At 38.2% G+C, this 57640-nt stretch overlaps 1 protein-coding gene across 8 annotated transcripts; it reads right to left on the minus strand.

Annotated features, from left to right (window-relative positions):
- Positions 1–8426: 8426 nt before the first annotated feature.
- Positions 8427–49101, minus strand: HDAC11 (histone deacetylase 11). Of its 8 annotated transcripts, none has more exons than XR_012661121.1 (13): positions 48886–49097; positions 47129–47277; positions 43954–44054; positions 35818–35934; positions 30702–30744; positions 29213–29289; positions 27433–27495; positions 25209–25305; positions 21989–22167; positions 18460–18645; positions 15036–15122; positions 12020–12090; positions 8427–10962 (listed from the first exon to the last, which is right to left on the minus strand). XR_012661121.1 is itself a non-coding variant. In XM_075096688.1 (13 exons), coding segments are annotated over exons 1-12 (1119 nt in total). In that variant the 5' UTR covers positions 48888–49096; the 3' UTR covers positions 8427–10962; positions 12020–12044. The 8 variants fall into 8 exon arrangements, 7 of the variants coding, with proteins under 7 accessions (XP_074952789.1, XP_074952786.1, XP_074952787.1 ...); XM_075096688.1 differs by having other exon boundaries at positions 15036–15094; positions 48886–49096; XM_075096685.1 differs by lacking the exon at positions 48886–49097 and adding an exon at positions 48694–48770 and having other exon boundaries at positions 15036–15094.
- Positions 49102–57640: the final 8539 nt, after the last annotated feature.

A 57640-nucleotide genomic window follows, 5' to 3' on the forward strand; every position in this document is an offset into this window, starting at 1 on the left:
CTGGCTGTCTTTCAGTCAAACTCAAGCCTCAAGAGACCTTTGCACTAAAATGATTCCAAACAAGAAAAAAGCTGTTTAGCATACAAGACAAGAATTCACCGCAATCATAACAATGGAAATTAATAAAGCTATCATGCAAGTGAAATAGTGCTTGCTGGCAGCATTCAGCAAGAAAATCTCCATAGATACTTTCTGACTAAAGCATAGAAATTCTTCCTAGGAAGTGAAAAATGTGCCAGTTTACCTTCCAGATCCAGACCCTGCGGGTGTGTTTACTGGGGTTCATACATCTGGACTACCCTTAGAAAATTCTACTATTTCTTCTCTTTTTTAAGCTCCATGAGGTTCTTTGCATCTCCATTATTAATATAACAATACTAGATTTTGCACAGAAAAGGGGTATTTGGGATAGCTTGTTTTTATGGGGAGCAGACACTAGAATGAATATTCATCATGGAGGGAGCTGTAGAAAACCAGCAAGATGCGTTGCAGATAAAAGCAGTTCTTATAAAACACACATGGGTACACCCATACTGACCCTGCATAGGAACTGACGGATGAATACTTCGACTATCCTCTCTCCTCACAATTATAACACCACTTTATCAAAGGTGTATTCACTCTCAGACACCTCAGTGATTCACAGCAAATTAACAGAGCCAGTTTTTTAACCTCACCCGGTAAATTACCTCTTTCCAATCTGCAGGGTATATGATGCACGATGTACAAGAAAATAAGCAGCTCTTGGAGGAGATGCATTTATCTGATTCATGAGGGACAACTTCCCAACTCAGTAAGTTCACGACATAATGGAAGTGAGCTGTGGGGTTTAACACAAGAATATCTATTACTATATATCAGGCATTCCTCATGGTTATAGCAGCTCTGTGAATGTAACCACAATACTTAAAAATCTAGGTATGTTCCTGCTACCACCATGGGCTAGGTTACAATTAAATACTGTGATCGGCAAAAGCAGCAGCAAATTCTATCAATTTACCCTGAAGCATCTCTATATTCTCTTGTTTGGATTCAAATACAGGGAAAAAAATGCTTTTTGATGGACAGCCTACTTTTGAAGCTCTTCCAAGATGAAGATGGAAAGAATTGCACCTTCTTCCTTTCCTTTCCAGAGGAAGTTAAGCTCTCGCCCCGACGCCTTCACATGCCAGACCTGCACCCATGTCCAGAGCACCATTTACTTTGTGGCCTCATGCTTCTGCCACAGCCAGAGAATGAGAACATCACAGACTGGTAAAGCATGAGATCATCACACCAACTCTGCCATCAGCAGTCTGGCCTTTGGGGAAAACCCCGTCCAGGGAGACATGCACATGTCTTTCAGGCTCCTTCTCAGCCAGCTGCCCACTGACTTTCTGTGGAGCTGCTCACAAGATAGGTGTGGGATTTACCTTCTCGAACAGTCCTTAGTGTGCTTCAGAGCAAAGGCCAAAGCTTACCAAGCCTAAAAGAGACCGTAACAATAAGCTCACAGATGAGCTTGCCCAACCAATGCATGGCTCTTAATATAGCAGGGTTTTCTAACGTTGGTCTGCTTTCTTCGAGGCACTGAGCGGTAAGATCAGGTATTTGCTTTCACCTGGGGAAGGACAGCATAGCCATCTTTCTTTGGGCACCCACTCAGCTCGCAGTAGAATTGGAGTATATGGCAGCACTGTAGATAGTTACAGTGTAAAATAAAAAAAATAATTCTTACCTGATATTAAGTTAAGCAAAGAGAAAGACAACCCCTGTGATTTGGCATTTTAAATGTGCAATTATTACTTTCAATAATAACAATTAATAATAATAATAATAATCATAATGGGGCAGCGTCCTTGTAAGGGACTAGAAACTTGTCTCAACATTGTCGGCAGAATGGCTTGACTACCACCACGACGGCAACTGAGGAAGTTCTACCCAACAGGAACATATATATCTATATCTTCTTGTCTCGGAGCATGTAGGCCCAGTCCTCTGCACATGCACCTGGCCCCAGGGTCATCTTACAACATATGGGAGGGCGGCTTGCACCCCCTGGAACCCTCTGGAACCGTTGAGCACCCCCTAGTGAGATATTGCGCATGCGCCCCACTGCCGAGTGGGAGGTGTGGCTATGTTAAACAGCTCATTGACTGTGCAGCGGGACAATGCTATAAAAGGCGGAACCAGCAGAGACCAGTTGGAACGTTCCCCTACCGGACGGAAGATACATCGGACTGACGGGACACCGCAGATCCGTGGTGGTAGCTATTGCAGCTCTCTCTTTTTCCTTTTTTCCTCTTTCTCTCCTTTTCTCCTGCATACCTGTTGGCAGCCAAATAAAGTGACTTCGCACTTGACTCCGTTCTGAGTCTTAATTCTGTTCCCGAGAATACAACAAACCTGGTCATGATAACGCATCCAATTGAACATCACTCAGAAGTTAAGCCCAGCCGCCCCTAGCCACCCAGGATTATTTGAGGTTTGTTAGAAAGCAAGGGGGCTCAACTTCTGCCAAATTGTGCAACCCAACAGTGGATCATGACAGTCCTCTAGTGGTTAAAGCACTGGACATGGAGTTATGATCCCAGCAGTTCACACTTCACTCTGCAGATAAGTTCTGTGTAGCCCTTGGCAGCTCACATCAGATGAGTTCCATAAAACCACTGAGGTGACCAAAGTGCCTTTACTCAAAAGGAATTAGGAACTAAATGAGCCCAGGGTGCCCAAATATTTACAGAAACGGGTCCCAGCCAACACTTACTGCTGCCCTATTTGCAATGTTTAGGACTTTTTAGGACCTTTTTTTTCCTTTAAGAAGTCATGAAGACACAGAGATGCCTCCCAACACTAGCAAACCACTGCCACAAGGACAGTACAGGCAAGATATTGAAAAGGGCATGAACAACCCTTGACCACATGGGGCCACATGGAAAAGCTGCTGAGGCCCACAATGCAGAATACGCTAGCTTTGCTTCTCAAATTTTTCATTTAAAAAAATTACATCAAGTCACTCACTGTGAAGACTCATGAAGTCAGCTTGATACACGCACATCCTGGAATACGGGGGTCTAGGGGATCCAGCACATCATAGGATCAAAAATATTGAATACACAGGCTCCATGGAACTTTAGTGCCTCCTTTTACTATAAACTTACTGTATTATCAACATCTTTAGACTGGAGTGGTAACAAAGGAAGAGTTTTTTGGTTCCGTATGCAAATCACGCTGTTCCTTCAGTTGAAAATGGTTCATGAAATAATTTGTTAGACTACCTTTTAAACTTGCTTGAAAACACCGTCCCAAAGCCAAGGAAGGTCTGTTGTGAGATTTGAGTTATGCTGCCAGACAGTTTTACACCACAGAGCAGGTGCACTACAAAAGATTTGTTTAAGTTTGATTAAGTGAGGCTTTCTGTATTTTCACCCAGAAAAGTGATATTCCATAAAAAGACCAGCTAGATACAGTTCTTACGAAGATTTAAAGATCAAATATACTGAAGTAAGCCATTATCAGAGAGTTCCAAATTAGTTTGGTTATAACAAGGTGAGTAGCTCAGGGATTTTTAAGACCTCCTGTATATAATGTTTTGAATTATGCCAAGTACACTTCTGAAAGTATAGCTAATTTCTGCTTTAGCCCGGACTTAAGTGACTGGATCCTGAACACATTACACCAGATTAGGTTGATTAAAAATATTGTAATTAATAGACTAGATAAATACGTAACCAAATTAATCTCATTCAAAGCTTGTAACACACTAAAACAATAGCATGTAACACAAACACAGTCTGAAAACAGAAGGGATATAAATTATTTTAATCAAACCCCTCTGCTAGGAAAATGGCATCCAGCGAATATAATAAATATTTTCAGCTCATTGCAAACTTGGTGGATTTCCAAGCAATAATGATTGTGATACATGGAAACGTGTTACTAGGGAACTTGATGAAATGCTATAGTTGAGAGAAAATTTTTGGCCTAGTGGGAGTTCTGGAATTTCTCAGAGTATTGCATATTTCTGTCTACATTTCAGCCAAAACCAGCAGGCCAGCCTTCAACATTAAATGTTTCTCCAGCCTCTACAATGGAGACAGAAAACCTAATCACATTTTAATTGAGCCAAATCAGACTTCCAAATTCAACACACTTCCAAGAGATATTTCCTCCAGTTAAAATATAAAACTGTTAAGCCCTTCTGCAATAAGCAGGTAACTTAGAACTAAAGACAGATTGGAGGGTTTAAATAGGACCATGCACACAGATGAAAACACATCTTCTAATACTGTTACCATAAAGAGGATAATTGGTATTGCCTTCTCTTCAAGACACTGGATTTTCCTCTCCAAGATTATGCAACATATCAAAACAGCTGGGTTTCCCATTAGCTTATTGTAAACACTGGTCATTTTTCCCATTACCATGTTTTTTCAGACTCTTCCCTGTGGAGAGATGGTGGTGAGATTGCCACAGGGCCAGAGAGATGATTTACTGGAAGAAAGCTAGGCTGGCTTTTTTGCAATTACATTACATAATGACATGGACCAAGAAATGGCTCATGACAAGATTTACACACCAGCTCAACGTTTGTTAAACTGAACATTTTGGGTTTTTAATTGCAGAGCATGTGATTTGTTGTAAATGCATTAAAAGTTTAAATAACTTAATTTGAATAATATGCCTTTCATGTTATTCTACTTATTCAATAGACCTGCAATGTATCTGTTATGAAGTGATGCTAATCAAAGACAGCACGCTTCTGACAGGCTCCATCCTATAAACTTCTGACTGCTCCAGCCATAACACATACAAAGACATTTTTGACTCTCGATGCACAGATCATCTCACTGACCTGAGGAACAAGGAACACTTTCTGCAGAGTGGGTTTTAAGTGAGTCGCTGGAAGTAGTACATTTGCTTCAACATGATGTAACTAAGTCTCCCAAACTCAAAATCAAACTGGACTGAACTTTCCCTTGTACAATGCCAGGAGGGAAACCTGCCTAAAGCCAGCCATGTTAACTCCTGGCAGAGTCACTGTAAGCATGCATCTTGCTTGCACACTCAAAGAACTAGCTGTTTCCATCATAAGAGGATGCCAGTGCTGTAGATGCCACTCCTGAGCGGTACACCGAGACCCAGCAATTTCCCAAGACTGAATGGTTTAGTGGCCTACAAATTCATTTAGCAACACCCCTCACACCCCCACCCCCAAAATTTTTAACACCTCATGCAGCACCAAAAGATCTTGGGTTTTTTTCTCAGGCTTAAGTAGTAAAAATGACAAGAGATATAAAGGTAGCAATAATCATTATTGACATTTAGAACATATATTTCAAAAATCATACGCTGTCAAAAAGCTCAAATGCAGAAACACTGACGATAAAGAACCACCCCCCAATTATCTCTATTACTAGAAGGAACAAGTGTGTTTTTGTCCAAGAGTAAGTAATTGTTTATAAGTCTGACACAGTGACCACAAACCCAATTCAGATTCTGATGAACACTTCTATTAATTTTTCTAGGACTGTTATAAAACATCATTAAAAAGAGGAAAAATGTGATCCTCTGCTCATTAACTAATGTAAACATGCCCTTGTAGATAGCAGGTTACTTTAGGACTCCTAACTTTTCCCTCAACTGCTTTGACAAAAGTTGAGAGGGAATTTATTTCCCTGATCATCATATGACTAAGTTTAAAGGAAATCTATCTTTTTTTTTTTAAGCAAAGCATTGCTATTTCCTCTATGGAAATGGAAACACTAAATCATACATTTTTCTCATACACCATATTTTTAAAGCTCTGCATTCTTTCACATTTCAAGTTCAAATGTTCCCACAAATAAAGCTTATTATAAAAGCATTCAACTCTTAAAGCACTCCCACCTCCAGTAACCAGTCAAACCAAGACACACCAGTTTTATGTGTAGCCTTGTTCATCCAAAATAAATAACTTGGTCTGTTCACTGGAGATTTATCATCTTAATGTGCTCATTTCATTGTTGGCCTTGGCAGAGATGTGCAGGTTTAGAATGAAAGATAAGAAAAATTGACAAACCTTAAATCCCAGTGTTACAAAATTCTATTAGGTAACAGATGGAAAAGATAATTAGCCTGCAACTCAACCATCACACACTTAATTAGGAGCCCTACTCCTATCAGACACATTCTCTCAGAGATTTTATTTTTATGACAATAATGGCTATTGTTTTCCACCACAGGTCTTTGAAATGGCAAAAAACAAGGCAAGCTCTTGAAGTCTGGAGAAGAAAAAACCCTATATTCTTCTCTAAATTCAGTGGTTTGCTTACATGTTAATAACTTATGGCCATAAGCTAGCCCTGGGATTGCTGTGCAGGAGGTTATCTTGGTGACAAAAAGAGCTTCCTAGTCAGCCTCTCTTTGCAAGGGAGGAGGAGTTACACAATCCTTGGTGGCAGCAGAAACCTGTTAAACAGTCATCATGCAGTGCAAAATAAATATTTGTACACAATGACAGTTCCTCTTTAACTTCCATGCAGTCAAATTTTAACTAGAGTCTTGCTACCTCTGCTTCCATTTGTAAAGAAATGCTGAAAAAGTCTTGTGCATCTTGGTAATCTGCTACACAGCTCTCCACTTAATGAGAAAATATTCAAAAGTAAGTGTAAAAAGATAAAATATCTTTTAGCACTAAAATGGTTTGTTGAAATTTGTGCATTATTTATTTACATAGGTCAGACCAGTTTTCCTCTGAAAGACTCTGGAGAAAAAAAATTAATTTCTATAATTTGTGGCCTCACTCTCCCTCGATGAGTTATTCATTGACAAAACCTTGCCAGCTGTCAGATTCAAACTCCACAGCCCCTGCAACGTCAATATCTTCGTCTATCATTTTTGCAATAATCAATATTACTAGTTATATTTTCACTCAATTTATAAACAGTTAAAGATTAATAATTATATCTTCTGCAAGAATTGTGTGCTGATTTATTCATATAACATACAGATTATGTGCAGAAGAACCCAGTTAAAGCAGAGCAGAGTACCACGTCTAGTAACACACAGGAACTTCCAAAGAGAAACTTCCACATATAGTATTCTCCCATTTATGTATTAAGTCATCAAAAATGACCTGACTTCTGGTTGATGACACAGAGGTTGCATCCTCCCATCTTCCACTGAAGAACAGCTTCAATGCCGCCCATATAGAGTGCAAAAGAAAAGCAAACCACTTCCACAGAAGCAGGGGAAGTATCATTATGAAAGCAGCATACTTTTTCAGATCTACAATTTTATCTTCAATGGAATTCTTCCAAATAGTCAAAGGAAGAACTGAGCCAGCCCTTTGATTTGCAAAATCTTTTCCACCCCCTTTTAAGTAGATGAACTGCAAAACAGCTACAGCAGAGGAAGAAAGAGATGAAATACAACCAGAGCCCTAAGTGTTAGATACACCAGAAGTCCAGTTTGATAAACTTGAGCTACCGCCATCAACAGAAGGGAAAGATTAAAAACAAACAAAAAATTTAGAACATTTCTAAGCATTTGAACAATCAACTTCAACTCTAAAATAAGCTTCACTAGCTGCCAGTCTCTGGGTCTTCCCTCTGTGGAGGACTATTGACTTTCCACCTCTACACAGCATTGATTAGCAGTCACAGGTCAAAGGTGAGCAACAGTATTATTCTTCCCCCAGAGGTGAACTACCATCAAAACGTATCTGTCTGGATATTACTCCTGCTTCAAACCTTGAACTGTTCCTGTTGACTAAAATGACCCCATGATTTCCTGTATGCTCATTTAAAACACTGCTGAGCATTATAAAAGGAAGCCTACTTCCACATTTCCAAATGTCCTCCAGTGAGCTGTATTCCATGTCCCCAACAGGATGCCATCCACTTCCCAAATGCCGTAGGCTACTCCTCTCACACGCTGCGAGCCCAGCCTAAGGAGAAAGTGTATGTGCATTTTGTAGGGATGGTAACATCACCCCAGTGTGGAAGAAGTCTGCATCTCAAATACAACATTTTACTGAGACATGCTTAAAAGACTAAATTTCCCACACTCTGTAAAATTTCAAGGTCTTTGAATGTGCCTCAAGAAAAAAAGAAACAAGTAGTGCATCTCTGTTGTTACCATTATTGATTTCACCACAACACGGTAGTTGGTTGAGTTGTAGGGTTTTTTCCCTAGCAATACCTCGGTGGTGGAAACTAAACCAAATCCAACCTTCTAAAATGTCTTTGTTGTAGAAATGCCCAATTAGTCAGGCCCAACGTCATTAGCACTGACTTGACAGTTCTTTATAGGTTTATATTGTCCACATCTAAGCTGAAATATTCCTTGTCCTTAGCTGGGAAAGGACTTGTATGTGAACTAAAGCTTACAAACTGCATTTCTTAACAACCACCACCATCTCCTGCACCCCTCTCCCCCAATCTTTTTTTCTCTTTTTTGATAAAACTGACCTTAATAACAAACCATTCAGGTTGCAGTGCACCAAATGTACTTGTTTTAGACTACATTAGGTGGGGCCTAAGTAAGGATTGGTCATCTCTATGCAAAAATAAAAGGTTAGTCTTTGGTTTTATCTGTACCCTGAGAATGTGTCATTTAAATTTCCTCAAATTATTTGCTTAAGAGAATGAAAGGGTGACACCATGTATAATTCTCTAGCTGTAAACATGAAGATGGTCATGCTACAACACAGGAACCCTTGGTTTTAATTGCAACATTTGTGAAAAAACAGCTTGCCAGTTTTAATAAGGAGGAATGTAAAAAAAAAAAAAAAAAGATGGCAATTGTTTTGAATGCAGTTTATTGTATTCTTCATTTGGTGACTCAGCTTTATTATTCAAGCTGTGTAGACCCATTACATCAAGAGCCTCAGGTATTTAAAAATAAGATAGAATTACTGCAACTACACTGTGAAGAACAAATATCTAGTATAGCTTGTTAACTTTCAGACATACTTATTTACTTTTCTGAGGTCAAAATAAGGTAACTTTTGAATTCTTAATATTGTTCTCAAGCAAATGCAGTCAGCTTTGAAAAAACACGTCTGCAGTTCATCAGCACTGCTGCTGCAACACCTCATGAAACCCTTTAATTCAATTGGTGTGCTGGTATGGAAAGCTACACATTTATACTGCAACTCTCACCTTCCACACTCCTGCTTTGCATATGCTCTTGGTCTGTGCAAACATTTTCATGAGCAGATGGAATGAAGAAAACAAGCAGCATCGAAATGAAAAGGCTAATGGTTATTTGTGCTACCTCTTCCTCTATAAACCAGGAATTTCTAATAAAATGAGGCTACCTAGCCTTTCTTTTTGAAAATCCAGTAAAACATCTTAATTGCTACTTCAGACAGTTCACTATTTCTTAAAGTACTGTTACTGAACAGTTGTTAACCATCATTATTTCCATATTGCAGTGTACTCAATTTTTGATTTACACTAACATATGAGATTACAACTTTAGAGTACATTCACTACACTCAACGTTATTCAATGAGCTGTAGCATTCCGAGTGATTGCTACGCTGCTTGCTGGTCTGTAAGAAAATGTCTGTCTAGAAATACTGTATAAATACCAGATTAATTCACAAAATAACCAGTGAGGTAGTCTGATGTATCAGTACAGTAGGAGACTCATCTTTACGGCTGCTGATCCATTCTGACCATTATTTAAGATAACACAGAACTCAAATTCCATGGGTGGCATAACATGGGCACAAATGGATATAGGAAAAAACTGATCTATGCAAAATAGCCTGCTTTTGTGACTAAGTCACAAAGATTCTTTGCATACGGAGTGGAGAAGTGGGCCTTGCACTGCTTGCCATGCAAAATTTAGTAGACGTTGGTCTCCTGCTGCAGCACTTTAGGAGATGTACTATAACTTCATCAACGATCAAGTCCTTTTTGTATAGCCATGCACAGATCCTCAACACATATACATATAGCATGCTATAATTGCTACTGACACACAGCTTCTGTGAGAAGGCAAGAATTCTGGAAAGAATTTTAAAATAGCATTAAATCAAGCTTTGCTCTTCATTCGTGTCTTATGGCTTAGCAAACTATACATTCAGAAAAATGTAATCTCTCTTTACACAGCTTTTTTTTTTCCCCACAGCATATGTTTCTTTGAACTAGCTAACCAGCATAGAAATACCTTTCATATTTTTATTAACTAAATGAAACCAGACTACAGAGTATTTAGTAACTTTTGGATTTTTATCATAACATAGAGAAAATTATCCCTAGCAGCAAATATAGCTGATGAAGCATTAGGAGTTATATGGAGTTGTGTTCATAGTAACAGTTAGATACAGTTTTCAAAATAATTTAACAGCATATGGTCTTGTATCTAATCCCAACTAACAGTGTAAAATCTTGATGGACCATGGGACCTCTACAGCTCTATCACTCACCAGTTTTGTTTCAATATCCTACTCCCTAAAGAGTATGTGAATGCAAGCTAGAGAAAATACAAAATACCTCTCTTGCCTTTTAATGTAGCCACTGCACATTGACTTGCTTTTCTGTCATAATACAGTTTTACTGTGTTATTTGTAAAACTTTTGCTTAATTAAGGATTAAGTAAAACATGCATCTATTCTACAGATCAGTGAAAGAGTCTGAAACACGCCAGGTGTTTCCAAAGTGCTAATAGCATTAAAAACATAACTGGGAACTCTTAAAGCTTTCTAACACTATCAACAGGAAATAGAAGAAATCACAAGGAAAGCTGGCTTGAGATACTTTGGTTGGTTTGTATATCATTTATTTGAGTTACAGTGAAGTCTTACTTTGCTGTCTTACAACTTGATGTGTTTAAGTCAGTGTATATATATAAGACATGGAGAAATTGGAGGGAATCAGCTGGGAAGTAAATCTGGGGTGATTTTCCCTCCAGAAATCAAAACATGGCTGTCTTACTATGGCTTCCATCCAAAACTGCATCTTTGTGACACCACGTTTACACCTAGAAACTAACAGAAAGAGACAAAAGATTAGCATAATTTACAGAGCTGCTGATATTGCACACTAGAAAGAACGAAAGCCCCAAGTCTGGTTTTTCTCCATCTCAGGCTTCTTTGTTTTTATACAGTCTCACCTGTTTCTACCATCTAAAATAGTTCTTTGATTTTCAGTACTTATTGGCTGCCAATTCTGTTCAATAGCATGACATCTAGCTCTCGTCTGGCTTTATAATCTCATCACAGAATATTTCTTTGAGCTGTGAGTACATCTAATATCTGTGTGTGGAATTTTGTTCTCTGATCTTAACATGGTATCAATAGCTTTAAGTGTGTTATTTAATTGCATGCCTAATTAAAAAACTTTGAAGGATTTTCTCATAGTTTCTGTGACGTGTAGCACTGTTCATATAAAGTTGCCAAGAAGTTTGGGGGTTTGGGTTTGTTTTGTTTAATTAACAAAAGGCAACTTTGAGAAACAGTAGCCAAGATAAAGACAATTAAGCTCAGAATCAATTTCGGAGACAGCTTACCATGAAGCTGAAACTAATCCAGAAAAGGCTAATTTCATCAATATTTCTGTCTGCAACTTCCAATAGTCTAAGCACTTCCCCTAATAGTATTTTAGGAAATTCTTATAAATTCAATTAAAAGATATAGATGGCAATAAGCAAAATATTGTGCAATCTCACAGGGCCACCTGAAAATGGACACAAGATATTACTGAGATCAGAACTGGATGCCTGGTGTTCAGAGGTGTTATCAAACAGCCTTTCTTACAGACTGCCGCTGGAGCTGCCCCTGGCAGCCAGGCACCATTTGCAACACTCCTTGGCGTGCCTGAGCTACAGCCTGTGCTCAAGCTCTCCATTAGACTGTAGGTGAGCTGTTGCCATTGCTTATGAGGCCATTTTTAAAACTCTTCTTATAGAATCTGTATGAATCAACACTTGTTGGTTTGTTTTTTTTTTTTAAAGAGCACTCAAATCTCACAATGTTCAAATAATTACATCTTAATTGTTCTGGAAAAAGTAAATAAATAGGAATTAGAATCTTCAGAACCACTTACCTGCTTCAGAACTTCACCCTCTTGCTTATGGCCACCGAGCAGCAAGGAGGGCTGCATCTTCCTCTGCTAAGCTAAAACAGTGCTACTGTGAAACTGAGAATGATTACAGCAATTGCACCACACCACCTGCAGCTATGCCTTTTTCCCTCTCTGCTTTCCATTAATCTGTACTTCTGTGATTATCACAGGATGTATAGTCTTGGCAAAGAGTAACTTATCTAACTTACAATAATACTCCAAGACAATTATCATATTTTTGGACATCCCATACACAAAAACAAAAACCCAGCCCCCCACCCCCCAGAAAAAAACCCAACCCAACCCAAACCACTTCTGATATTTGTCAACTTGTTTTGATTTGTAAAGGAATCAAACTAAAACCTGATTCTCTTTCCATCCTTGAACAAGCTATTATGATTTACTTTTACTCAGGCAGCAATCAAACATCTCTTTCTGATCTGGAACCTTACTGAGCTGCTTATCCTAAAACAAAATGCCAGCAGAAGGTGCTGTGTATACCTGCCACTCACTTAGATCCTCAGGTACACATGCAGGATCTGCCTCGACACATTCATTTCTAAAAATCTCATCCGCTAAACAAGATCCAAACTCTAATGTAGCCACAGACCAAAACAAGTAAGCACAAATTCCATGAAGTCCTTATGCTGACCATTTCTAAGTAGCTGGAGGCCTCTGTAAAGTAAAAATCAGCGGGAACGACACCGCAGCTGAAGAACAACACCCGCACAGAGAAAGTCCTGGTCACCTGCACAAAAACGCAGAATGTTCTTGGTGACAGTTTTGGTGGATAGTTGTTGCAGGGAACAGAATCACAGAATCACGGGTTGGAAGGGACCTCAGGGATCACCTAGTCCAACTTTTCTAGGAAGAGCACAGTCTAGACAAGATGGCCCAGCACCCTGTCCAGACGACTCTTAAAGGTGTCCAATGTGGCAAGTCAACCACTTCCCTGGGGAGATTATTCCAATGGTTGACGGTTCTCACTGTGAAAAATTTCCCTCTCAAAGTAGCAAAGAATGAAAAGAGACAGAAGTTAGCATACAATATATGGAAGAAGCAATATGCTGATACCTACATACACCAGGAAAGATTCTACTTGATTCATACAGAAAGCAAAGGGGCTTTTGCTGGCTGCAGCTCCAACGTCACATGCAAGGGAAGTAGAGAGCAGGCTGCAGCTTTTTGTTTTGGAAATTTTCAGTCTCCTTGCCTAATCTCTGCTATAGACCTGAATAGACCTTAAGTCTATTTTGCTTTCTTCTGTACCTGTAGCAAATACAAGGGCAAAAAGTCACAGAACAAATGACAAGCTTTTGGCTAACAGGATTAATTACAATCTTAGGTGTCAAAAGTGAAAGAAAGGAGACACCTCTCTGCTCTTACAAAGCACTGCAATCTGTTGTAACTCTACTAAGGACTAAATTTAAGACACTGTAAAAAAAGATGCATTATTTTAGGTTGGCCTTGACTATATATACTTTTTTCCTTTTTCTCTTTTTTTTTAAACACATAAATCAAACATGCATTTCCAGAATAAAGATAATCAGTTCCAGCCAAGCTCAAAGGATGTCTACTCTCAACTGCAAAATAAGACAAGGGTTTGGAACTTATTAGTGAAATATACAACTAGCCTTATATCTGACAACAAATTGTTTACCTAATTATCTGTAATGTTACTTTTGAAGGAAGAAATTATTTATGGAAGTGTGCCATGGCTCCACAAATCACTGCACTGGCAAGATGTAATATTGCAGAACTGGTAACAGAAGATGTGCCTAACATTACTGGCAGTCTTTTTATAATTTTTATACTTAATTCATCTCCAACCAGAAGTTTAATCTCAGGTAAACTGTAGGGAGGGAGGTCAGAACTACGCCAGGCTGGTAACTCAGAACCACAGCCCCACCACAATAATCTCCTATGCCTAGTCAATCTTTTCAATCAAAACAGCATTTTTGTCTTACCACAGTATTCTAACTTTATTGTCAGGAAGTCAGTGCTATGTGCAGCACATAGCATTCCTGCACACTAAAAAGGCTGTAGGAAAGCACGGCAGGAGTTCTTTGCTTTGTCCTAAGGATCTACAGGTTGGTACTGTACTTGTACTGAGTCAGGCACTGAGCAAAACAAAACTCCTGTTCTCACTCCACGGTAAGCCTAGGAGAGAATCAGGCCTAATACTACAAATTAGTCCTTCATACAGCTTACTGAAATATCATCTCTTTTTAGGAGAAATTAATTCTTTTGACCTGTGGTAAAAAGTGACTGGCTGTAGCAAAACAGCCTGCATAAAGGATAAGATAAAGAAGGGAAAATTGAACGAGCACTGGATGCTAAATCTAAGAGATTACGAAAAGCATCAGGATCAAGGAAAGACTAACAATCTGGAAGTCACACCTATCTAAAGTCTAACCTAAAGGCTGGCACATACTGAACAATTTGCAGGCTCACCTCTAGAACGGCTGGGGAATACAGAACCCGTGCTAAATCGAAGGCAAGTTCAGGACACAGCATCACTTGGTCCTTTATTATTGCTTCTGATATGCTCTGCATTTCAGAATCAACCAGGGGGTAATGAGGAAGATCATCTACCACTGGGCAAAGACAGCAAGTGAATTTTCTCCTTTGCCAAGGGATGGTAGTTTTCTTGAAAGAAGAATGTTTTCAATTATTCAAAAACTGGCATAACACAAGAGTCTAGACCCTGCAGCTTTCTGAACTTCACAAGCTCCTTCAGCTCCTGGCAGCACAGTGTGAGCAAAGTCTAGATCCAAGATTACTAACTTCATAACTTCTGGATTTGTCAGACACTGTTCTCCCCAAAGCAGCTATGTTGCACGTACAGTACGTATAGTACAATTTGTGAAGTACAAGAGATTCTTAAGTGTCACTTCAGAGACCACAAAAAACCATATGCAGCCAGCACTGAAAAGAATTGTGTGCCTTGTTGTATGTGCAAGAGGAGGCAGAAACACTGCTGAACAACTTAACTTACTCTGGTAGCAGGACCAGAAGGTACCAGGGAACGGTTTCAAGGTCATTAGGTTCCTCAAGCTGTGAGGAGCAGCAAAGAGTAGGGAACCTGTGAGCATGGACATTCGTTATTCACCAAACAGAAGCACAACCTGCCCCAATAAGCTGTCTACCAATTAATTTTTGTCATTTTTTTTAATTTAAAATTTTTTTTTAATCATGGCTGTCTGACTACAGCATTTTTCAAATTCTTCCTTGTACTCATGATACAAGTCTGGGACTTGACAATGCATGGTGTTAAAAAAAACATCAAAGTCAAACAAACAAACACAGTCATACCTTCAGTGTGAAAGAGATTGATATTACCACTTAAAGCAAAAATTTAGTCAGTCTAAGACTATGACCAGAACACCCAGTGTTTTTAATTCCAAGTTCTATACTGTATGTCAACTGCCAGAGAGTTAAGAGGGGCTGGAGCTCAACACACCAACTGTCAAATCAAACAGGTGAAAATACCAACTCCTCAGTTTAATTTTTAATAAATTTCACACATAGATGGCTAGCAAGAAATGCATGTTCGTACATTAATTATAATCTACTGAACAATCCTCACTATTTCCTTCTTAAGTAACTTGAGTCAAATCTAATGTCTTATTATGAAAGACAACACCTGCTAGGTCTTTCTTCAAGACAGTACTTTGGTTGTAAGATAGGGCATCAGTTCTGAAATGCTCCTTCCTATTACAGGAGTATTCTATACTTAGAACTGGAAAAAAAAACCCCAGACAAAACAAACAACACTGCACACTTTTTTCCCCATAAAATTTGCGACTACATGGCATTCTCCTAGCAGACTTACACAGGTCTTTGCATTCCACAAAACTTTTTGCCAAAGCTAAAAATTTTGTTGGTGGTAGATCAAGGTAAGGTTTTCATGATGAAATTTTCAGTGAACTTGCCTAATGATTACAGTGTATTAAGTATGAATCATATCTGTGGTCTAAATTCAACTTAGAAACAGTTTCACAACTTCTTTTTGAAAAACAGTACAATTTATCTTGCACCACTTTCTTAATGTGTAGAAATTAATCTTTTTGGTTTTAACAACCAAGTCAAACGTTACTCTAAATAAAAATTCTTGAAAAATATGAAGGAGTTCTCTGTTTACCAATTCCAACGTTATAAATTAACACTGAAAATGCAATCAATATGTCCGTTGCTTAACAATCAGAAATTTAGTTCTCTTTGAAGAGATATTAGTTTATAAAAGACCTCTAACAAACTGATGTAGGCTTAACAGAAGCTTAGCTTGTAACAATAAAATACTTAAAATAGGAGCTACGATATAGGTAATGGAACATAACGTGGAATTGGAAAGTGACTAACTCCTGACTACATCTTAAAAAGTATTTGGATACAAAACTTCCAAGCTCTCTTTAAGAGGTCAATACGTTAACTCTCAGCGAAGTCATCTGCTGTTGACGAACGTTATAATATTCACCCTTATGACTCACTGCAGTTTCAGTTACATTTTAAGTCTGAAAACCACATCTTCTTGTCTTTTCAATAAACTCTTCCATTCAAAGTTTCTGATAGCCAAGATACACGTGAAGTGAAAAGAAAAGTCAATCAGCATTGTTCAGCATCATTTTAATCTCCACAGAGGGAAAATTATATAAACACGTTAACACAAAGAGAAAGCATTTTGGAAAAAACTATATGATACTATGACAGGGTTTTAGTTTATAGAAATGTAATTTATAATTCTATAAAAATTATATGAAAAGAATTACAACATCTTTCAGTAACATCAGACAGTATAAAAAAAATAAATCTCAACATTAGTTGTACTCTGATGGTCCTTCTAGTAAGAGATTTAAAAGTGCTTTTTAATAACAGTGTTGCAACTCGAGATTAGTGCAATATGTCAAACCTGTTTTAAAGCAGATATTTATAGCAATTGTGCAAGTCCTTGCAATTAACAAACCCCATCAATCTAAAAATTAACACTAAGTGAGGTAAGTATTCTAATTAGAATTAAACATTCCTTAAATAGCTTAAACACCAATTTTACTACAAGGAAAATACTGGTTTTCCTTCATAGAAAGGCTCAAACCTAAACATAACATGAAACTTGTACTACAGATCAGTGAATACTTGGAGGATAAAAAAGCTCTTGAAAAATATACAGTTTAGTATGTTTACGAACCAATGCTACAAACAGTACCTAATGCAAAATATACCAACTTAATAAAACCAAACTTTACAGTTAGTGTACTGAATTTACTTTTGAATATACTATTTTGTTCCCAAATCCTCCTAGAAGCTCCCATATAAAGTTAGCACTTTAACTTAATGTAGAAGTTGCACTGTATTTTTATCTGTAAATACGAACAATTTGGTTACCAACTATGACTGCAACTATGAGTACAGTACTCTCTGACCAAGGGAAAAATATAGCACTAGTTGGGGAGGGAGGGAAAAAATATCTAAGTTTACTTTCACTGTTTTATACATGACAAGCTGGCAATAATAAAAGATACCCTATATTTCTAGATAATATTTTCTGCAAGAACTCTCAAAACTCTAAAGTTAGTTTTCATTTTATTGTAGTTTCTTTACTCTGTATTTACGATGCATAGCAAATATTGCCTTTTATATGCAGGTCTCATTAAGGGAGGCAAAAACCATAGTGTTAATGCTGAAGCCTTATGGCTCATTTGCATATGGAAACAAAGGCATTTCATATTTTATTCCTCAAGGTGTTTGTAAGTAGGATTTCAGTCAGTATCAACAACACGAGTAAAATACAAATTAATGAACTTTCATTCTAATAGGCTATGGCTTAAAAGCCTACCAACGGAACTGATTTTTATACTATTGCACTTAACTTTAGTATTAAACTGACAGCTGAAGCCTGCACAGAACTCTTTTTATAACAACATTTCAATAAAAAAGCAATAAATAAAATGCAATATTAAAAAAAAAAGTGCAGTAGGTTTAGTCCATATTTCTCCTACCAGTCTGAACTGCATCACCTGGAATAGGTCTGGGACAGTTTTTGGACACCAGCTGCATAGTTCTTTCAACATAAGACTACCCATAACAATAAGAGAAGCAATTAAAGCTTTCTACAGTAATATTATAAACTGAAAGACAGTACCCATGAGTACGTGTCTCAATTAGCTTAAATGGATTTGTTGCCTTTGCTCAAGATAGCTTCAGGAGTTAGACAGAGTTATTCTGTGACTGCATATTATCCTACTGTGTTATTTTACAGGCAAGTTGAGTATTTTTTTTATTTGTTATATTAACCCTGATCCCTCACAATGATGTGGAGACTTCCTGCTCCTAAACCAGGAAGTTGTTCCCTAAAATTTAGTAGCTTGTCATTGCAGTGACAAGTTGGTTAAGTCTTTAGTAGTGTCTCTAATCATGTTTTCTACCTTGGGATTTTCAGCTCCACTGCTTGCTAGCTCCTTGTCAATAAGCCCCAGGCTGTGCAAATTGAGGATGGAATCGGCAATAATCCGTGCTGTCCTCTTCTGGTAGCCTCCAGACGTCACCATCAGGATTGGGATTCTGCGGCTTCTGGCAGCCTTGAACACAATTTCATCTCTCTTCACAATTCCCTGCAAGTTTACAATAGTTACACCAAAAAAAAAGAAAAAACTTATACAAACATGACATTTTAGTAGTAGCCTATGACTTACAGATTTATAGTATAAGCCCCGCATTTTACAATATGAATTAAAAATTCATTTAGAAGTCCTGTTAGCAGGTTTACATGCATAATCATTAAAAAATAAAAAGGAAAAACAGCAAATCAAAAATTTTATTCGCTGTGCCCTCTAGAATTCTTCAGTAGAAATTCCGAGAAGAATTCCTGCTCAAAGGCCATAAAGTCTAAACTGGCTACAAAATTTAGAAATGTTCACCCTATTTTACAGGTGAGTGTTGTGGTTCAGCCTCAGTCAGCAACTAAACACCACGCAGCTGCTCACCCACTCCCCCCACCCCTGTGGAATGGGGAAGAGAATCGGGAGAGCAAAAGCAAAAGGAAAAAAAAACTTGTGGGTTGAGATAAGAACAGTTTAATAATTAAAATAAGACAATAATGATTATTATAGTAATAACAATAATGATAATAAAAGGGAAAAGGGAAAAAGGGAAAAACCAGAAACACAAACTATACAGCCGCTCACCACCCGCTGACTGACACTGCTCGTCCCTGAGCCGTGATTGCTGCTTCCCTCCCCCGGCCAGCTCCTCCCAGTTAACATACTGGGCATGACGTTACATGATATGGAATATCCCTTTGGTCGGTTTGAATCTGCTCTCTTAGCTGTGCTCCCTCCCCTCCTGGCTTCTTGTGCATCCAGCAAAGCATGGGAAGCTAGAAATGTCCTTGACTAGTACAAGCGCTACCCAGCAACAACCAAAACATCTGTGTGTTATCAACACTGTTTTCATGCTAAGTCCAAAGCACAGCACTATGCCAGGTGCAGTGAAGAAAATTAACTCTATCCCAGCTAAAACCATGACAGTGAGGAATTGCAACTAAGATTGTCTGAAGTGCTTTAGTTTGTGCTCAACTTGCATAGCACCCTCTGACAGAAGTTTAGCAACTTCATCAAGATTTCACAAACCTACAGAATCACCAAAAATTCAAATCAGGTTTTACACATTCACAATCACTACATGAATTATTAGCTTACAGTTTCTTTAATAAAAGCTAATACAGAAAGAATCTAAGGCTTAAGAGGGAGTTGCAGAATGTAAGTAATGGTAAATTTGTAGAAAAGAAAATAAACTCTAAATAACATCTTACTAATAGAGAAGGGTATGGAACTTAAAAATAGCAAAGACTGCTGACCAAGAGGTACTGTACTGTCATTGAACCCATACAATAGAAGACTTCGAGTCTCCTGGGTTTCAAATAAGTACACATGGGGAAAAAGAGAGAATTCAGAAATAAGTGAGAACAGAATTAAAATTTACTTTTGTGGAAGAAGTAAAAGCAGAGAGTTCCAGAGATACATAGGAGGCATAAATAATCCATTACAGTTCCTACCAAAAAAAGGACTAACAACATAATAGATAACAGCTTACAATGGACAGCTCAAAATTTATATAACTGCAGAAGTTGGAGAAGGGGAAGGGATTAAAATGCAATCAAATACAAAAAATTAAGGAAGCAGCAGCAAAAGTGTTACAACAAAATGAATATGCACGACAGACTGGTTAGAGGAAGACTGTAAATACACAAAGAAATATTACCCTGCCATTAAAAAACAAAAACCAAAATAAACTAACAAAAAAGCCCCCACACAAACAAACATTAGACCACAAACAAATGGTAAAGGGAAAGAATAAAATTCAAATGTAGCTGAAAAAATATTTTGTAAAACTGTATGACAGTAATGGTTTTTTTATAGTTTGACATGGCCCTGTAAAAGAATAATGGGAGTAAAGAATAATAACTGAAAAATAAGTCAAAGGAAACCGAAGAATTATATTAGGAACAGATCCTTAAAGGAAGTAACAGAATTATAGAATGAGCTGTATGTCCCTTGGAAACCACTGCTAGACGCGGCAAACATTATAGCACACAGGAACTGGAAGCAGTCACTATTCATGGGAGCCTAACTTCCTCATCCTTGCTCCAGCATCTCTAGTGGCTGAGCGTGGAAGAACGGAGGAGAAAATGCACAGGCTTACTCCAGCATTTGCGTGTTAGAAAGAAAGAAAATACATCAAATGAAAATGACAGCCTGATACAATTCCCACTTACAATGAGGGACTTAACTGCTACACCACAAGTTTTCTGGCTATAGCCTCAAGCACCCAGAAACTATGACTCATGGCACTCTGAGGAGGCATAATTTTGAGTAGAATTAACACTGTAGCAAGATTTTAAATTATGAACCAAATCCACAGCTGTAGGACTGAAGACTGGACTAATGAACCTTGAACAGATGACTTATCCAGATTCAATGCCTTCAGTTTCAGCATTTCAAGCTTGGTGAAACGTGCTATTCACACCTAAGCCAACATGATCAGGGAGACAAGAAACCCTGCCCCCAATTCAGAAAACAAAGGCTTGAGCTACAGAAACGTTTTCTCCATCAGGTACCTGAGCCACTGGTTGTGCAGTAAAATGGCATTCTGCCTGTTGTCTCTACTTGTGACCAGAAGAATCATTTCACCTTTCTTTCCCCGTCCCTATGTTTTGTCTCTTTACCTACACAGCACCCAGCAAAGTACAGCAACTGATTTTTCTTGGCAACTAACACTGCTCCTCCTCAAATGGCAGAAAAAAATTTGAAAAAGGTACATCTTAAAGTATTCTCTGTCTGTTGCTAGCTTCCGTGTCTCTTGGTGGCCACTGCTTTCCAAAAAGCTCTGCTCCACCAAATGAGATCTTGCACCTCAGGTCATACTCTCTTCAAGGTCAAAACCAAACAAATGCAAGCCTCTCGGCTCTTCCTTTCTCCTTAGAGACTTTCATGCAACCATGGAAACAAAACCTGGAGATTCAGAGTGGCTCCCAAGCCGTTCCACCTTGGGTCCATTGAGGACTTTGCAGGAAGTCAGAAAGCAATGAAGTAGCTGCTCAGTCACAGAGACTATGAGAATGAGGTAATACATAAGGAAGCCAATAAAACCCAGCAAGGAACTAAAGCTTTGTGCAAAAGGAAGATACATACTGGGGGCAGGTGACAAAAGAAATACATAGCAAAACAGGTTATGTGAGGGTAAAAGAAACAAAGAAAGAAATATTTAGGCAGGAAAAGACAACAAGAGACGTGGTGAAAGAGCAAGGAAGATGCATCTCTAACAGGAAAATGTTCTGGTTTAGTATAAAGTATGCACCTTACCTTCAGCTAACAAACGGCCACAATTCAGTCTCAGGACTGCCTTCAGTATCTAGTGAGGAGTGAAAGTCTGTAGGTATTTTAGTATTATACAAACCTGAGGCGAGATAGCAAGTCCTCCCAATGGATCGCCATCCAGAATATCAGTCCCAGCATTATAAACAATGATGTCAGGTTTTAATTCATTTAATGCTCCTTCCACGTGAGTATGTACCTTCTGAAGATATTCTGTGTCCTCTGTACCCCACTCTAATTCCACTTTGCGTTTTATGGCACCTATAAAAGAAGTTTCAATGTTACTCAATAAACAAGCATGCTTTGAAAGAAAATGCAAGACTTAGGTAAGCAAGAGAAAAAGATAACATTTCTGGAAATTTTGTAAATACACTGCATTTTCACAAAACCTCAAATTAAAGCAAATTATTCAACTACTTGTTTTCCCAGCAAATGTAAGCAAAATGACCTCAAAAAAATTCCACTGAAGAGAGAAAATTAAATGCAGGGAAAATAAAAATATCTCTGAGACAGAAATAGAAAATGTTATTGAAAAGCAGCTGATCTACATGTCCACTTACCAATCCCCGAAGAAATCCCCATAAAGAAAAATATTAACTTAAAAATAACCTAAATAAAGCATAAGGGAAAGAAAACACTGAATTGCTATTGCACAGGAGACAGTTGGGGGAAAACACAAGATAAATATCACTGAGAAATTATGAAGCTGTTTTATTTTTATCACAATGCTCAAAACTTAACAGCAAGGGATCATGATTATATGTGAACTGTGTTATGAACAAGATCCAGCTTTGCCCCAAGCATTTTCAATTTAATGTTCTTACTCTGTAAACCTACCAGAAGAGCAAGTATATATTCTTAATTTAAACCAAATTATTTCTAATGCTTCTAATAAAGCATTAGATGTCGAAGAGAAGGGTTGAGAAGGTAGAGGAAAGAAACCCAAGGTTATGCAGCCTAGCTTTGGGTGCTTTTATGGAGTTATGTGTAACTCCAAATCTGAATTAATCAAATCTGTCAGGGGTGTTTCAAGGTATACCTTCCACCTCACCATACCCTATGCCTTGTATTAAATGACTTGGAGTCTTAAATCTTAAGTGTTGATTCAGCACCCACCAAGTGTGCGTTCAACACTGAATGATATTCTCATGATTGCTGTGTAGCTTTTTTCTGCTTTCCATCCTTGTTCAACATTAGCGAAGCATTCTTTTTCTTTATTTTAGTACATCAACATTAGTTTCACAGATTTTTGTTTATGATATTTTTCCTGAATCCTTATTGTTATATAAATGTTCATTTAAGTCTGCACAGCTGTGCTCTTCTGAACAGCACTTAGAGCCTCTTCAGGGTAAAGAATCCACTAGCAGGATAGAGCTTTAGTGGAGGAGGTAACACATTAGCATGGGCAACAAGTATTGTTCTGATGAAACCACTAAGATGAGACAATCCTGAATAAGATTCCATGCCCCTGCAGGTCTCCTGTCTTCATCTCCACCACAAAAACACAGAATTACAGTTTAGTTATTACCCAGAAGAGGGACTACTGATGGCCACAGTAGGTTAGAATGAACACAGCTTTTTCACTTGATAGCCTTTTGTCCCTCTCTTGCTAATTAATTAATGTACTTCTACAGCTTCAAAGCTGTAAAATGACACTCAGACCAACAGCAACACTTTTTTAATGCCTGAACTTTTGAGTTTCAGCTGACAACTTTTTATGCTCACCCTTCAGTGAACTAGTCCTTTTCCCCATCCATCTTCTCCTTTCTCTTCCTAAACTTCTGTGTAATTCCAAGTTACTTCCCCTTAAGGACTCAATATGCTTATGGCCTAAGCATTAGGCAGTGTTAGCTAATCTGTTCTGGTTTGGTTTTATTTTTCCCCTTAATGAACTACATGGGACAAGAAAAACGTACAGAAAACACTCCCATAATAAAACATGGAGAAAATGAGTAGGAAGTCCAGGGAGACAGGAATCAGTTAGAGTTTACCCTAAGGATTCAAACTCAAGGTCAAGCCTCTACCTCCCTTCAAAAAGATGCCCTCTCTGTTCTCATTTTTGTCTGGTCACCTGGCAGGAGAGAGTTTAAAGGATTTAGCCACTGAACTCCTAATTTAAGCACCCTTATGCAAACTACAAGAAACTACATATTCACATGCCTTTGGCCACAGCGTTCTGCACCTCATGCTTCACCTATAGAAAGGGAATGCTAGTATTCCCAGCTTCACAGGAGAGGGGTCAGTTTAGTATATCAGATTTGCTAACAAGGGCTTATTCTGTTTTGGTCTTAATCCATCTGTTCAAAATGTTGTCATTTGATATATGAATAATGGGATGTTTGTCTTAGAAAAAAATAACTTTGATTTCCTTGCAATTTGTCTGTTTACAGACATGATGTGCTTTAAATTGTTGTTCTTTAGTTTAAAATCTTTAAATACATATACTACAATTTTCAAAATCTTTACTAGTTAAAAACCAGAAGTACAATGCACTGCACCTAATTCTTGCAAGAATCCAAATTATGTAGGCTTTTCAGAATTACAGTGTCATTGAAGAAATTAAACAGCAAAACAACATCTCCTCTAATAAATGATGATTCAGTTAACAAGTTAAGCTTGTAATAAATGACAGCATACCAGAATCAAAGACCAAACTTTGGGCTTCTGCATTCTGATTTAACCATTATGAAAACCCCACTAATTAATTGTGACAGGTCAGACACAATTGGCACATCACAGTAGGGATAAAAAACAACAACAACAAAAATCAAGCACCAGCTCTTAACATTTGTACCACTTCCTTTTGCTTCACATTCAGATACATCTTGTTTTCTAGATGCTTTAAAACAAGTTCTACTGGAAAGACAGCACCTAATATGTTATGATTTATAACTTTCAAAAGAACATGAAACATTTTTCATGGTTTCACACAGTATTAGCTAATCTTCAGTGAATTCTTTCATAAATTTAGTGTAAGGGGAAGATAAAGTTCTAACAATTACCTTCAAATCAAAAGGATTCTTTAACTCACTGCTCTAAACATGGCATGAGCTTTTGAATAGACTGCTAACAAAGTCCACCTAATACCCACATCTTGCATTCCAGAAATTCATTCCAGAAGTGAGGGAAAACTATTGTGATGCATCACAGTGATCACTGAAAATCATACATTCAATATGAAATTTAAAAAACAAATAATCTAGTTAACATTGTTGCAAGGAAGCTTATTAGTAAATGAAAAAGTAATTTAAAAACACAGTAGGTCTTTTACATTTTGGAATATGAATTTCAATTATACTTACGTTTAGCAAATCCATCCCCTGGATAAATATATCTATTGTACACATCCATAATATATACCCGATGATCATCCATGAAGTCCCTCTCATGGCCATTTCCCTGAAGAAAATTTACAGTTAGCTATTCCTAGCATACTAACACAGAATCAAATAATCTGCAAATTCTAGAGTAATTAAGACTAACAAAACCTAATATTTAAAACTCCTGAGTCATTCTTTTATTTATAGTCTTGAAGGTTACTTTGAGGCATAGAGTTCTGGGGGCTTTGACAGTATCAGTCTGAAGACTGAAGGTATCATCAAATTCAACATCCTTATATCTCTGTGAAGGTAATTATCATAGATCTCATTGCATATATAACAAAGATAAACAAAAATTAGAAGCTAACTGTCTTCAGCAGTATCACAGAAACAACTGTGACCACCCAACAGATCTCTCATCTTCCAATTGGGGGGAGGGGGGAGAAGAAAAAAGGCACTTTCAACTACTGCAGGGATACTCATATTCTTATACAACGACTAATAAATAAATAAAGCAGACTACAGCTCCTCTGATAATTCAAGCCTTGGTGAGATAAGTAATCCCTGGAAAAATTACAAACACTAAAGACCCAACAGTTTAACATATTGTTTAACACTAGGAATTCCCTAGAAGGTGGTTGTATTGGGTGTAAAGACAGACACTCAAGAGAAAACTTAGATTCTGAGTATTTCCCCCTCCCTTGTTTCTGAATTTAAATAGTGCTCTTTTGGCTCTCATTTAGACTTTTTTCGACTAGTATAAAAATCATTTTTTCACAGCAATCGCTAAGATAATTTTGTTGAAGTCAGTCACACAGGACCCAGCCCCTACTCCCAACAGAATTTCATTTAAACTATAGATACAGATGTTTCCACAGATATATCTTTTGTAATTCAGTTACATAATTTGTGTCCCTGGACAGTTAAGCTATATTTCTGCCATTTCTGTTTTTGTTTCCCTTCCTGGAAACAAACGAAAAAAGCCACCAAAAAACGAATCACTGGGATAAAGCCAGTCAATGTGTGTGAAAAAGGGAATTGGAAGAACCAGAATTGCATTTCTTTATGCTAAAAAATGGCAATTCCTACTTATTTCTTCAGCACTTTTGTTCCACAAATAAACAATTCATGAACAGAAATCTAGGAACGTGAGAACCTCCGGGTGAACCATTTTCTTATGAAAGGTGAAACTCGCCAATGCACCAAGAATTGGATGAAAAGGACAAAAATATCTGCATACTTAAAAAGGATCTGCTGAGCTACTACTTCACATGACTCTCATTCCCCAAAGAAATGAAACAAAGGGCTGATTTAGTGAACAGAGATTACCGTATCTGAAAATCAAAACACATTCCAAGAATTAAAAAAAAAAAAAAAAAAAAAAAAAACCCAAAAAACCCAAAAAATCCCACACCCTGACAGAGATAGCTGAAGGGAATCATGAACACAAAACATCTTTCTATTGCATAATCTATGTCCTTATTTCATGGTACTTTTAGGATGCCTTAACTTGCAGATAAGAGAAATGATAGAAGATGGAAAACTTGCAGTCATTAGGCTTCCTCACTGCCATGGAGCTACTTAAAAATGTTTTATTTACACATAATAAATCATGCTCAATGCTTCAGATTGGACATAATTTTTGTGCATTAACTGCTTTTTAAAAATACTATTTCCCTCCTTTCAGGACGTATTTTGGAAAACCTACCAAAGATGAGATTTGTTCTCAGTACCCACAGTAAATCACTTTACTAGGTAAAGAGTGATGTATTTTTACTTCATTTGCCTGAAGCTAGGCTTTCCATTAAAATACTGAAGGTCAAATTCACCCCCCTGCAAAGGTTGCTGCAATGATCACGCATGCTGAACTAACTGTAATTCTGTTTTAAGAGGTTATCCTTTCTTCTGGGATATTACTGCTCTACTCTGGAGATTGTTACAACTCAGATCAGTATGCAACTCAAAAATATTTTTACATCTAGCCACATGATGGAGCTACAACTCAGGTTAATTTTATTAAACTGGCTTAACAGCCTTTTGAGCCATAAAATAATTAAACTACTAAAATGTTCACAGTTTCCATCCTCTATGCTTAACTTTGTATTCTGTGAGTTGACAGTTTATACTACTATTAGGAAAAGGTGGTGTTTATCACACGCATTTTGAGCAAAATTTCTGCAGCACTGAATAGAGGTAAGCCACTCACCTGATGAGCATCCAGATCAATAATTGTGGCTTTGGACACCCCTTGTACTCTTTCAAATAAGAACTGGATATATAAGCAAAGAAAAAGATGGAGAAAGTTATGAAGTTAGGTGGCATATTAAACTGGAGGCTTGAAGTTTGCACCGTATATTACTGTTCTGATTTGAATGTAGTACATGTCTATTCATTTCATTAACCAAATAAATGGCTAAATAATTCTAATATACTTTATTACAAAAGCTCTAGTCATTTCACATTAAAAGATATTTTTTGTGGTTATACAATAAAAAACCCTATACAATTGTACCAGATGGAATGTATGAAACATCCATTTCACAGTCATCTCTGCAGGTATCTGCCTACCTATATAGAAAGTTGGTGGAGAGAGGGAAGAAAGAGATTTCTGCTCATCTTCTCTTTCTCCCACAAAGTACCAGACACAACACAGAATCAAGGACGCTCTTCTACAGCATCCTGCACTATCCTGTAAAGCAGACTCCACAAATGAGACATAAGCCCATTGCTGCTGAATAACTCAACAGTGCCCAGGGCAATAAACCCTGTTGTAGTAATACTGGCTCTACAGATGTGTAGCTGGTACATCTCTGCATCCCACACCAGCAGAGAGAAAAGGACAGGCCTAACAACGGATCATAAAGCTGATTGTGGCAATGGTGCTGTCAGAGGCTGGAGTGGAACCAGCAACAGCACAGAGAAAGCAACAGCAACAACTGTGGGATGGGACAGGGTGAAGCAATTGCTGCGCAGGCCCCAAAACATCGGGGACCTAACTTCATGAGGCACAAATGAAACAGTCCACTGTAATGGCATCCAACTGTATAAGTATTAAATCCACCATTTAGGAAAAGCTGCTATAGGGACTGTACACATTAAAGCCACTTTTAGTAAAAGAATTTATTTCTTATTCCACATCTGTGAAGAAAAAAAAAATTTTTAATGGACAAGTTACAATCTTAAATACAGACATGGCAAAACCAAAAGATTTTGTACTAACTGTCACCCGCTATAATTTCTCAATCTGTATTTTAATGATAGGGAAAATAGAACACCGTGGAGTAATTTTCTGCAAATCACCATGTACAGAAATTAGGATGTTATGTCATCTAGTGTACTGCAATCATTAGAGCTTTTTTATGTTTGATTATTACTGATACTTTATGAATATTCTAGTATACAAATATACCATAGTACATTTTATAAATATCAGCCGTAATTGCAGAAGGCTCTTGCTTCAGCCTTTCAACAGCTAAATACCAAATGTATTCATTCTCATTCAGTGATTATTTTGGAGACATTCACATTTCTATTCATGAATTTGAACCACTCTGAGTACTGTATAGGGCAGCTTGATTCAGTGAGAGGGTTTCTGTCTGCATTCGTCTTGATCATAATCACTGAAGCTAATGTAGAATTTTCAGGTTCACCTGCAAGGCTAGGATAATTATCACTGAGGATATTAAAAGTCAATCTGGTTTGATTTTGAGTGGGTTTTTTTGCAAGAAGACGTTATTAATGCAATTGTAGTGGTTCATATTTACATTCATAATTCTGACCCCTGCAACTCTTCCCTTCCACTTAACAATACTGCATACATGTTAGGTTCTGGAGCATGAAGTACCACACCATTTCCCTATTCCTACTCATCTATAGATGGCTTAATTTTCTCCTATTAAGATGTAAATTAGTTCTCATAAATTTACATTAATTTTTTTTCCATTTGCACAAACAGCAGAAAATACTGGTTAAAGAGTGCTTCTTACCTTTATAGACAGTGTGATATCAGCGTATGCACAAAATCCTCCACCTTTGTCACTTGAACAGTGATGAAAACCACCCCCTAAACATAAAAACGTTGAAGGTGTGCAAAGTTGCATCCTAAGGAACATAGTCTTTGCAAAGAGACAGAGATCACTTACACATCAGGTGCTTTTTTTTTCTTTAGCAAATAGCACACCTAGAGCTGTTAAATCCTTACCTAGCAACACAAAATACCTCACAGGGGTTCTGTACATATCTTATGTGTGGCCTAAGAGGCCATCAGGCAAAGGATCTCAGATTAAAGGGAATTGCCGCTTTCATCTGCAACCACCCTATGGAGTGAGAAATGCACATATGTAACACATGGTGCCTCCATAACAAAGCACATTGCTTTGGAAGTTCAGCTCCCCCAACCCATTGGGGTTGCATAATTAACATTATGGGGCAGGCAGAAAGAACATGTGGAAAGTTCTTGTCTGTGCTGAGCACTGGGTCAAAAAAAATTACCAAACTAAGAACTGTGGTGTTATCATTATTTGCACATGCCACTGTCTTTTGCAAATACTCAGACTAGAAGAAACTTCAAAGAACTGCTCTTTAAAACACACACATGCTCTTTACATGAAAAAAGTACTTAGACCTCCCATTCCCAAAACATATTTTTTATATAATAAAACAGAACTTTTTGGTGAGAAACGCACTACAAATACCTAAGCAAGAAACTTAACAAGTTCACTTTATATCAGTAAATATGACAGTCTTTTGGCTTTGTTTTTCATGTCTTTTTAATTTCTAATATTGGATATTCACTTTTTAGATGATGTGTGTAAGAAATAATGGAAAAATCCCAGAATTTATGACCTCTGTGAAAACATCAAGCTAAGTCTTACATGACACAAAATATTGCTTCAAAAGTTTGCTGGTTTTGCATTGCTATTTGCTATGAGCAGGAGAGCAGATTTAAATTTACTATATTCCTCATAATTTGTTTGGTCAAGTCTTTTTCAGGAAAAACTGCACAGCCAAAAATAGGCACTAACTAGTACAGCCCCGCTCTCCAGCACATCAAACAATCCCATGATCTAGTATAATATATGAACTAGCTGATAAGATCTATTAAAATTATTTTATAATTTAATGAAAAAAAAGATTTTATTGAAATATTTACATTTACTCCAAACATTTTTCCTTAATTTTTTTTGCACTATTCCAATCCAAATACTTTTCCTTATATGTGATATCATAACTTTACCCAGTTACCTTTTTTTTTCTTCCAAAAAGTATTTAATTATAAAACTGCAGTACAGGTGATTGTGGATGAGGAAACAAATCTAGTATTTTTTCCATTTTTTCCCTTTAGAGTTGCTTTTAGTTAAACAAAATCCAGTCACTTTCTGTTATTATAAACAATACACACTATGCTAAATGAAAGTAATATTATTTTAAACACACTATTTCAAGTATCATTTAATGCACTACATTTGTACTTACCCACATTGATTGCCCAGCCTCTATCAACAGCAAGCTTTCCTGCCTTAAGAAAATTACAGTGAGAACTTCATGAATGAACGAGGCAACCATTTAATACTGCCTGCTTCCACACCAAATGCAACTCCTGGCATTTGGACATGCCCAGTGAATTTTCAGATGTTTTACCACTGCAGGTCATTCTGAATACGAACCATACAACACTATCCTCAGCATAATTAGTTGAAAAAAAATATTTGATATCTCATCTGTAGTTCATTCTCTAGCAGGTGAACAGATCTAAAACTAACTGCACTTTGCAGGGACGAACACCAACCCCTAGCAGACAAATGAAGAAGGAAAAGTACAAGTGCTGGTAAGAGTGAATAATGGACAAGAATCTCCCAATACGCTTCCCGTTCTTGTAAAAATAGGAGGAACGTAAACTCAATATCCTGAAAATACAGATCACCGTAGCTTCAGCTGCGGATGGGGACAGGAAAATGTTAAGAGTATGAAATGTCCTGTGACTGTTTTTTAAATGATGTAACATGAGTTCTACATTACCAACCTTTTCCCTCCAACACAGAAAAACTATGCTTGTATCTCTCTTTAAACTCAAATAACATTCAGGGAAGGGAATGTATTGACAGAGAAAAGATGCATAAGGCTTAAATGATGACATTTTAATTTAAAAACCTGACTTATTTTGGCCAGGAAGAGTCAAGCAAGTGTTTAACTGCAGTATTCCTTAAGTGTCATGTTAAAAAAAAAAAGATATTACTAGCTATAACTAAAAAATAAAAAAAAAAAAAAGGACAGGAAAAGAGGTAAAAACAGATTACTCTTTTCCATGATCATGGAACATATTACGATCATGGAACATATTACACATCATATATGAAACGACATTTGGACAGCTGAGAATTCTTCATCACCAGTATTTATATTTGAACAGTTCTAATTTAGTATTAAGAAAACCACTGGGAAGGTAAACATCATCCTGTTATGATCATGCTCAATTACACAAATTAGATCTTGAGAAAAGATTGTAGTTTCTGAACTATAAACCCCATTAAGTCACAGGGAAAGCACATAATCTGTGATTGAGCATACTTCTAGGGGCTCCTCACCAAAAAACAATCTTCCCATATTTTTAAGAAAAAAAAAAAAATCATTAAAAAGTACAGAAACTCAACAGGAATTTTCATGACAAACAGGACCATCAGGAATAGCGGAAGATTGTACTTCTGACTTGTACTGTACAACAGTTATTGTCTGATGAATTGAAACTGCTTTTAAAGCACATACCTATTTCACCAAAATGAAATATAAAAAAGGTAAAAATAGCAGTATATCGCATCAAGATCAATCCAGAAGTGACCAGTGATGTCACCCGTCTTTCAGGAGGCATGATACAAAGACATAACAGACAACTAGTGGTTATCTCTTCTACCTGACCACATTTATAACTAGTGAACACACATTTATGAATTAAAGATAAACACAAGCATAAAGAAAAACATCACAAAACTATATAAAAGCATTGACTAGCTAGAACCAAGTTGCAATAGATTTCACACACACATATTGTCAAGATGCTCAAGAAATATCACAGGTAGATTATTAGGAAACTCTAGACTCTTCCCAATTATTTTTCTCTTCTACCATCTCCTTCATTCCTCACAACTACTGCACAGAAAGACAGTATGGCTCTAATAAGAGAAGACTTTGCACATTCCTATTCAGACGTGACTCTGCAGACCAGAAAACCCCCATCTCAATAACCACTACTGACAGCAGTCAGAAATAGGCACAGAAGAGAGAACTGACTGGGAGTCTGAGGTGATGCTGAAGGACTAAATGGAGACAGAATGGAGCTGCTACTTTGTCTTGAGTGACAACCAAAAATTTTTAAAGCACCTTGAACTATATGAATCACATGAAACCAGAATTCCTTCTCTCTACTACCCACTCTATAACATCAGGGTTTAATAATAATAATTAAAAAAAAAAAAAAAAAAAAAAGGCAGACTACCCCCAAACTTCCCAGCAGGACACTGAAAGCAAGATGCCTACAGAGGTATCAGCAAACCCAGTTTGACGCTATCTCCAGCTCCTGCTGGTAAATTACCAAGAGAAAATGTTCCAGGTGGTTTGCACAGGTTTGCATTAGGGAGATGCACTGTGTTACACTTCTATTATCTCTGGTTTTTGCCAGTTAACACCTACTCAAGGTGGTAGCACTTTTTGTTATCTAGCCTATTACTATAATCTAGTAAGTCTAAAGACTCATCCAGAAACTAGCACGTTCTTTCCAAACTCATATACTTAACTTGTTCTTAAAGGTCAGTTTAACATTTTTGGTGGTTTATCTGTTTTTCTCATGCTTATGCAGACTTTTAGGCTTCAACAAAAGCATCAGACATTGCTACACCGTACAAACACTTTCACATATTTCCTTACATCACTATTCTTTGACTTTAAGTAACATGTACATCCAAGAAGGCAAGAGCAACACAAGAGAATAAAGTAGAATTAGGAAATGGTATTTAAGATCTGAGAACAACAGTAGTTGGAGAAACAGAGTCCAAGGTGGGCAAGATACATACAACTTCAAGAAATCCACTCACAAGCCTGAATTAAAACCAGACGCAGCAACCTGGAAGGATACTTAAACATGATAAATGTCACAAGACTCGCTACTGTCCTAATGGTTTAGGAAGAAGCCACTGGCTATTTTTATTTAACAGCTCAGAGCAATAAGCAGCTGTTAACTCACTTCACACTGACAATTTCAGCACCAAGGAGGTGACTTTTAATCTTTCCCTCTACTATCCCAAAGTTCAAAAACTTAGTGGAGATCTTCCTTTGCCTTTTCTCTGCTATGATTACAACTCTCACCTTTTCCTCCAATCATAAACAAAATTTTTCTGAACACATGTATATGTATGTCAATATATTTCTCAAGTACTCTGAATACTTCACAGTATCATGAAGAGCTATGCCGCATAAACACTACAATCCCCATAATAAATAATAAAATGCACCAGTTTGCAATACAGCTCAAACATGATGATATACTCAAACTTTTTGAAGCGCCCCAGATTTTTAAATATCTATGAGCAATGTTTTGGGTATTACAAAGGGAGTTAAGATGACATGCTTAAAACAATTAAGTTATACTGTAAGAAGATGTTTCTGAATCTTAACAGTAGATATTTAAACCCAGTCGCAAGTTGCCCAGTCCATTCTATTCCTTTCTCCACTACCTCTTGGTAACAAAAAACAACAACTGGCAGAGAGTTATTTTTACATACACACTTGCAAATTCAGCAGTTGGATGGGACACAGACGTAAGAGAGTACTAAAATACTGAAAGAAACTGCCTTTTTTTCTTCCTGTTAAGGAATAAGGTGTTGAATAGTTCTATCATTAAAAAAGTAAATACAACAGAAAAGCAGGATAGTTCATCTTGCCTTAAAATCTGATAAAAACTGGCTCTCTACTTTCATTACACATAGTAAAACCCAAGAGGGCTGAAACTTAATAGTGCCCAGATCCACTTATACATACAAATGATAGAAGCAACAGTTAATCTCACATCAGCCCCATGAAATTAAGAAAAAACTTGGAGAACTGCTTCACCAAACATCTGGGCTCACTCACATCATTCTCACAGGTCAGACTCACAAACAGATTCAACCTTTTTCATTGTTTCTGAAAACCGCACTGCACTGCCTTTTATGCACTAGTCATACAAGAGCTCTTTGTATTATTTATGTCTTTAATGACTTCTTGATACATTCAGGGCTAGCATTAAAAAAAAAAGAGAAACTTTGATTCCAGTGCAGATTACTAAGTACCTACATTTCTCTTGACAGAAATGGGAAGCTACCTATTAGCCTATTTCTGAAAAGAATGCTATTACTTCATCATTCATTTAAGACTTCCCAGTCTCAATCACTACTAGTATCTAGTAGTTGTATACTCATATCTAACATAGACGTACTTTGAAAGTTTGCCAACCCACACAGTAGTGTTCTTCAATAACTGGCTTCAAATAGATATGGAAAAAGCAATATGGGCTACTATCCTTTTCACATGCACCCACCGTAACAGCTACCTTCAGGAAGAGCACCTAAAAGGCAGCAAAGGTTTATTTGTACCATAATATTAATGATTTCAGACAGGACTATTTGTCTTCCATTTATGTAACTATTAAGAGTTCAGTGCCGGCAAAGAGAGAACAGGACTATTACCATCTTCTCCCAGCACCATGCTGTATAGTTTCTGAAACCTAGCTCTAATATGACAAAGAAGAATAAAAAGGGCAGAAAAGGTTCCATTAGCTTCCAGTTCACAATTATGAAGGCATCTTTTCCTCAATATCTGGTTTAAATAACTCATTCTTGGCTCCAGCTATTAACTGCTTTCTTTCCTCCTACTTCCTCAACATCCCTAATGGCAATTCTCAGGCAAAATTAAACGTCTGGTGACACTTACACAGCTCTTCTGACCAGAGCAGTCATTTAGCTAATTAGAGAACAATTCTGTTAAGGTGAAACAGGCTACATCTCACTTGAGTGACCTCAGTTGAGCTGTTTATGTAGTATTTATAATAGAAAAAGTAGACAAACTAACAGTAGTCATTAAAATGAGCAAGGTGATATGATTTTTAAATTTAAACACTTACCTAGTCTCAAAAGCAACCCAACAATGCGTCTCCTCCCATACAGTACCAAGGCCTGTAAATATGTGCTTTAAAAATAGCTTCTGTATTATCAGTTTGAAACCTCCCTTCCTAGAATTTGTCTGTATTTGAACGCTGTTCAAAACTAATTCAGTTTCTGCATTTGCCATAAGTCCTGCCAGATCTATTGTTGCTTGCCCAGGCTGCCCTGGTAAGCCTTTTCTGCTTCTGCAAATTACAGACCATAAAGTCAGGTATGTCCTTCACCTCAGTAGCTGCTAACAAGCAGCAAACTTAGCTCATGTTTAGGACTGTACACTAAATCACTTCCCTCTACAGGCCTCCAGGGCCCAAGCCTTTAAGTTATACAAAAATCACAGATGACAGGTTTATAGTGTTATGATCAACAAGTTTAAATATGATAAAAGTGAATCAAGAGCACCTTACCATTATTGTTCCTCCTGTCTGGGTTCGTAGAGGTTTCAAAACTTTTCTCTGAACAACAAAGTTAGGAAGAAAGGCAACTGGTGGAATTTCTGTGATTGTAGCCACAACAAATGACCACTAGAAGGGGGGGGAAAAGGTTCCAATTAATATAGCCTGTCTTAATGATGACATTTAGATCTCTCATCAGTTGCTATTTACTGAAAAGGAGCTCACAGGTCCTTAGCACAATTTTAATATTTTTAGATGGAGGTGACCACACAGTCCTCATTAGTAACCTCCAAATAGGCTTGTCCTTAAGTTGTTAACTATGAGAATCATCACTTTCAATCACCATCCCTAGGTTTTTCAGATTTTAATATCAAATTGTAATAAATCAGCTGTTTTTCAGCAAGCTAGTATTTCAGAAAATTTAATATCCCTGGGATTGGGAGGAAGAATTGTAAAATGTCCCTCAGCAGTATTAACAGCAAGCTATGCTTGATACGTTGTTCAAACCTAAAATATCTTTTCCCATGTCAACTCAAAAGGATATATCAAGCGGAAAGGAAAAACAAACAGACAACTCAACTAAGAAGTTCAAATACTTAAGTGAACACAGAGTGCAAATTTCAGCGTGGATAACTGATTAAAATATATTTAGCATATTAAACACTTCTGGAAAATGTTTCAAGGAAACATTTTGTTAAAAAGTCATATCATCAAGAATATTGACTTGAAGGTTAGAACACAATATATTTGCAATATGTAAATGCTTTTTTTTGCAAACACACATATGTTTTTTGCAAACATATATAGAAGAAATTCTACTAACATTGCTACCAGCGATAAGACTTCTAAATACATTTCAAAGTGTAAGTCATAAGCAATAATATACCCCTTCATCCAATGCTGAAACATTTAGGTACCGAGAATTACGAATTTGACACCGTGTACAAAGATTCTGAATAGATCCTTTTTTCTTCAGCATTACAAAGTTTAATTAGATTCAGTACTGTTAGCTGTTTACAAATGATAGGATGTAAAAGTGGTCGATTTCAATCAAAGATAATCCTATGCCAACTTCAGGGTCCTCTGATACTCAAATAAAACTTAAGTTACTTTGGCTTCCCAGTGATCAATGTTTCGCCTACAAAGTACTATAGCGTGGGGTGGAGGGGTGGCATTACTCATAAAGTTCTTAAGTACTAACTGTATTTTGTCAACAGCTCATTTTAAGCTCGTACTACTTTTAGTCTTGTAAGACATTATTTTGTTACCATACTATCCGCTCTCCATCATTAAAGTGCTTTAATTGTTTTTGTAATGCAGTCAATCTTGATAAAGTCCTTCTGCAAGCTATTTTAGCTTTTAAACAAGCATAATATAAAAAACTAGATTCAATCTTGTTCTAAAACAGAATTGAAGAGGTCACATTTGGATAAAATAAGTTTTTATCTCAGGTGGGAATGATGATCAAAAATTCAGAAAGTTTTCACACAGTTTAAAAAAAATTTTCATCTCAACAGGAAAAAATGGGAGCAATAAAGATGCAAATCAACACAGACGCTGCTGCAAGTTTTTAAGTGAATGCAAGTAATCCAGACATAGTACAAGTAAAGAGTAAGCAAAGCTTCCTATTTGCAGCTGAGGACATTCACATAACAGTGCCAAGCCCAAAGATATCCACTGCTTCAGACTCAGTCGTTCACTGTGGTTATGTAATTCCTAACATACAGGGGAAATGTCATTTGACTGTGAGGAAAGTCTTGCGGTTCAAGAATGCAGCTACAGACTAATGAAAATGCTTCTCAAAAACCACCACTACAATAATAAATACATTGCCTCAAACCGTGGACAGTTTTGTGCTTTTTTTCTTCAATGTTGTAATTTTGTTTTGCAAAATTTCCTGCAATAAATTCTCAGAACAGGTATGCAAATACTCAAAAATCAATCAATCAAATACTCAAAAAAGGAATTGGTTTTAAACAATTGTATAACTTTCCATGTTGCAAAATCAAAAAATATTTTGAATAGATGAAGACTACATTGATTACATTTTCTAGGCTGTCGGTTGGCTTCCATAACACAAGTCTCCACACATATTAGTTTCATAGAACCATAGAATCATTAAGGTTGGAAAGGAACCTTAAGATCATCGAGTCCAATCGCTAACCTATCACTGCCAAGTCCACCACTAAACCATATCCTCAAGCACCACATCCACCCTGCTTTTAAATACTTCCAGGGATGGAGACTCAACCACCTCCCTGCGCAGCCTGTTACAATGTTTGACAACCCCTTCGGTGAAGACATTTTTCCTAATATCCAATCTAAACTTCCCCTGGCACAGCTTGAGGCCATTTCCTCTTGTCCTATCACTTTTTACTAGGGGGAAGAGACCGACGCCCGCCTCGCTACAACCTCCTTTCAGGTAGTTGTAGAGGGCCATAAGGTCCCCCCTCAGCCTCCTCCAGACTAAACCACCCCAGTTGCCTCAGCTGTTCCTCATAAGACTTGTTCTCTAGATCCTTCACCAACTTTGTTGCCCTTCTCTGGACACGCCTCAGCACCTCAATGTCCTTCTTGTACTGAGGGGCCCAAAACTGAACACAGTACTTGAGGCGCAGCCTCACCAGTGCCGGGTACTGGGGCACTATCACCTCCCTGCTCCTGCTCACCACGCTATTCCTGATACAAGCCAGGATGCTGTTGGCCTTCTTGGCCACCTGAGCACACTGCTGGCTCATGTTCAGCCAGCTGTCAACCAACACCCCCAGGGTCCTTTTCCTCCAGGCAGCTCTCCAGCCACTCCTCCCCGAGCCTGTAGCCTTGCATGGGATTGTTGTGACTCAAGTGCAGGACCCGGCACTTAGCCTTGTTGAATCTCATACCATTGGCTCCGGCCCACCGATCCAGCCTGTCCAGGTCCCTCTGTAGGTTGAGCCTTCCTGCCCTCCAGCAGAGCAACACTTCCACCCAGCTTGATGCCATCTGCAAACTTACTGAGGGTGCACTCAATCCCCTCATCCAGATCATCAGTTAAGATATTGAACAGGACCAGCCCTAACACTGAGCTCAGAGGAACACCACTCGTGACTGGCCACCAACTGGATTTGACTCCATTCACCACCACTCTCTAGGCTTGGCCGTCCAGCCAGTTTTTAACCCAGCGCAGAATGCACTTGTCCAAGCCGTGAGCAACCAGCTTCTCCAGGAGAATGCTGCGGGGGACAGTGTCAAGGGCCTTACTATAGTCCAAGTAAACAACGTCCACAGCCTTCCCCTCATCCACTAAGCGGGTCATCTTATCATAGGAGACCAGGTTAGTGAGGCACGACCTCCCTTTCATAAACCCGTGCTGGCTGAGCTTGATCCCCTGGTTGTCCAGCATGTACTGCATAATGGCATTCAAGATGATCTGCTCCATGACCTTTCCCGGCACCAAGGTCAGGCTGACAGGCCTGTAGTTCCCCAGATCCTCCTTCTGACACTTCTTGTAGAGGGGCGTCACATTCGCTAGTTTGCAGTCATCTGGGACCTCCCCGGTTGACCAGGACTGCTGATAAATGATGGAGAGTGACTTGGCGAGCTCCTCTGCCAGCTCCCTCAGTATCCTTGGGTAGATCCCATCCAGCCCCACGGACTTGTGAACATCCAGGACTGCCATCTCTTCAACAACCGGGACTTCATTCTGCATACCAGCTCCATTTCCCAGCACAGGGGCCCGACAACCCTGAGGATGACCAGACTGTCTATTAAAGACTGAGGCAAAGAAAGCATTAAGTACCTCAGCCTTCTCCTCATCTTTCCTGGCAAGGTTACCTTCCGCATCCAACAAAGGAGGGAGATTCTCCCTGGCCCTCCTGTTGTCACTGATGTATTTCTAAAAACATTTTCTGTTATCTTTAACGGTGGCGGCCAGTTTAAGTTCCAGCTGGGCCTTTGCCTTCCTAATCTTTTCCTTTGATAGAGGACAAACCCTTCAAATTTTGAAGGGGGGTGGGAGGTGGTTTGTGGAGTTTTTGGGTTTTGTTGTTTGGGTTTTTTTGTTTGTTTTTTAATCACTGTTTTTTGCATTCAAATTGCATATATCAGTTTCTTTTGGTAGATACTTGCTCTCACTCAGCCATCACCAAATTACTGATTCTCTAGTAAAGTTCTGTAGACATGTAATTATGCAACTTAACAGAAAGTAAAACTTGGTCTGGATTCAGGGAAGAGTAAGAATCATGTATAAACACTATTCAACAACGTGCCTTCACTTATTTTTTTTAGTTACCAACTCCATTTAGCTCTTCCTTTATTTCTATTGCTAGTATCATTTAAAAATTATTTACCTTCCTGTGTTTTGGATAAATAATTCAATGTATGAATGTAAGTTTTAATTTTTAAAAAATTTCACTCCCTGTTCTCTTAAAAGGAGTAAAGTCAGGTTAACCCTTAACCATGTACATTTTCCTTGCCTCCTACCAAATTTACTCCTAGGCAATATCATTAAACGTGGCTAAGTGTAACACTATACCAGAATGTTACATCCAAAGCAACCCCAAAACCAAAATGACACAAACAAAAAAAACCAACAAAAACAACTTAAAGAGGTCTGAAATTTTCATGCTTAAGCCCAAACTCTATAATACCATATACATTTAATGACTATATTCTTGCAGGACTTTACTTTTAAAATATTATAACTATTAACTTTAATTCCTTAACTATAAAAACTCTCCTTAGTAAGGTTAAATGACTTTACAAATTATTTCAAATTATTAGTGTTCAAGGACTAAAAGTTAAACTGAAAAACTAGTATTAGGAAGATAAAGCTAAAGTAGTTGCTTTTATGATGATACATCCTAGATTAATACAAACAGGACAGCAATGATCTAAACCAACTCCTTTTAAGTTATAGATTCATCACATTTCAGCATTTTAAAATAGCCAACAACACGTCAAATTTGAAAAAAAAAAAAAAGCTATTTTGTTCTTTAATATCTAAAATTGAGGTGTGTTTAAATCTTTGATATGTTCCTGGAGCTAGTCCCAGCTTCAGGGGAAAATTCACAGACTTAAAAATCCAACACCAAGCAACTAACATGATTTTATATTTGGAAGCTTGCCTGGGACAAAGCTATTTGGGTCTAGATACAGAAAGTATGTTTTTAGCTTGAATTAACATAAGACAAAAATCATAAAGGAGAGTAAAGCTTGTAATTTTCACAGAAGTTTCTAGGTCAAGGCATAAACACACTTATCATTAGGAATAAGATACTGCACTGGGAGAAACCAGTGATAACCAGATGCTACTGCCAGGAACACCAACCAGCCAAAACACAATTTTGGTGCATCAGTATCCCAATGAATGAGTTGGAAATATCAAAAAGGAAAGAAATGAATCACTGGTAACCAAATGGTACCTCATCTTTTTCTTTAAGAGGTCTAATAGTTACTTTAGCTGCAAAGAATGCCCTACAGCATTCACACAGCAGTGTAAATACTGAAACCTGTCAGATCTTGCTTCCCAAGACAGAGTATTCTTGTTCAGTGTTTTTGTATATTCCTACAGACCTTTACCTAACACACTAACATTTACATTAAAATTTAGGTGAAGAGGATCAAATTAATTTATCAGCTCTCATGACTTTTCAAATGAACATTTTTCAGCAAACTACCACTAGCCTTCATAAATTTTTCACCAATGAAGTTTTAAAAAATTGAGCAAGGAAAAAGCACAATGTAGGAAGCAAAGAGAGACAACAGATGACAGCACAAGAAATGCACGAGCTGAGGACCTGGACCAGGGAATTTTAAGCACTTCTGAAGGTTCCAGTTTTATACAAACCAATCCCAGACATTTTCAGCTGCCAAGCTGAATGATCACTAACACAATGCACACAGCCCAAGATGTACTCTGTGCTGTTCATTGCAAACAGCCAGAACTATCACAGGCTGAACCAATTATTTTATGAGCCTGCTTCTGCTGCTTTCACTCGAGAGCCCTACCTCATTCCCCTGGCACACTGCCAATACCACCATGCGACAAGGAGACGGGTACCTCTGGTCTCTTGTCAGATGCACTCACATGGCGGGGCAAGAGTCAAAGAACAGAAGCACCTGAGCGCCTGAAAACACTCCCTATAATCAAATCAATCCACTTTTCACTAGGCATAAAAATTTACATTTCTAATAAAATAATTAACTTTTTCTTTTTAAACCTACATCATTTGCAAATATATAAAACAGATTAAAATTTATAAGTTCAATTGATAGACCACCTGTTTCAGATCACTTTCAGAAAAGCAAATCTTGCATTCCACTAATGCAAGAAGCATTATCCTCATCATTTGCATTTCAGTATTCACTCATGTTATCATAGAACCTCCCCTAGATAAAAATGGTTCAAGTGAAAGACTTACACAGCCTGAAACTAGCTCTACCCTCATTGCCCATCTCCTTCCAAAATTTCAGAATGCTGATATGCAGGTAATTCATTATTTTACCTAACACTAGAAAAAGACAGTACGTGGAAAAGTACTGCAAGCAAATTATCCAAAGTCCAGTCATTACCTTAGAGACCTAAATTCTTCAAAGGAATAACAGGGCACTCACCTCAATTCTAAAGGCCAAATTTTGTTGTAAGGACCTAAAGCAGGGAAACAGGGAGACGCTTCCTTCCAAAACAGAACTGCTTTCCAGTACTTTCGATCTACTTTGTGCATAACATTTTGTTTCTCTTCAACCAAACTCCAGCCAGCTTCTTCAGCTGCTGCTAAGATACCAACCACCAACTCTTCTTGAAAGTGTATGGAATTTCCTACAAAATTCATGCCTGAATTGTAAATTAACAATATTCAAGTGATCCATTATTTTAAGAGACCTAGGCATTCCCAGAAATGCAAGCACCTTTGTAGTCTTCAGAGCTGATTTAATATCTGTGCCATTTATCAGTAGATCTGCATTTAAATTGTCCGGATTAAAAAAAAAAAAAAAAACACCACAAAAACACAGCACAGCAGACTTTGGATAAGGCAATACAGTGGATACCCAGGGCCTTTTCAAGTCCAGCCACATTATTTTTCATTTGCAACTAAGCACTTCTATCTTCACTGCTTGGCAGGATTTGCTGGCATGACTGATACAACATCTTCCAGTTTCTACACTTGCAGGAAATATTCTCTCAAGAAAAGGGGAATGAGAGATACAGAGTTAATTACATCTGAATTAACATGACATTACTGGTTTTGAACACCAAGACACAAGTTACAGATAATTCCCTGTGAAGCCATCCTGTAGGTACTAAAAATATTATTATGGTATTCCAAACTGAGATATGCACATTAAACCCTGCTTCAAAGAAGTGATTCAGTAAAAAGAGGCGGGTGGTTCTATGGAATTAGAAGTTCAATATCTAGAATAGCTGCAATAAGATCAAATCTAAAGATGTAAGAAATTGCATGTAACTTTATAGCACAGAATGAAGATGCGTAAGAGAACTCAGAAAAAGGAGTAAGAGTGAAAAAAGTTCACACAAATAACAGATCCCTTACAAAGGAAAATAAAACATTCCAGAAATAGCAATACAAGGACTCTTCCACTGTGGAAGGGCAACGATGTCTCAAAATAACTTCTTTTGAATTATGAAATGGAAGACTTATTCTAACACAAATCCCTTCTCTGCCCTTCTAGTAGAGTTGCAAAATAAAAGCAATGTCACCTGCGCTCATAAAGCAATCCTTGCATTAAAAAACATCCAATAACGTACTCTATTTTAGTGTCCTCCAATGTATTTTCAATTTCAGAACAATATTTTACTAGAGTAAATCAAAACTTAAACTTTTGAAGACTCAAACCCTGGTACTAGACAGAATATAATTTGTATCTCAAACATTAAAATTTTCCTTATATTCATTGAACTTTACTGAAACATCATTTCAGGTCACCTATACAACATGGTAGACCCTCTTTCCACTCCACCCCTCTAGTGTGAATTGCCTACTATTTCTATGTTTTTCCTTCAGTATAATTCAACATTGTAATTGAGAAAAGATATACCATTCTATAATTTGTAAAAGTTTACTCTATAACAGATCTAGTAGGATATCTGTTGCCCTTGACACTAATTGTAGACAGTTTGCTTGAAAAAGACATTAATAAGTACAGCACCTTTAATTTATTAAGGTAGCGCCTTGTGTGAACAACCAAGAGATCTTCATCAGTAGCTTCCCGTGCCTGTACAATCAAGTCATCTGCAATTAGCTTTTCTTCTGAAACAGGAGAGAAATAACAATTGGCATTGTATACCATCATTTAACTTCCCATATTCCACCCTGCAAAGAAGCTACTTTGACCTTGATGTAATAACTTCATCTGTAATGTAAATCTTTGAAACAACTTTTATTTACTCGGTGTTTACAGATTTTCCAAATACATACCCCCTATATGTGTAAGCTGTTATGTTAGTGTGTGTATTATAAATATTGTTTACAGAAAGTTTTCAGTGTGTAATCATGGTAAATTCTTGTTTAACTCAAAGAAAACACATATAGTGACAGAGGATGGACAAACAGAAAAGAATTCTTACAGTCTAGGGCTTGGTACACTGGGGAAGTCTTGGTGCTCATACCATCAAACATTCACTACTCTTTAACATGCTTTAAGAAATTCCATATTTGATACTAGTACTTAATACCCTAAATCAGAGAATTAAAAGAAAAAAACCCAAAATTCTAAACTAAGTAATTGCTTGGATGTTCATGTAAGCGAATGCTTACACTTAATTAGGATATTTCTGTCACACCCCTACTCCACTAAATTTCAAAAATACCAATGACCACCTATTAATTCCTCCCCTTAGAGACCAAAAAATAGTTTATTTTAAAACCTAGTTTTATAAGAGCAAGTTATAAAATATCACTCCAAGATTTAAGAATGTGATCAAAGATTATATGTTTGAACGTATACATCTGGATATACTTGCCAGAAAGTTCAAGTTAGGGTGGACTAAAACAAATGTTGCTTTGCATATGATCACTACAAACAACAAATATCAGGCACCCTGCCAATCTTCTCAGACTTCTGAGTCTTCTAAGACTGCAGTCTTCTAAGACCGTACCTTTTCTCCAATTTTATGCTCGGAGGAGGAAGAAAACAACTCATGAATGTGAGACATTTTGTTCTGAAGTGTAATACAGGAACAGCACCTGCAAGAATACTTGTTTTGGCGAGCTTACATTTCTCCTGACTGAGGCTTGAGAATCATTTCATTCATTCATTGGGTCAGACAGAAAGCCAAACTGCTAACAGTTAGTTTCATTCTTGAGGAAGGAGAAGGTGAATGTAGAAAGATGTTCACCGGTGATTTTCTAGAAGACAATAGGGAACAGTGTAGATCAGCTGTGCTAGGAGTTGCTACAGAGCCCTGGAGTATCCTGTGGCTTCTTTCTGCTTTACAAAGCGAGGAGAGTAAAATGATCAGGAAAACTAATTTTCTGTGGAAGACAGAGTAAAGAGGGGACACTTCGACACAGCAGAGAGCTAAGGAAAAGACTTTACACTTTAGAGAAGGAACAGAATTAAGTCAAGAAAACAGTCGTGGAACCCAAGACTTTATTTTTTAAGGTTGTTAGGGGTAAGATCCAAGACTCAGCTACTAAATGGAGTGTTAGAATTTAACCTCAGTTAAATGAATACAAGGCAGCCTAAAGATGTAAAAGATCATCAGTTGAAGGGGTCATTAGGACCACATAAATGGAAGAGGCCTGGCTCTCAGACAACCTTTGTCTTGGCAAGGGAAAGAGCCTTTTTAAAAAAAAACAAAAAAAACCACCACCAACTTGATGAGCGAGCTTAGACTTTAGATGAAAAGATGCCAAGATTTTATAGGCCCTGATCCCAACCTTGGTTCTTACATTTGTTTTTCCTTAATGTATTTCTTCCAATTTGTTTAAAAGCAATGAGTACCATCATAAAAAGTTCTGCCTGTCACCACAGGCAACTCAAAGCTCCTCCCAACATTATCAGAATATCATGAGGTTGATAAAGAATGGATTTATACAAGCTGCACTTATTTTTCACCCTGACAAGTGCCATTTGCCAGTAGACTGTCCGCAGTCTAAGTTGAATAACTAAGTTACACCCGGCAGCAAGCTGGTCGTTAACACCCATAGTTTCACAAGGCACAAGGAATGTCCCATTCTTGTTAGACCAGGTGTAAAGCAATGGAAGCACAAGGGTATAGGAAGTTAGGTGCACATTACTCCCAAACTGCAATTCAGGTCTTGCAAGCCAAACTGTCTGCAAGCTTGCAGTTAACAAAGGAAGGATTTCCCACTCATTGCTACAAAACTGAAGTCAGTGTTCTGTTTTAGATCCAGGCTTGGTCCTCAAAAGAAAGAAGAAACTGGAACTACAAACAGCACCTATCCTCAAGGGGAAACTTAAAGGAAATCTGGTTCTCATACATTAATCTAAAACTGAAAGAAGGTGTTTGAACCATTAAAAATCTGTTGAGTATCAAAACACGTCATGCTGAGCTACGTCCACACAGCTCCAGCATTCTGCAACTAACTAGGGCTAGGCTGAAAGTCAAGATTCTGGTGCTCACTTCAGTGGTAGAAAGTTCTCAAATACCCCACATGAACGTTTGTTGTAAACACCAAGCAACAAAATGCTGCTCACTTCATGTTTTCATTCAAATTCCAAAGACCAGAAATATTTTAAGATGGTCTAAGACATTGCTTATGCTCATGTTTCTCCTTACTCCTTTTTACTCACAGTCTTGTAATGCTCTGGGCCAGGCTGAAATGAACCAAACTAGTTACTCCGACTAGTATTATTTATGCCTCTGGGAAAAGGAAATAATCTTGAATCAGCTTGAATTTTCAACCACATTTCACGAGTCTCACTCTGTACAGACACCATGACCAAGCCAAAACCAAAACTGTGGGTTTATTTAGTGGAGCAGGCTAGAACATACATTTTCAAAGGACTGTGAAACAAACCTTTGTATTAAAAAGCCAGCCTTAGTGTAGAAGGCTTGCTCTAACATTACAATTTCATAGGCAAGATCTTCAACAACGTTTAACACGTGACATCCAACTCACCTCAGAAATCCTACAATCAATTTAACTTGCTAAGATTTAAGTCTGCAAATATAAAAGAATATTAAAGTACTCCAAATATGATTAAAGAGCATAGCTTAAATCTACACAATGAGCAATGATGATGTACAGTCACTATTATATTGGCAATTAGCAACATAAATCTACCTACCTAACTACCTAATTTCTAGTAGCTTTTGTGCAGTTGTTGGTCTAAGAAGTACCTTCTGTTATTTTACCTTTCAAGAAATTTATTACTTTTCCCCATTTCCCTGCATCAAATGGATGCAGTTTCTCAAGTCCCATGAATGTGATGTTGTAGTCTGGAGAATATATGATAGGCCAGCATGCTGATGGAGCATCCTCATACAACTCAGTTCTGTGAGGCCTTGAAAAGCAAAACACAAACTAGTCATTATTTTTAGCAACTACTTACAAAGTTAAAAGTTTTTCACTAAATTTCCAAATTACAGATTAGAGTCCCTGTTAATAACAACTTTACATTAGGCATGATTCCTGAAGATACTATTTCCCATGGCTGCTGAAGGAAACACCTGGTTGTTCTTCAGCAGATGGTATGGGAGAGTAACATCCCTCACTTCCAACCAGTACAGTTAAACTCTTGAACCAACCAGTACTGGGGAAAGAAAGAACTTAAGACTGAATGTATGTTAATGAATTATGCATATGAAGATCACTGCAGACATTAATTACTGGAAACATTTGCTTCTCTCCCCTCATCCCTCCAAATTCATTAAGAAGCACCTCTATCTTAGAAGGTGCATCTGGTTTTACAGACGACATACCCTTCAAAAAATACATGACTAGACTCACATTTTAGAGTCTGTATCAAAACACAATTGAAAAAATAAACCACACTGCTCCTGCGCAGGATGCTTCTAACAACACAAGGTTGACAAGGTTTCTAGGATCCTTTCCTAAGAGCAACAGATTATTTTGTGACCAGCTCAGCAAAAGTAAAGAGGTTTGGTTTTATATCTGCATAGCCTATAACAACAGGACAAAGTCTCAACTCTAGACCTCATGCCAGTAACCCTTAACCAACAGTTTCCCTTATCCACCCTCTCCAAATTCTTGTATTCTCTAAACAGAAGGAGAGCACAGCCAGGCCTGAGCCCTCCTTCATAACCCGTTCCCAGAACGGGCGAGCAATGCCGTGCTCTGTATTTACAAACGCACACACTGAGTATTCGGAGGACACTTGCATGCACATACGGGTCGACAGGCAGGCCAAACCCGAGAGGTGATCCTGTGTTCACGCTCAGCTATTCCTCCTTCACACTATTCACGAACTAGTATTCACTCTATTTCACCAGCTGCGGCCTCCCTTCTCTGCCCCAAACCGTGTGTTACCGAGTTACCGAGACCTCTCTTGGTCCCCGAAATGTAGCTGAAGTTTGCAGAAGGCTTCGCAACTTACTGAGCAAGACAGAAGGGTCTTTTGTCAGGTGAACAATACAAACAGAAAACCCCTTATTTGCAGCCTAAATATGCTCAAAAATACCCTTTTAAAATCAAGCTAAAAAGAAAACAAAAACTAAGACAATGGCGGTTTTTCACCAGCCTGCAGTGCCGATCCCCCCCCACCACCCACGAACAGAGCCAGGGCTCCCTGGATCCTCCCCTCGTCCCACCCCGCAATAAAAGACAGCTTTTGTGAAAGGGAACGTGCCATCCCCGGCCGCCGATCCATTCCTGGCCACCCCCCCGGCCTCGCTACCGCGGGGGTTGAGGGAAGGGGGCGTTTGGCCGGGGCCTCCCCGCCACCCAGCGCCCTGCTTACGGCTCTAGGCCCCCGTTTCAGGTGGTGGGGACGGGCAGAGGGGCCGGTGGGCCTGGGGAGGCGAACGAGGCTGCCGCCCCTCGCTGCATCCCGGGCAGGGACGGCCCGCAGCCCCCCGAAGCCGGAAGGGCCCCAGGCGCCGGGCGGGCCCTCCCACCGCCCCCAAAGCCCCCCTCCCGCCCCGGTACTCACATCCCCCGTCCTCCCCGGCGCGCCGGCCAGGCCAGGCCAGGCCAGGCCAGGCAGGGTCCGGGGCGTCCCCGGGCCCGGCACCGACAGCCCCGCCTCGCCGCGGGGCGGAGAAACGGAAGGGCCGGACGGGCCCAGCTGGGGGGAGCCGCTGCCAGCGGTGGGCCAGGGGGGTCGGTGCGGCCGCGCCTGGGGCTGGACGGGCCGTGGTGCTCCAAGGCAGGCGACACGTGACGGGTAAAAGAATCAGGGTAACGCCGTCACGGCTTCGGGGAAGATGTTCTTAACGCCATCTTAAGTGTGGGAATCCACCTGAGCCTCCTGACGCGACAGGGTGGTAGGAGATCAAATGTAGAAGGCGTTTGATAAAGGTCACAGAAAAAGCAGCTGGTCTGATGTTGCGGGATTTAGAAAAACTCAGCCCCAGTATTCAGATTTTTACATCAGCAACTGCCGTGATTTTATATCAAGGGCCTCAAAGTGATTCCACACAAACGGTATCTTTGGAAAGGAAAATACGATTCTCATGCTAAAATAAAATTAACAAGATAGCAGTAGGTGAAGAGACATAGCAGGTCAGCAGCAGAATGAGGAAAACAAAGGTGAAATAGTGCTATTATCTAACTGAGCAGCAGAACTCCTACTGATTTTGTAAGGTCAAGATTCACCCTACGAGCACCATCCCTAAATTCAGGCACACAAGAATAAGCTAGTTTCAAGTCAAAAGATAATTTCTACATGTACTTTACTAATCCTGCTTGAATATATATAAAAAACATTTCTTAAGCAGTTGTACAGCTAAACCAATAATACCACCACCACAAAAAATGTCCATCAATAGCAGCAATATCTATCAAACCAAGGATAAATGTACTGAAGCACTCTTTTCTGATGAGGAGTAATGTCCCTGTATGAGAGTTCCAGATAAATGCCTTTATTCTTAAAATACACTGGCTTTGGCTTGGCATTCAGTTTTGTTGGATGCCTGGACTTCACCTTGGTATTTATTTAGCAGCGGGAGTCAGTTATCCAAAGAAAACATTCTATCCCTTTGACATCTTTTAATTAACATTTCTTTTTGTTCTGGCCCTTTGTGCACTTGCCTCGGTATTAGTTTGGCACATCTAACTTATATTCCTTGTTACTGACTGCTTAACACTTGGTGCTTAATTAGACTTTGAGCATTGTCTGGTTAACTAGATACAAATATAACATTTTATTTTCATTTAAATTAACTTTTAAACTTAAAGATAAACTTGCAGACTAGTTTCCATATTTCTTGGATATTATAAATTGTTTTTCCTGTGTGCTTTCCCACTCATCATTCACATCTAAAATATGACACCCGCACTTTTCCAAATGGGCAGTTTGCTTAGTCATTCTGTTTTTTCACCACCAAAAATGAAATTAAGATACCTACTCCTCTGTTCTGGCTAGCCATGATGTTTGCTGCTTTCATTTTCCTCCTCTTGTGCCACACTCGGTTGGATTCTTACCTGCGGGCTGATTCCCAGTAATACCTCCTCCTTTCTGTGTCAGTAGCAGAGGTGTGCTCTCTTGGAGGCACCCTAAGGAAATGCTGCGCATATTTAGACAAATGCCTGTTCACTCTTGCTGGGCTACGATTCTTTCTGTCTCCAGCAGGAAAAGAAATACCATCAAGACACGTACCTATTTCTGTGTAGGACACACTAGTTAAGACATTATGAATCAGAAAATACTGTTTATAGTATGTATTTACCATTTGGGCATTCTGTGGTTGTTGCTCTTCGTACTGCCATGGTGCCAAGTGACTGTAGCTGTGGATGTAGAACACCTGACATACTGTTGGCACATGGACAGTCCTCACCCCAGAGGAGGTACAGCCCTACTGCGGAAACATTGACAGTTAGTTTCATTACTGCAATGAGTTTCTAACAGTTGTTAAGTTGAACCATTTGAGGCTTAACATTGTTGTTCAGTCTTATCTTTTTGTGTAGGAAGGTAATTATTTCCTCAGGAATTAGGCCCAAGATACACAAGACAATGACCCATGCTGGACTTTGGACCAGCTCTGAGCTCCAGTTTTCTGCCAGCAGACTTTTCAAGGCAAATGGATTAGGAAACCTTACAGCATGGTAGAAGAAACAGAGCTGAGCAAATAATGACATTTTTGGTTCACTAGTCACTCTGAAAAAAACCTTTTTGAAGAAAATTTGGGGTTCACATTATCTTTTACAACATTGCAATATTTAAAACAAAGTGAAATTTCAAACAGTCAGTATGTCCTTAAATTGTATTTTAAATACATATAAGTAAAATACTTTGATTAAGAAAAAAATAAAATCAGACTCAAATAATAAACTTTTAAAATAATATAAATTCATAAAATATACTGGAATAGCTGAATCCATACTTTGGGCTGAAAGATATTTCCTTTAAAAGTTCTGCCGAGTTCTAATCTTCTCTTTACAAATTCAAAAAGCAGGACAACAAACATAAGTCTGCAGCAAAATATGAGAAAATTACCTAAGTCTCTTAGAATAAAAGCACATACTCATAACAAGCAGAAAATAGTTACAAACCATACAGAACCCAGCCTTCCCTAAATTTCAGTTTGAAATTGATTCAGATAATGGCCCTGTCCTCTGGGGAACTCTTTTCAGGCTGTTCACATGATTGATCTCTTTAAAGTGCAGGGATCCAGTTTTGCAGATCCCTTTGAAGATGGGTCCCAGAGCCTTTTAGCAAACAGAAGAATGAGTCTGACCAAAGTCCCATATGAAATAGACTGGCCAGTCAGGCCTGCCAGTAGTTGTGCCAGTTTATTAAATTGTTCAGGTAATTTGTTCCACATATATCCTTTAGTAGAATAAGGGAATTTGGCAAAAGCCCTTCATCAGCTTCTCAACCTCACAGAATAGAAAATGACTTCTTAGTGCTGATGTTCCATGATGGTGGAATTACTTAAACATAACGAGTGGTGAAACATGATAATGGTTTTTCCATATCAAGAAACAGTGAAGTCAGAGACAAAAGTCAATGGTAGAAAATTCAAGATACTATGAAAATTGTGACTATGGATCCAGCCATCCGTGATCTATATCAGTGATGTAACCTTCAGGTTACCTGCCTCACAGGACAAGCAGTATGATGCCAAATTAAGAGTTGTTGCAACTTACAGTGTTATTTTAAGCTCCTAGAAACTTTCCAGTTACTGTCTGGAGCTGGAATAATGCAAGAGTTGGAATAATTCCAGTATGTTTGATTGGGTCTGACTTGTACAGCTATTCTCCTCCTCTATACGGAGGCAGCATAGCTACATCCAGAGTCTCACCCCATCTCTTGCCATGACAGCCTGTCCTCTGTAGAAAAAAAAAAAGCAGTGTGCAAATCATCGCATTTTGTTTCAGGTGTGAGATGCAAAATATCCTTCCTTAAAGTGCAAGACACACTCAGGACTGAAATAAGGGCCATGTCACAAATAGTTTGCTTTCAAACTACTTTGCTTTGAGGCTTTTGAAAGAGGTAACATGAAGAAATGTGCTACTGATAAAATCAGGGATGAAACTCTTTTAAAAGAACACACAGAATAAGGATTTTTTACTGTCATTGGGACTGACTTTTCCTGTAAAAAAAATTTAATAGTAACTCATTATATTAATTTCTACAGAAACTATAATTAATGTTTTTCAATCAGAAAATAGTATTTTGAGAGCCTGTGCTACTTTAATCTCTTTGATCCTGAGGGCTTTGTTCTGCCATGTGGTGACATGACTGAGACCAGGCATTTACTTCCGTGGTGTGTAGAAAATGTGAAATTATTGATTCCTGTAATCCAACAGAGCAGAAAAAGGTCTGTGCTTTCTATACCTCAGAAACTGATAGTTTTCTTCCCTTGCTGTTGCTCAGAGCAGCTGGAAATGCAAGGCCTGAATATTCCTTGAAGATATCATTATTCTCCTCACAGTATTCTCTTCACTCTTATTAGCCTAAATCCTCCCTCGCTGAATTACATCTAACCAAAATCCTCAGTTTTTAAAACAATAGAGCATGATACCACTAACCACCACTTTGTGCCTTCAGCGTCATGCAATTTTCAAAATGAGAGACATAGGCTATCGCAACAGAATTCAGATTATACAAATCCCAGCAAGGGTTTATCCAAACCAGACTTTAAACAGCCTTTTCAAATTCACTAGAAGGACTCAGCTTAACACCTTGAGCCGACAACCAGTGAAGGAAGCCATAAGACTTGACTTACTCTCATACACTGTAAACATCTGCAAGTGAATATCAAAATGGAGGAAAGTTGTATTTAGTACAATGAGCTGCTTTCAGAAGCAAAAAATGTTTATAAACAAGTGATTCATTTGCAGGTCTCTTCAGAGGTGCAGCTAGCTACTTAACTGACTGAACGTGAGCACAGGAGAGAAACACAATGAAGTTAATTAATAACACATTCTATTACCTCAGATTTGTCTCCAAATTAATTTGTATCCGTTCTCCCAGAGCATATTTATAAATGTATGCATGGGATGCAATTTTGTAATTTCATGGCCAGTTACAGAGACAACCTGAGGTCTAGTACTGTGTTATCTATCAAAATAAACAGGGTTGTGTATAACATGTACAGTTTTCATAATATTCAGTCCTATGAACAACCAGATAAACAAAAACCGTTTTCGTCTAATAATTAGCATGATCAGCTGAGCACATTTAGTTCATATTTGCTCTGTTCTGATTTTTAAGTGCTTTGATAATATGAGCAATATTTAGTCTATTTATAATACTCAAGAAAGCGGCAAAGTAAAGCACAAATTTCTGTCCTGCATTTTCCAAGTACATTCAATAGAAGTACATTCAGACATCTGGTAGTCAGCTGGTGGTGCAAGTGTAATAAGCATTGACAAAATGCTTAAACCTATTCCTTATACTACCAGGAAAAGATTAAATCTCAGATTTCAGGACATCTTTTTGTTTCTGATGACCTCATGCACCTTCCCATCAACAAGGTAACAGTTGCTACAATTTTCACTGTAACAGTTTCCTAGTAATTAGTATCGGTACTTAATCAAACTTGGGGGTGGAGGAGAGAGGAAGAAAATGCAGTTTTTCAGAATATTTCTAAAGATATCAGTTAGTAGAAAGGAGAATTCCCACTGGAATAAAGTCTAGGAAGGGACTAAAATGTCCAGTCCAACAGTCTCATGAGAAAAGATTAATCAGAGTCATTGACATGTCCTTTATATACGCATTACACACTTCTTGGCATTACAACATCCTTTAGAAAAGGTACTGCACAATAAGTAAGAACATTCAAGTTTATGCTGGAAAACAAATACCCACGAAAGTTCATGTTCCTTAAAAGAATCTTCTCTAAAAAGGTATGTTAATATAGAAATTTGGTTTAAATATACAGGACAATTATATTTGACTGTTACTTTGTTACAGGTTAAAGCCAAGCACATAAAGCATAACTAGGAGCATTAATTTTCTGCTACCAGGAGCACAATTAGCATTTGCAATGACCAGGAACACTTCTGCTGTCCCAAGAAAATTCAAGGGTCCAGCAAAGGAAGTGAGGTGTGGCTTGGGAGAAAAATCATCATCACAAAACATACTTGAAACATTTCCAAATCCATCACCTCTTTTCAATATTTTCATATTTCTGTACTAGTTTTAGATTAATAAATTGCAATGTAATAGTGCCTCAAGAGATACCCTGAAGGAATTTCAATATCACTGTTCACCAGAGCACAGTACAGAAAAGCAAAGGAACTACAGCGATGTGAACCATTACCAAACAACCTGGCTTTATTCCAGGCTTTGTAGGTTTGATAAGCCCAGAACTATTCAGAAACAGTCCTTCGGAGTCAAAGGCCTTCAGATGAAATTCCTCACTGACACCATGAGATGTTTACAATGTTTAGAGAGGGATGCCTTGTGATAACTAGATTGGACATTTTATTTGTTCTCAGATATCATGGTACAATTTAGAGGTGAATTATCAGGTAATTTGCACTGAAACTACATTAAGCATCATGAATTAATATCAACATTCTGAATCAATTGTTTTAGCAAACAGGCAGCTAGTACAATCTGGCTCCTTATGTCTGGTATGACTAAAGAGATGTTTCAGTTGCTGAATGACAATGATGTAATGATCACAAGACACCATACATGGTAAAACGTAGTTGAAAAGGCCACACAGCTTCTGAGATCATCACCCTACACCACTGCATTCAGCCAAACTGTGGTTATTGAAGGAAAGAACTGAACTATTACATGAAGCATTTCAGAAGAAAAGTGGCATACGTGGGGGGATGCTAGGGTATATTCAGTGTTTATTTTTAAAGAGTGAAGAAAACTCCTTCAAGTCGTGATGACCAAATTCCTTAAGGAACTTCCCAATGGTATTTTTAAATCCATTTTTCAGTCACTTTAAACAACATTTTTAAAAAATTGACTTAATTACTATTGATCTGGAATTGGATATACCGCTCATGGAAATCAAAAGGAGTAAACAGGACTCTGCAATAGTGCTCGCTCTGCTTTATACCCTCTTTGTACCCAGGAAACTCTTAAGGAAGTCAGAAATTTATAAGGCGAAGATACACCTATGACCAAGAAAATAAAGTGCCAAAGGAGAGCCTGCATTGGCTCTGTGTAGCTACAGCATGAGTCTGGGGTGCTCTCGTGGGTGGCCAGAGGAGCTGTCAGCCAGAATCTACCCAAAATCTAGCTGTGACAAACATTGCCACATCACTTTCCCACATCTGGGATGTGATCTGTATTTATCTTCTTTAGAACAAAATAACATTTCTCAGTTGTATTGCAATAAAAATTCCTACTGGTAAAGAACTGTAATAGATATATATGCATCTATTTATATATAAAAATCTATAATATAGGAACAAAGATAGGCTCAGTGCACCGTGATGCAATCCCAGTTTAAGAAATACTTGTTTTTTAGAAAGTATCGAAGCCAGAGATCATAGAATCATAGAACTATTGAGGTTGGGAAAGACCTCTAGGATCATCAAGTCCAACTGTCAACCCAATATCACCGTGTCTCCTAAACCATGTCCTCAAGCACCACATCTACCCTTCTTTTAAATACCTCCAGGGATGGAGACTCAACCACCTCCCTGCACAGCCTGTTCCAATGCCTGACCACTATCAGTAAAGATATTTTTCCTAGTATCTAATCTAAACCTCCCCTGATGCAGCCTGAGGCCGTTTCCTATCACTAGTGACCTGGGAGAAGAGACCAACACCCGCCTCACTACAAACTCCTTTCAGGTAGTTGTAAAGAGCGATAAGGTCTCCCCTCAGCCTCCTCCAGGCTAAACAACCCCAGTGCCCTCAGCCGCACCTCATAAAACCTGCTCTCCAGACTCTTCACCAGCTTTGTTGCCCTTCTTTGGACACACTCCAGCAACTCAATGTCCTTCTTGTACTGAGGGGCCCAAAACTGAACACAAACCAGTGTGTTCCTTCATTATGTCCACACAGAACAAGAGAATTTCAGAAAAAGACAACCCCTCCTGTTTTCCTCACCATCTTCCATATGACTAACACAATCAGAGCAAACCAAAAACATGTTTTTCAACTACCTCAGCAAAACTCCTCGTAATGTGTAAGGAGCAGCTCATTTCTTATTTTTATTCCACAGGAGGTTATTTTGACAAAGACGTGCTGATCACACAACATGATAGTAATAAACCTCCCTCATTTCCAAGGCTAATAGGTTGCTCATCAGTATGTCAATGACCAGCAATTGGCAGCCTTCTCATTTAGCTACTGTGATTACACCAATTTTTGTATTAGTGCTGCATTAATTGCAGCTTATATGATCTTGATGCAGGGTGTGTGGTGATTTAAAGCAGCAGCGGGGTTTGGAGTCTTTTCTTACCTCTCTCAGTGCTAGAAAAGCTGGGAAAAATCATGAAAGCAATGGGTAAGGCAATTCATCTCCCTGTCTGGTGACCTGCTGTGTGTTGCAGACGTCCATTTCTTCTTCCCAGTAAGTCCTTCTCACTTATCAGTGAAACTCATGAGAGTACTTGCTGCTCTCTCAAATTTAACTATTATTTTTTTCTTATTAAATAAGGGATTAACTACAAGGTGAGTAAGCTCTGCTGGGTCAGCCTGGTCTTTTCTAGTTTTCTTCAGTTAAAATTATTTACTTTTGTAAAATCTGTACATCCTTGGGTTATATGACTACTATGAGGGAGACGATCTCCTATTTGGGATTTGGCAGGGCCCCAGGAGTTTGCAACTTCACATCTACAGAAAAAAACTCTTCTGGCTGAGTAGGGTGAAACAAAATATGCAATGAAGTTTATTCTTTCTGGGCCCTCCCCAACTGAGAGCAGTATCAACCTTGCCTCCGAAACTGAGCTCTTAAAAATGAGGACCAAAGCTTTTTATCAAATGCTCACTAATAATATGCTGTTTAGGGGTGCCTGAGGCTGGTGCTCTGTGGTTGGCATTACAGATTGGTTTATATGTAAAATTAATGAAAGTAAAATTTAAATGTATCAATGTCAGGAATCCTTGAGGATGCCCCTAAACTAGGGTATTTTGAATGAGTAGTTGTGAATTGTCTATCTGTGGCTCAGTTGTCCACCAGTGTATTTAGTATTATTAATACCACTACTTCTGTAATTATGAATAATACAACTATTCTGGCTTGCAGAGATGTTGAGGAGATCTGTTCAGTAGTGGTGGCTCTGGGATGGGTGGATGTGACAGAAAAGGAAATTCTTCTCCA

The sequence above is a fragment of the Phalacrocorax aristotelis genome, chromosome 6 (genome assembly GCF_949628215.1).
Source record: "Phalacrocorax aristotelis chromosome 6, bGulAri2.1, whole genome shotgun sequence".
NCBI lineage: Eukaryota > Metazoa > Chordata > Aves > Suliformes > Phalacrocoracidae > Phalacrocorax > Phalacrocorax aristotelis.

Excerpts from the sequence above, each read along its gene's own strand:
- HDAC11 (XM_075096688.1), bottom strand. Across the intron at positions 27,496-29,212 it reads ATATCACACTGTCTATAAAG|TTCTTATTTGAAAGAGTACA; the intron begins GTAAGAAGCACT and ends TTATATATCCAG. Across the intron at positions 18,646-21,988 it reads GACTTGCTATCTCGCCTCAG|GGAATTGTGAAGAGAGATGA; the intron begins GTTTGTATAATA and ends GTAAACTTGCAG.